Raw genomic sequence first — 72,089 nt, forward strand, 5'->3', positions numbered from 1 at the left:
GTATTGTAACATATACTGAATATTATATATTTATGCATTTTAATATAAATATATTATAATATTTATTTACATACTAATTATATTATACTTATGTATGTAATTATGAAAAATATAAATGTTTTATATATGTAAGTATTATATATATTTATTAAAATAGTACATTATTTCATCATAGATATATTATAAATTTCTACATATACATAATATAATAATTATGTATAAAATCATATATATATAGTTATATTTATGTATATATGTATACTACCATATATATAAAATCATGTTTTAAATGTTGAGTAGATGATTAATTATGTATATTTTTACAATTAACTACAAAGTATAACATTGTACATTTAATATTTTGATAACGTTGGTAAAATATGTTTGAATCATTTATATACAATATACTATATATATTCAAAATGAAAATCTTTAGTTATTAAATGTTATCTTTTATAATAACAAAATTACTTAATAGTTCATTAATACTAATATAATTAGTTTTATATATAATTATTTATATATACATTCTTAGTTACAATTAAAGGTTCGTGAATCGTCGAAAATAGTTAAAGGTCAAATGTTATCATGAAATAGTTCAAACATAATGAGACTCGGTTTAATAGACTTTGCTTATCGAGTCGAATCATATAAGATTATGTTTAAATTTGGTCGGAAATTCCCGGGTCATCACAACAGTGATTATTTATCGCGTAGCGTTACCCGGACAGAGTTTCGACTTTAAAACCCGTAAAATATTTCTTACAATAACCCAATTATTATTAATTTAAATTAAATTTATAATTAAAATATAAATATAAATATAAATTGAGAGATAAGAGAAAGAAAATAGAAAAAGATGATTTAAAACTCGCAGAAAACTGGCGAATTTATAGGATGTGGCCTGCTACAGTAACTCATGCGAGTGCATGGGGTTTTAGTGCAAATCTCATGCACTCGTATGGGTTTTATGCCTATTTCCCATGCGATCGTATGACCGTCAGATCCAGCTCACATATTTTTTGTTTTCTTGCTTGTCGACATATTATATATATATATATATATATATATATATATATATATATATATATATATATATATATATATATATATATATATATATAATATAATTTATATTAATTATATATATATTATATTATATTCTTGTGCATAGTTGACTTGTAATTTTCGCTCCGTTGCGTCGCGCGTTGATAGTTGGCTCAGGTCCCGGTTCCGGATTTTCGAATGTCCTTTCGTACGATTTAATATCTTGTACTTTGCGTTTTGCGTCTTGTACTCTTGTAACTTTTGAGACGTCTCTTATCAATAATTTGAACCGCTTGGATTGTACTTTGTACTTTTGAGCATTTTGGTCGTTTGCGTTTTCAAATCGTCGTTTTCTTGTCTTCGCACTTATTTATTTAAACGATTATTACATAAAAATAGAACAATAGTAACTAAAAGCTTTATATATTGGAAGGATATTGTGCCTAAATATATGTTTATTTGGAGCACTATCAGGCACCCTCTAAAGGAACTCTTTAACAAAAATAGAGTACCATCTTTCTTAGAAAAAGTATATCCTCATTGAAACCGAAATCTATCGAATCTCTCTAAATTTAAATGATTCAAAATCACCCTTTTTGTCATATCAAAACCTTCACTTTTCTTCGCAAACCAATCTTTAAACCCGCTCTTCCTCTTGAAAGAATGTCATTACAAAGGCTATGTTTCAGGAATCATTAAAAACGGATGAAAAACGAGGAAAAACGAGCTAAACTGGCTAAGACGATTAACTCGCGTTTAAATAACTTATTTTATAATTTTTGGAAAAGTTTATTTACTTAATCTCATGTTGTAGGATATTTAATTACGAACGCGTGGGTGCAAGAATCGTCAAAAACGGAGCTAAAACGAAGATTCTAGAGCGAAAACGGTGAAAGACAAGTTACAATTCAGCAAACGGCTTACCAAACGGCTTGTCATAAGAAAAAACGGCCTGCCAAATGGCCTGTCAAGGGTTTTTTAGTTATTTAATTACAATTTTGCCACCAAGCATTTCCTATAAATGGGGTTGCATCCCACCATTTCAACACACCAATTCTTCACTTCTCTCTCAAATATCTCTCTATAGTCGCTCTCTAGTGATCTATAGGAGATTAGTTCTTTCTCTACTTTCTCTCTCTATATTCTAGAGAGAGAAAAGTACAGAGATTAGAAAAATAATTATCTCTCTATTGTCGCTCTCTAGTGATCAATAGGAGATTAGTATGTAGTTAGTAGTAAAAGCTATCAAGCATTGTAACGCTATGAATATTATGAAGAAATACAACTGTTATTATGCTGACATTATTCGGTAACATCTGTCCTTTCTTTTATTAATTTATTATAATATTCTTGTTCTATGTTTGTGATTTATTAATATTAGAAATGCTTGTTGCCATGATGTGTGAGTAATTGCTTGATTGTTTGTCAGGATTTAATAATGTTAGTTAGAGATGATTATCGCTTCGTACTCTCTTTCTGTCTATGATATTAAACCTCGTTATTATTGTCCTTCCACCAATAAACGTGATTAAAACCTTTTATAAAGTCGACAATTATAAGGTAATTAATTATCTGTGTTTATACATTGGTCAAGGTATGAACCCATCGGAAATACTATAAAGTACATGGAGAATTACCGTAGGACCAGATCAAGACTTTGGTCAAGAGTATAAGACTCGAGGAAATACTGTTGCAACAGTAGAGTACAGTGTTGATGTACTATAGGACCACTTGAGCATGGTCAAGGTTAGAAGCTATGGAACCACTACAAGTCTAGTACATGGTGGATAACTAAGGGATTTATTTGGTAGATTTAAGTAAGGGCTGGTTTAAATCATAAATGGGAGTTTAACGCACTACAATACAAACTAAGCTTATAAATCTTTAAGGATAACTGAGAACTATCAGATGTTCTAATTTGTCTACAAACCCTTAGATTTTACCAAACCATTGACAGAAAGGAATTCGAAACACAATCATAGCCACTCACTTGGGTGATACACTAAGGTGTTAAGAAAGGTTGGATATTATCTATATAAGGCTATGCTACTTTATTCGTGCGCCCAAGGTATGCATTGCATCCAAGATGAGCCGCTTATATCCTTAAACCGTATAAAGCGTCGGGAGTCGAGCATAGTCCATCCGATCAGAATCACGATAGCCTAGTTCCTCGTGACATGCTAATCGAGAAATCAATTAGTAGGGAATCTAGTGTTTACACCAAGGTATATCTATCCAATGACTGTCTCGCAATCATCTCGACACTACGTTATCTTAAATCACGGTGAACCACGTCTTCTCTGTCCTTAGTTGTTGCATGCTAGCTAGCTTATTTTAATTATATTGCTTTAATATCTTAATTACAATTATATAAACTATTCAACCCAACTATTGCCTTTACATAATTTGATATTTCGGATAAAGTGGTGTCTAGAATAAACCGGTTGGACTTGGTTGTTGGATTTTCTGAACAGTCGCCAATTTATTGGGATCAAAAGGATCATGCCTCTCCACACAAGGTGTACCTAGCCACTAGTCTGGGATACTAAATTGTGTACAAACCCAATCTTAATTACTAAATTATCTGAATAAACTTTGTTTCAAATTCGACCGCTCAAGGAACGACCCTAGGTCATATTTGCCCTTGCTAACTCATAGGAAGGAATAATAGATTTAGGCCCATCATACATAAATTAAACAATCAACTTCTTCTGTTGATATCATGAATTGACGTTTTGCGACCTAATGACACCACATAAATAAACCGTCCGATTCGGGCACACATATATATATATATATATATATATATATATATATATATATATATATATATATATATATATATATATATATATATATATATATATAGTCATAATCAAGAGGGAAACACTTTTTTGAGGGGGGGGAAGTAAATTTTTTTTTTTTCGATTTTTTTTTTCCGGGCATCAAGTTTAGGTGAAAATATGAACATTTAAAAAAGACACTTTGTGATGAATGTTACTAGTATTACTTTGGAGGTAAAACGCTCGAAAAAAATATGAAAACATTCAATGCATTGAATGTTTTGATTCTGAGTTTATTTGCATCGTTTTGTTTTCATGTTGTGTGAAGTGTTTTTTTGAAATTTAACCCGATTTAGAGTTTAGGATTTAGGGTTTTGGGTTTGGTCCCTAAACCCAAAACCCAAAACCCAAAACCCTAAACCGTTCGTGTAAAAATATTCAATCTAAACCTTAATTTCTAAACCCTAATTTCTAAACTCAAAACCCTGATTTCTAAACCCTAATAGCTAAACCCTAATTTTTTAACCTCCTAATTTCTAAACCCTAATTTCTAACCCCTTAAAAAAACTCAGAATCAAAACATTCAATGCATTGAATGTTTTCATTTTTTACTTCGAGCTTTTTACCGCAAAAAAATAGCATTCATCACAAAGTGTCTTTTTTAAATGTTCAAATTTTCATGTGACCTTGATGTCTGGAAAAAAAATCGAAAAAAACGAAAAAAAATTACTTCCCCCTCCCAAAAAAGTGTTTCCCTCTTGATTAAATCTCTCTCTCTCTCTATATATATATATATATATATATATATATATATATAGTGGTAGGATCAAGAGGAAAGTAACCATTCGGGGGGAAGCGGGGGGAAGCAAAAACTTTTTTTTTCGTTTTTTGAAAAAACTTTGTTCACGAACATTATAGATGAGATGAAAATATGAACATTTAGTAGAGACACTTTGTGTTAAATGTTTTTATTTTGGCGAGAAAACGCTCGAATAAGTAATATATAACAATTATCGTGTTTTTCGAGCGTATTTTGAGGTTTTAGATATTGGGGTTTAGATATTAGGGTTTAGATATTAGGGTTTATAGGGTTTAGTTATTAGGGTTTAGAAATTTAGGGTTTAGGGTTTAGATTTAGGGTTTAGATTTAGGATTTAGAATGAGTTTTTAACACGAACGGTTTAGAATTTAGGGTTTAGGGTTTAAGGTTTGGTGTTTTGGGTTTATGGAATAAACCCAAAACACCAAACTCTAAACCCTAAACCTAAACCCTAAACTCTAAATCGGGCTAAATTTTACTTCACAAAACATGAAAAAAAAACCGTTCATATTCTTCACGAACAATATTATCTTGAATGTTATTTTTGTCAATCATTTTCCCGCCTAAATAATAACATTCATCACGAAGTGTCTCTTCTAAATGTTCATATTTTCGTGCGAGCCTGATGCCGGAAAAAAAAAAATAAAAAAAAACGAAATTTTTTTTTTTGCTTCCCCCCACTTTCCCCCGATTGGTTACTTCCCCATTGATCCTGCCCCTATATATATATTGTTTTAATCAGAGGGAAACACTTTTTTGAGAGGAAGTAATTTTTTTCGTTTTTTTTGAATTTTTTTCAAACATTAAGATCATATGAAAATATGAAAATTAAAAAAAACACTTTGTGATAAATGTTATTATTTTAGCGAGAAAACGCTCGAATAAATAAATGATAACATGCATCATATGTAATGTTTTAATTAAAGTCTTTTTCAAGGGGTGAGAAATTAGGGTTTAGAAATTAGTGTTTAGGGTTTTGATTGAATTTTTAAAATGAACGGTTTAGAGTTTAGGGTTTAGAGTTTAAGGTTTAGGGTTTAGAGTTTAAGGTTTAGGGTTTAGTGTTTTGGGTTTAGGGGACTAAACTCAAAACACTAAACCCCAAACTTTAAATCGGGTTAAATTTTGAAAAAAACTTCACATAAGACGAAAGAAAAAACGATGAAAAAAGACTCTAATTAAAACATTACTCATGATGCATGTTATCATTTATTTTTTCGAGTATTTTCTCGCCCAAATATTATCATTCATTACAAAATATCTTTTTTAAATGTTCATATTTTAATGTGATCTTAATGTATAAAAAAAATTTAATAAAAACAAAAAAAATTACTTTCCCCACTTCAAAAAAAAAAATGCTTCCCTCTTGATAATATATATATATATATATATATATATATATATATATATATATATATATATATATATATATATATATATATATATATATATATATATATATATATAGGGTGAGGATATATGGAGAACCAAAGGTAGTAGAGAATCCATGGAACTCGTGGAGATTGAGTCAATCTGCTGCAGATTGACATTTTTTTTTGCAGATTGACTTTTTTTGTGCAGATTGACTTTTTTTGTGTGTAGATTGAGTCAATCTGCACGCAGATTGACTTTTTTTTTTTTGCAGATTGACTGTTTTTTTTTGCAGATTGACTTTTTTTAGTGTGCAGATTGACTGTTTTTTTTCAGTTTTTTTTTTTTGCAGATTGACTTTTTTTGTGCAGATTGATTTTTTTTTTTTTGCAGATTGACTTTTTTTTTGTGTAGATCGACTCTTTTTAGTGTGCAGATTGACTGTTTTTTTTTCAGTTTTTTTTTTTTTTTTTTTTTTGCAGATTGACTTTTTTTGTGCAGATTGACTTTTTTTAGTGTGCAGATTGACTGTTTTTTTCAGTTTTTTTTTTTTTTAAGTTCAATCTTCACATAGATTGAAGTTCAATCTATGTGTTCGATGAGTTCTCTACATACTCTAGTTGTCTATGAATTCTTTCAATATATATATATATATATATATATATATATATATATATATATATATATACCAAAATTCACTTTCACCCTCTGTTTTCTCTACACACATACTCTCTCTCCGTCTGTGTAAAATGCTGTTGTTTTTGGTTTCTTGTTTCTCTTTCATCATTTTAACTAAATTATCCTTCTTCAAAACAAACCCATTTTGTGTCAAAACGTGTATATATGGCACGGACACGCTAACCCTGTGTGCCGTAGCACCCACCAATCCCACCCCGAAAGAGACCTGTGCCGGAAAAGTACCTCCTCCCAGTACCCACAGTGACGGCAAGAGCAATTTTTACCCCAGCTAGCTAGACCCCCGAAAACACTTCACAAATTCCCCCGGAGGAGAAATAATTCCATGCGGAGCGCCCAGACTGAGAATCGAACTTGCGCCTTCCTTGTGTCAAAGCTTCCCCCACTGTGGGCTCAGGGATCAAAGGCATCGGGTACCACTGAGCTAGAAGCTCGTTGGTAAAAATAAAACCCATTTTGGGATCTTGAAAATAAAACCTTTTCATTTCAAGATTTCTGTCAAAAACACCTGTTAACAGCAAGCATGATATCCCACAAATTTTATTCAATAAAAAATGGTGTCATCAGTTCAAAAATTGAAACTTTAGAAGAAAAATATGATTTTTGTTTATTGGATTTGCCTGATTTGCCCTTGGAATGCATTCTTGAAAAGCTTTCACCTACTGGGTTGGTTAAGATGTCTGGGGTATGTAAATCCTTGAGGACTATGTGTACACAAGACCTTTTATGGGAAAAACATTTGAACAAGAAATGGGGTAAATTCTTGATAGGTGACTCTGTATATAAGGAATGGCATGCATACATTGACAACAAAAAGAAGCAAAAGCTTAAAGATTGCTCAAATGGAAAAGGGTATTTTGGGTTTTTTACTACCATCTTTTGGTGGAAGAAAAATGTGAAATTGAACAACACGTGTATATGTTTGCCTGTTGATTCAATCATGTCTTGGTATCTTTCACTTGAAAATGGCAATTTTTCATTCCCAGCTCAAGTTTACAACAGAGAGGTAATTTAGTACAAAATCAACCACTTCAACCGTTAAACTTAGCATTTAAAAGATGAAAATTTGGCCTTAATTTTAGGACATTGCCCTTTAGGGCTATAGTTAAATTTTTGCTAATAACATTTGCAATTTGCAATTGCAAAGGAACTTAGATTATGTTAATTATTACTCACATGTTTGATTTATAAATATATTAATTATGAGTATTTATTTATGAAAAATATGGGTTTTGATGTTGTAAATAATCTAAATATCTAAATAAAGAAATAAAAGAAGGCTAACCATAGCCATAAGCATTTTTAATAATTCTATTGCAAATTTGAAAGCATTCTTAATATATTTATTTTAATTATTGAAAACTTCATTGCATTTAATAGTAAGTTTCTCTGATAAGTTACAAAATCATTTTTGATATGAAAATGGAAAATTAAGTTACTGACTAATAAGGTCAAAGGATCACATGATTCGGTTGATTTAAGACTTTTGTTTTGATCACTATTCATTGAGGGTTCTTATAATCATATTGTGTCAAATGCAGAATGGAAATGTTGGGTTCTTGCTGTCATGTTATGATGCAAAAGTTAGTTATGATTCACAGACCGATAGTTTCAAGGCCAGGTAAAATAAAGATCCAAAATTTTCTTCATTCCTAATTATGCTATGCAATAAAGTTCTAGCTTTTGTTACAATCCCAACTATGCCATGCAAAGAATTCAAAATTTAGCTCATTCCCAGTTAGATTACACAAAAAGTTAAAAGTTCTGTTCATTTCCAAATATAATCTGCAAAATTTCGAAATTTGCTCATTGCCAGTTACTATTTGCAATAATGTTATGCAAAATGATTCAAAAATTTATTCATTTCCTGTTAAATTTTGCTAAAAATTCAAACTTTTATTCATCCCCAATAAAATTTTGCAAAAAGTCACTAAGACGGGAGCCTATGTGCTGAGCTGGCAACCAGTGGCGGAAATAGGTAGGGACTAGGGGTCATCGATTTGCAATTTTCAGTGTAAAAATTTTGAGTTTTTCGATTTTGTCCCAGTGGAATTTTTTTTTGCCCAAAGCCTCCATATTTTGCCTCAAACCTTCAAATTTTGTCCCAAAACCTCTAAATTTTGCCTAAAAACCTCCCGAAACCTTCAAATTTTGCCCAAAAATTTTCATATTTTGCCTAAAAATCTCCAAATTTTGCCCAAAAAAGTTGCTACGTTTTTAAAAAAAATTCGTTCCGGGTGAAAAAAAATTCTGTTTTCGCCACTGCTAGCAACTGTCTTCGGCACAAGGAAGAAAGAAAGCACTGTTGAGTTCTCCAGCCGTATTCCATTGATTTCTTCTAGGCAAAGCGGGTTGAGGATGGAAGGGAGTGGGGCATGCTTGTTATTTTTATTTTTTATTTATTTTTGGTTTTAGGTATATAATAATAATAATAATAATAATAATAATAATAATAACAATAACAATTTTAATTATAATAAATATAATAGTATTATTGGTAAACGTGGTGTCCAAAAAGTTCAAAAATCTAAATATAGGTAGTGTTTAGTCCTATTACGGCCGCTCCTTATCGTAACTAAAATATTCATCCTCTTAACATTCCACATCAGCGCCACATGAACATCAATATCCTATAACTAACTCATAATTAAACACTCCCTATAATGGCTAAAACAATACTCCTCTTAATATACAACGAACAAGCAATAAAGCATCAAGTCCAACAATAAAAAGCTACTGGACCCACAATTCCTATAACTAAACTTAAAACTTCCGTTAAATTGATGGTGAATGCGGGTAACTAAAGCGGGTAACTAGCTCGTGCTTAGTTACGGATAATGACGGGTAATGAACGGGTAATGAACTATAGGGAGTGGTCTAAGGAAGTGATGACTAGTTGCGGAGCATAGTTTAGTTCTACAGTTCTTCATGTCAAGATACAGAGTGGTCTAAAATTTGCATTTTATATTAATTTACTTTTGTATTTATGTTGGGGGCTGTGTAGGTACTCGGCACATGGTAGGCCAACAACAGAGGAAAATATTAAATGGGAAAGGCTTAGATCACCAATAGTCGATGCATCACCATATGATCTTTATGTTTCGGATTGTTTGAATGATTTGAAACCAGGAGACCACTTTGAGATTCAGTGGAGGAAATCTAAAGAGTTTCCATATGGTTAGTGTTCTTTAATTTTCAAAAGATTTCGTTTGTTTATGTGTTTTTGTGCTTTATATTCTTGTACATTTGGCTTACTTGGTTGTTTTTTCTAATGTATCTCAGGTTGGTGGTATGGTGTTGTTGCCCACTTGGAATCATGCGATGGAAACAAGCTTTATTGCCAATGTCATCGTAGTGGTGAGTATGCAACTTTATCGTCACAACTTTTTTGGTATTAATTTATTATTTATTATAATTATCCAAAAACTAGTACTATGCGGAACCCACGAGCCATGGTGCACCGATTTCATAAGACTCGCGGAACCCACGAGCCATTGTGCACTAGTGTCACTTGACAAATAGATAATATTTTGATGCAAGTCTAAAGATTTGATGCTTTTCGAATCTTATAAATAAGCAAAAATTATAGAATGAATGTGGCGCTTCTCCTTCTGTTGTCACCAATAATTATGTGCACAATTGTTTTTTACTTTAACATAGAAAAGCCAATAAACTAGGAACATGTTTAATTGTTTAATGATTATATGTACACTTTTTCCTCTTTCGAGCATTTTCTTATCTTTAAAACGGTCTATAAATGCCCTTATGTTCCTGACATTACAAAATGTAAAAACTTTGAAGTTTCAAAGAAGTTTTGATTCTCGTACGAGGTGTTGGAACCAGCACCCGAGATTAAGTCTTGACTAAAATAAAACAGACTAAACAACAGTGGCGACTTTATATATAAGCGGTTACGGGACACTACTAGTTTGAAAATTTTTAGTAGAAAATACTCTTTAAATTGTATAGAACACCACTAAATTTAAATTTAACTGTATGACCCCATATATTTTTTTAAGTTTATAGTTTTTCTTTTAAGTTGTGTAATAATACACCACTAAATATGACTACTCGGACTCATAAATTTTTCGAAATTTTAGTTTTTTTAAGGTAATTACTAAAACACAAATTATTATCTCTATATACTAAAACACAAACTGGCATAGTGGCATACTATTCATCGAAAGCGATACATTTTGCGCTTTAATGACTTGTACGTTGCGCAAAGGGAAGTTGTACCCACAAGGAGTTTTGCACTATTCATCTACAGTAAAAAAAAATTAAAATTGTCCTCGTTCTCCCCTAGAAATTTTACTAAAGGACTGCATAAGAACGTTGACCCGTTTTTTTTAAACTAATTTTCTTCAAAAAAAAAAACAAGCTTTTTAGCCCTTCTTTTTTTCCCTACAATTTTTCATACACTTTCACCAACGACGACTCCATCACATTGCCAAAAAATGTCTACAAAACAGCGCGGCAACGCGCGCCCACCAAATACTAGTTACCACTAAAATAACATTGAAATATAATTAGTACTGGAATAAAATTCGGGACCCGTTAGAGTTATAATCCTAGAATCGCCACTGCTAAATAAGTTCCTCTTAAAGTTGACCAATTCTATTTGACTTCAAAATTATATCCTTCAGGTTAGATATAGTGGTAAGTTCTAGGTTACCAATATATAAAGATTCAAACATATAAAACCTGAGTAAATATAATGGGTCATATGGGTTGGGTTAGAAGTTTAACAACAAAGATAACGGCTCGAATGGGTGGGTGAGCTAATATGTCGTGACTCGTGAGTCATCTGAATATATTCAAATGCATAAAACCTCCATAAAAGTTCTAGTAGAAATAAGTTTATACATTTTTAATTAAAAAAACTATTTGTAATCAAATTTAACACAATATTAATATAAAGTTCATAAAATAATTAATAGGTTGACCCAGTCTACCCTGACCCATTTTGCCACCCGCATAAATTACGTATCTTGACCCAACCTGACTACTTTTCGTCCCTAAATCCTTGCAACAAAGTGAATATAGGAAAGTTAACTGCTTAAATGCTCTATCTTTGAATTTTGATTCTGTTTCGTGCAACTTTTATTCGTATATTGACACATGTTCTTGACAACAGACACGGTGATATTGGAGTTCAAGCAGTACAGTCGAGGGTCAAGATGGAGGGAAGTAATGATAGACCGAAAGGATCATCGAGAAGTAGGCAATGAAACTGAGGGGTTTTATGCAGGCATCAGGAAACTGTACAATCACAATGAAATCTCGATGTGGAAGGGTCTTTGGCCGACTCAACCGTTAGACTAATATGTAAGTAAACGGGGTTCGGTTAGATTTAATCTGTAACCCATTAGTGTGTCAACTGGCTTCCTCCTTTTCAAATGTAAATATAAGGTTAAGGTACATGATTAGTAGGTTCCTAGAGATGATACATCTGGCATCATATATTGTTGCTCGAGGCGCAAAGTTGTAAAAGTGTATGTAACAAATAGAAAGATGGTCCAGCTGTACAAAACGCTTAGGCTGATGTGTATTATTCAATCGTATGTAATGTTAACTCCATCTTCATCAAATGTTTATAATGATCGTGTTAGTTTTTATGCATACGGATCAAGGTTGCAAAATCCGCTACTCGGGGAGTAATCGCTCGACTTTTTAAGGAATACTCGGCAACTCGAAGAGTACTTGGAATCTCGATCATTCTTCATATGATGGAATACTTGGCAAATCGCTCGACCTATTTTTTTGAGGAATCTCGAGCTTTGGCTGAGTTTTGACCGATTTGACTAAGTTTGACCGAGTAATTCCGAGTTCTGCAACCATGATACGGATCTAGATGTTATTCACTCATATGTGCATGCGCGTGTATGTGACAAACCTTACTACTATCAGAGAATGTGCATGACAATGTTTTTATCCACTAGAACAATTAAACCCATTGATGTTATCTAGATACTTAACACATAGGACCAAACACTTTTGTGACCAGAAATGATGTTCACACTATTTCACTTTATCAGCTAAGATTTTATGTACATGATTGAGTGCCTACTTTATCTTGAATACATATAATTATATAAAGCCTTAGCATTTTGACACATATAAAGGTTCAGATATACATGTCTTGTGCTGTTTTCTCCTTTTTTGTGTCTATTTGACATCCACATTTGAAATTGTCTCCCCTCTTTACAACTTTCAAGAGAATAAAGTTAAAATGCACTAAATATGGGTTGCCAAATGTCGAAAAAGTGTACAAAAAATGTTGTATGTGACCCAAAATTGATTGTTGTCTCTGAAGATAAGCCTACACTGGTTTTAAAAGTCGACAAAAACCATAATGGCTTGACTTTTTGGCTTGAAATGTGGATGTGTGTCGTATTGTGGGTCCAAGCTTTGAGGATTCTGGCCAATAATGGAGGTCTAGCTTTGCAATGCTTTACTGATTGCTATTAATCTTGATTGCACGTTAGTATGACCGAATGCTCCAATCCGTTTAGGGAGGATTAGCGATTCAAGTCGTTGGTGATTTTAGTGTTATCCAACATTCATTTTAGCTAATTTCGATTTACTTGAATGCATGAGCTAGCTAGTCATATTTAACAACGGGTTTGGCGAGTGTGGAGTGAACATCCGTAAGAGTTGGCTATTAACTGTCGCATAATTGCGGGGTCAATGGGGCTCCCCCTTTCGGGGTCCAAGGGGCAGCGCCCCTGGCGAGTTACGCAATGAAGGGTTACACCCTTTCATTTCCTAATTGCCAATAACAGTTTTATCATATACGTTTTTGGCATTCTGCATTCTCATAACAACAACTACAAAAACACACATAATCTCTCTGATATTTTGATTAGTGATTTCATTACCAAAAACACTAATTGTGTTCTTGTCTTATCCCTGTAAAGATTTCGTGAAATCAAGGCAATCGTTGGGTCGAAATACTTTATAGAAAAAGTGAATACACGATTCAAGAATCAATCTGGACAGTCAAATCATACCCTATTTCTAACATTCATAACAAGAACGAAAAATGTTACGAAATAATGTAAACAATGGGTGTAGTTATAACAAGGCAGAACATAAAGATATTCTGTACTTCAAATCTGTATGTACAATTGTACATAAAGTTGTTTTTGTATATTTTAGTTATGGTTCATATGATGGAATTTCATAATCAATCAAACATTTTGTCATCATATAGACTATTAACTAGATCCAAAAGAAAAAGAAAAACACTTTTTCATCAACAGAATGATGACTTGTTTCTTAGTTTAACATAGAAAATGGAGTGAAATTAACATTTTGTACCTTTTACAATCATTGAAGTTTGAGGTAATTAATTTGATCAATCTTTTTTCTCAGTTTTACATTTTTAATGGTTAAAAATTTTGCTTCAGCATTTAATATTAATTAGTTATCATCACAAATATACCAGGATCCTCCAATAAGACAGAGTAATCCTCTTCACTTATATAGTTATATCTCAGTTTGGTTAAAGAAAGTATATTTCATGGGCTAGAGCCAAGAGATCAGAGACATTTTATGCTCTTCACAAGTATATTTTATGTTAGGCCCATTATGTTTATTTAGTATTAGGGCTAAGCCCATTGTAATCATCTATATAAACTCTTCCATTTGCTCTTGAATGGTATAAGAACAGGTATAATCCCGAAATCTAATCAGCTGCCATGTGCCAATGGTCTATGGCCGTCAAACTCCTTAACCACCATATTCTATTTGATCCAAGTCCGGTTGTGGATTTGAGGTCCATTAGGGTTTGATAAAAATCTATAGTCCAATTGTTTTAGGACCTTTACAAATATCATGTGTAGGTGATTGTTTCTTGAAAACATACATGTTCAATGTTATCACATATCTTCTTTTTAAAAGCACTAATATAATATAGACGAGTTACATTATACTTCATGGTTTCATGATCTCCAAGAACACAGTCAGATTATAACCAAAAGAAGAATAAAACTGAAATGGTTTCATACTGTAAAATTAGAGGAACCCTTTGCACCATAAGGACCAGTGAACTTATATAAACTTTATTATCTTATACAGTACATATATAAGTAGATATAAATTATATCTATACTGTCTTAGGTAGTATGATATATTGTCCATTATTTATCACATTTGTCGAAATTAGAAGATATTGGGAAATCAGCCCTCTGAAAATGTGAGCACCGAGATCCTAGGCGTTGACAGCAGTTTCAACAGCGACAGGATGGATAAAAGCTTGCTCCAAATGTTCACCTTCGTTCGCCCATAACTCAGGTAGTGCTTCTTTAATATTGTGGATGAGGTTTAAAGCTTGATCTGCTCCTGGGACAAGACTCGACCTTCCTACCTGCGTATTTTAGCCAAATTCGTTCTCATTGCACTCTTTTTGTCACGAAATATAAGTCATTTTTTTAACGTCGATACCGACATCGAATGCTCTCATTTGTCACCCACACACGCATTAGGAGGAAACCCCATTCGCGACGATGTTGGAAGTACCATCGAAGGTTGGGAAAACCCCAGAGACCTTCCCAAATCGCATTGATGTTGGCATTATCATCAAAGGTTAGACACTCCCTGCTTGGAGTGAGAATTGAACCTGAGTTGACAGTACCTCAAGTTGAATCTCACCCCCATACCACTTGAGCCAAGTTTCGTTGGTAAACCGGAAGTCATTAAATAGACTAGCTAGTTACCACAAGGATCTTAGGTTCAAACCTACTAGCTGGTCAGAGAAAAGAATCGGAAACGGTTACGGGATAAACCGGTTAGACTACATAGATCTGAATAAAAATACTCCCCTTTTTCACTACTTTAAAATCTAGACTTTGATGCTTTTAAAGGTTTAGAGCTATGTACGATCTTTCATTTGTTATGTTTAAATTCAAAAAAATTAAATAAAAAATGAGATCTTACAATGACCGTATGAAATCCTGCAGACTTTGCAGTGGCAATGTTTCTAACGCTGTCATCGAAGAAGATCTGAAGGAAAAACAAGTGGATTAACATTATTAACCTTCTTATAACTATCAAGAAATATATAAAGCATTCCCATTTTTATGTTAAATTTACATATTAATGCCATAATTACCACATAAGGCCTGCTCAAAAACTTGTAATCACCAAATCATACCTCAAAGAGTTATACTGTAATTAGTTAAACGTATTGCTGCTTAAAGCATAAATATTAATACGGAGTATCTGATAGGTGAAATTCACCATCAGTAGGACGATATAGGGAAGAAATTTGAATAATGGTTTGATGCAAATACTAGTCCGTAACTTACAGTTTTGTTGGGGTCAATATTGGCGATGATAGCAGCCGCTTCGAATGATTCAATTGCTGGTTTGCAGATGACTCTTGTTGGAGAGCTGAACCTAGTGTCATCGCAATGACTATTAAGCGTCTCAAAGCATATAACACCTTCGAAACAGTCTTCCAAGCACATTTTACTGAGGACTCGAGCTGCATGTGCTTTGTCCGCATTTGTGAAAATCTATAACCAACACACACAATTAAATAAATAAAAATTGCTATCTTTAAATAAAAAAAGAACAAGTAATGTTATATACTTATATTGGCTTAACAATATGGACCTCAAAATATGACTAATTATAATACAGACGTTGTGAGTTGTGACTTACAATTTTTCGTTGTGGCATAGATAGAAGAAGGTTTCTTAGAACCAAATCGGGTTTGAGAGTATGGTAAGGTAAGGTCCCATGAACCAAAGCATGAAATTCATCGTCATCAAACTTGTAACTAAGAGCCTGTATCAGACAAACCGTGTTCCAAATAAGACATAATCCTCGGACATATTACTCTCATTTCTCTTAAATGTATTTATCACGGGTGATGATCAATTTTTAACCATACACAATCAAATATGCTTTAAACTGTTGTACTTGTATTGTACAATATCATAAAGCATAATAGATTGTGTATGGCTAAAAATTGCTTGTATACGAATCACTTCCCATTTATTACCATTTACAGTTATCAATCAAAATACATTATAAACGGCCCAAAAGTGTAGGAACAAAACACTGCATTCTATTTACCTTGAGACCAGCCATGGTTGTCCCGTATTCTCTGTACAATTCCAAGCACATATCAGGGACTTGAGATTCTTCTATATTCAAATATTTCAACATGTATTCTGCATCAAATAGTATTTACCAAGTTACAATTAGTCTTTTTCTAGCATATAAATAAATTGTCACATTTCTGGCTCATATATATGTTTCCTTATAGACATACATTTAAAAAAGTAGCAGCCATTTATAGAAATCAAGATTACACCACATGTATACAGATTTGAAAACGACCAACAGTTGAAAGTACACATTAACAAAAGAAAATAATAATAATAAAAATGGGCGCTAGCGCAAGTACCTTCAATATTTTTGCGACAAGCAGAATTAAGACCCAAGCTCATAGGATACAGCGTATCATCCATATCTGAGAGCCATAAACATATTAAAATATGTTTACCACATAGATAATATAACTACATCCACAAGCTGCAGAAAACTAGAAACGACAGACAAACAAAACAGCCATAAAACATACCAAAAAGCAAGCACTCGTACTTGACTGCCGTGGATGATCCCACTGTTTCCATGATCATCAACAAACAACTTTCAACGAAGGCCAACTCTGTGGGGCATAAGTTTCATTAGCTCGTCGTTAACATAAAATTAAGATTATGCGAATAATATTCATTTCGAGACAACAAAAGAAGCATACAATGAAACAATTTTCTTGGTTAATCAGAAAAAAGATCATTGCTTTAGTTTAAATCAAAAAATGCCAAGCACAAATTAGTATATCCATGTTGACATATTATTGATGTAACTAAGCTTATTACTTATAGTACCTTTTCTTATGGAGTTGAAAACAATGACTCGAGTAAATTTTGGAGTGAATGATAACATAAACTAACCTTGTTATTTATAGATCCCCTAAAATGTTGGTGAACATTTTATTTATGTTATTGCAAGTTAACGTTGGAATACCACCGATGATATATGGGTATACGGATTCCATTAAGTAAATTTTATTATTATACCTACTTTAATTAATTAATTCTACATTCTGATTTCAGTATCCTCCAAATGGCCACATGATATTATATTCTAACCTAGTGTATAACCAACGGCAAGGTTCCATAATTAATAATTATACTTTCTCCGTTTCAATTTTATCATTCACGGTCAAAATAACATGCGAATTAATAATAATAATTATCATTATCACTCTTTACGTATTACATACTTATTTATCCTTCATGCATAAATTATGAGAAAAAAAATACTTTTAACTAATTATTTTTATTTATTTTTCCCATAGTAAAATAGTGGGCAAAGAGAGTAATATTAAGAATAAAGAAATAAATAAGAATAAGGAAAATAATTTTTATTTTCATTACCAATTACTCCGTATCAAATAGTGGGTAAATATAAAATCAACTACCCCCGTCCCATATTAATAGTCTAAAGACAAAAAACATATAGTTTAAGGAAATGTCATAAAAGTACTATACTTTCTTTCTGTTTATTTTTCAGTTTTATCATTACTTCTTCTTTCTCCTTTAATCCTATCCACATACATTAAGGACATAATAGAACTTAAGCTTCTTATTCCTTTCTATTTATGAAAGTGGACTATTAATATGGGACAACTCAAAATCGAATACTGGACTATTAATATGGGACGGATGAGTATTAAAATTCAAATCAATGTTAATTTGAATAGAGAGTCAAATATGACATCATAATTCAAATTATGGTTCAAATTCAAAATTATAAATCTATTTAAAGATCAATATTTAATATCTTAATAAAAGATAACATAATATAAATTTTCATTTATATACAGAAGAAAAGAAAAAGTTCTTTTGGGTGAAGGAAAATTATAACGTACCCGAATAGAATTTTGCTATCTATCTATAACACAATAAAATATAAAGCAATACACATACATGAATTGTATACCTTTTATGTCAACAACATAAAACAAATGCTTAAAGTTGAATACAAGGATATATAAAAGGATATACTTATCGACTCATAGAAGAAAATCGAAGCTCGTATTTAATATTGTTCTCTTAAAACACGTCGTCTGTTTTTCAGGGTACAACAGTTACTATACTGCCGAATGTGACAATTAAGCCTGAAATATTATAGAAACCACCATGAACATATGTGAGTTCTATATTTTATGGATCTGACATGTGTTTTCTCAACACGCTCAGTATGTATTTATCTTATTTAGCTAGGTTTCATCTCTTATATGATCTCCCAACTTGTCATATATATAATGTATAGATAGATGGACTAATCTATAATAAATGATGAAATTAATAACCAATTGAACACTATTAGTGTTTGTTTAGTGTTTGTAATAAAACCATTGGTGTTCGTAAGTTATATAATATGAAAGGTTATCATTTGATTTTGATATGAACTTAAAAGTCCTCATTTAGTGAGCCTTCCTAACTTTTCCAATATCATTTCATTCATCATTCAATATATTCAACATTGACAGAATTCCCCTCAAAATAAAATAAAATGTGTTATCCTACGTAAGATTCGCGCTTTTTTACTTTATTTGATATATGGTGCAATGTTGATCGGTATACAGATGTGGGCTTACGTAGAACCCATATTGATATATTTAATCTATCGCATGGTTCAATCACTTGAGTATGTTTTTTTGCTTTGCTTAAAAATATTCTGTATGTTCTTTTATGGAAAAACAAATATATAAAACCACATTTAAAAATATTATATTTAAACAAATAAGTTTTTTTGAACTGCAAGTATTTCGAAACCCACCAACCCGATTATTTTTCACGCATACATACGCTTTCGAGAGGAAACTCAAACCACATTACAAGGACCCGATCCTTAAACCATCCTGAGGGACAGACGAAGCGGGGCGAAATCCTGGAATATGGATCGGTAAAACCTTTCCGTGGTCACTCCATAAATCGAGTAGATACCCAGAAATGTTTTAAGGGAGTAACTCAAACTTGAGACCTCCCACGTCTATCTAACACACAAGGTATTCACGTCTATCTAACACACAAGGTATTAGACGTACTACTAGAACACACGGAGGGGGTACTATTTAAACATATAATAGTATTTGCACATTAAAATTTTCACTATTTGCTTCTTATATCACCCAAATTGCCTTGTTGTACTTGATAATTTTATATTTTATGTGAGTAACAAGTCCGATAACCTATCGGTACACACATATTAATTGCCATAGATATTTTATACTCGTATTATTTTTACTTTTCTTTATATCATGCTGACTTCGTCCATATAATTTTTTTTCTTTTTTTTACTCAGGCTGACGTCATGCTCACGTTATGTACGTGATTATTATAATTTATAATATCTTTTAGTTTATTTTCGTGGTTAAGAATTTTTCCCCAATAAAATAGGGACCCGCCCGAATAAACTTTGTTTAATTAAATGTTAAGTAATTAGCTTAAGGGTTAAAGTTGTTGTATCCTTCAGTTTTGTTTATTATATGATATATAACTCAAAAAATATCGAGGTCATAAACTTTCAATATTATGTATCTATATAAACAGAACTTACAGCTTACCGGATGAACCGGTTAAAATACTTATGTGAATTTTTTTTATTATTCTTTAAAGATGACATGGATGAATATTACGTATCTGTTAGAAACTCATATATAAGTCATATAATTTCAGTTTTGTTCTGACGTAAGCTATATATCTCAAAATATACCATTGAAGGTAATAAACTCTTTAAATGTGCGTTAATGTAAACATAATGAGACCGATTACCTGCTAGACTAGTAGAACTACTTATTTGGCTTATTTGGATTTTATGTGGCATTTTTTAGATGAATTCACATAAGAGAGACATAGAAAAAGAAAAAAATAACTTGTTTAAAATAAATGTAACTATTCAATGTTTCACACGGAAGGAGTAATTCTTTTATAAAGTAAAAAAATAAATAAATAAATAAAGTTAACTAACTACCCATAAACATGTTTAGCACATCTTATCGGCTCAGAGCAAAGCGCGTTTTTAAAAGGGAGATTTATTCTGGACGGAGCTTTAATAGTGAATGAAAGTATTGACTATCTAAAAGAAGCAAAAAAGAAAGGCCTTCTCCTTAAAGTCGATTTTGAAAAGGCTTTTGATTGCCTTAATTGGAACTTCTTGATGGAAGTCATGAAAAGTATGGGATTTGGGTTGAAATGGAGAACTTGGATTCTATCTTGTTTAAAATCCACTACAATATCCATACTCGTTAACGGATCCCCCACCAAGGAATTCTCACTAGGAAGAGGTATCCGGCAAGGTGATCCACTCTCCCCATTTCTCTTCATTCTTGCCGCGGAAGGTCTAAACATCCTTACAAAAGCAGCAAACGAAAAAGGTCTCTTTAATGGAGTGGAAATTGGAAACGATAAAGTCAAAATATCTCATCTCCAATATGCCGATGATACTATTTTCTTAGGTGAATGGAGCCGCGAAAACCTCCTAAACCTCCAAAAACTTCTTAAGTGTTTTGAATTAGCTTCGGGATTGAAGGTTAACTACCATAAAAGTTGTCTCTATGGTATTGGGGTAAGTGTCGATGAATCAAAACTTATGGCATGTAGCATGGGATGTCAAGTTGGTACTTTTCCCTTCACGTACCTTGGCCTTCCTATTGGTGCAAAAATGAACAAACTAAGTACTTGGAATCCGGTGATTGAAAAAATAAAATCCAAACTTTCTAGTTGGAAAATGCGTTCGATGTCGTTTGGGGGAAGAATGGTGCTCATCAAATCGATCTTAAATAGCCTTCCATTGTATTATTTCTCGCTCTTTCGTGCCCCGTCGAGTGTGCTAAAAATACTTGAGAGTGTGAGGAGAATGTTTTTTTGGGGCGGGTCTGAAATAAACTCAAAAATTTCATGGGTAAAATGGTCCAAGGTTGTATCCTCCTATGAAAATGGGGGGCTAAACTTCGGACTTTTAAAGAGCAAAAATCTTGCATTATTGGGAAAGTGGTGGTGGAGGTTCCATACCGAAACCGAATCACTTTGGGTTAAATTAATTCGTAGTGTTTATGGTTCAAGTGGCGGTTTGGATTTAGAGAGTGAAGCACTTCATTCTTTAAAGCCAACCACTTGGAAGAATATTATTTTGGCAGGTACATTAATTCAAGATTGTGGCATCAACTTCATATCCTCATTCCAATGTTCGGTTAGCAGCGAATCAAGCAGTGAATTCTGGCAGTCGAAATGGATGAATGGATGCAGATTGAGTGCTGTTTTTCCGCGTCTGTACATGCTAGAAGTATCGAAGCAAGTCAGCATCAAAAACAGGATTGAAGTATCCGGATCAGGCGCTGTTTTTAGGGGCGAATGGATTCGTCCTCCGACTGGCAGGACACAAAACGAGCTCCAGGACCTCTCTAGTCGCATAGCAAGATACGGATTCAACAACTCAGGGAGGGACTCGTGTTCTTGGATCCTTTCCCATAACGGTATCTTCACTGTTAAATCTTTATCCCATCTTATCGATTGCCAGTTACTTGGTGAATACATATACAACAATGAAACAATGAGGAACAAATTAGTTCCAAAAAAGCTTGAGATCTTTGTTTGGAGGGCGACTTTAAAACGTTTGCCCGTTAGAACCGAACTCGATAAAAGGGGTATTGATTTACATTCTGTTAGATGCCCGTTGTGTGACGAGGATCTAGAAACCGTGGATCACTCCCTTATATTTTGTAAAAATGCGATGGAAATTTGGGACCGAGTCTTTTCATGGTGGGGTTTTGGTAATATGTCAAACCTTAGCATTAACGAATTATTGCGTGGAAACATGCCTACTTCTTCAACGACTTTTGGATCCAAAATATGGCAAGCGGTGGAATGGGTAAGTGCGTATCTAATTTGGCGGAATCGAAATGAGAAGGTTTTTAGAGACAAAAGTTGGAATCCTCCGGTAGCTTTGAATGAAATCCAAGTCAAGACCTTTGAGTGGATTTCCAAAAGATCAAAAAAGCGGAAAATTGAATGGTTAACGTGGCTCAACGACCCTAGTGTTTTTCTTAGAATAGCGTAAAATTCGTGCATGTTTTCGTGTTTGTTTGTTTGCTAACTTTGCAAACCTTTTCGCGCTTCTTGTATATGAGCTTGCTCATCCTTTCTCTGTATTCCTTTGAGTTGTTAATATATCTTGCCTTTCAAAAAAAAAAACATGTTTAGCACAGTAACTGTGTTCACTAAATGTATTGGATCTTACTAATGCAATCTTGCTTTTCAATTGTATGTGGTAATGCACTAACATTGTGTACAGTAAGCATGCTATTAATGGAGTGTTAACACAGATATAATTTGTTTATATGAAAAGACTACTTCTCAACATAACTTTGTTCACACATATTTATCATGTCATCCGCATACAACTACAAAAATATAAACAAGACACTGGATAAATTTCAACCTAAATAGTTTTATTTAGACATCAAGGCGCATGGTATCACAATATCAAGAAATTAAACAAGGATTTTCCAGTTTAGTCTACTCAAACAGTATTTTCAGACATTATGTATGTAGTCTAATCAAGGTGTCGGTGACTATTTCCATCCTTTTCACTGGCCACCCCAAAATGTCAGTGTGATTTGAACCCGAGTATCAAGAAATGAATAGTGAAATCATGGCTACATGTCTTAAACTTCATGCATTTGAAGCCAAATGAGAGAAATATTGAAACCATGACGTGATTCGTATAATTATTGAGCGTAAAAGGTTCAACGGGATGAGAACCGTGTAAAAGTTTTAGACAGTGCTGATATCGACTCGACTTTTATGAACCTGAAAAGCTGGTGTGATCCAACTTCCACAGCTACATTGTATGCCTGACCAATTGAAGTAACCCAACCGGCCTTCACAATGCATGCACCACAACTTTCCATGCAATTCACCTTCTTCAACTGGACAACAAAGATATGAAACATGTAGTTAAGATTTTATAGGATAGATGTGGCTATTTTGCCCAGTTTACTTGTAAGAGGGCAAACTTTTAGTACCAAAAAAAGGAGTTATATGGGTCATAATATACCTACCAGTTCAAGTAGTAAAACGTTAGACCGACCGCAACTGTGACTGGATGTGGCGTCAGATTTTGCACTTTTTGGAGAAAAAGTGATTTTTTGACTGTGATGTGACAATGTCAAATTTTGAAGGTAAATAGTGGTTGTGTCAAATTTAAGTGCCAAATTGGAAGTTAGGTGTATAATAATAAAATTAATATACATGTGTTAAATTGTGATTGAATATAAAAATCTAACATAAAAATCTAACGCCTATTTTTTGAGTCACGTATCTGACTAACGCCCAAATTTCCGTCACCCTAACGCCCCGTTAATAGGCATTACTTTTTTACCACATCACCAAATTTGGGCGTTAAATTGATGAGGTAAAGCCCCGTTGCAGGCCGTCTTACAGTGTTACCCTTGCAAAAGTTTTATTATACTACCTTGTTTACCGGAATTGCGTACGTTTTCAACTCTCGCTTACAATATAATTACTCTTTCTCATTATTATTTATTTTAATTTTTTAACTTTTTAAAATTCCATACCTGTTTTCATCCAACGAAGAGGCTCAACAAAGATGGAGGTGCATTCAGGCTCATCGTTTTTATTATATGAGTTCTGACTACTCCTACGCCACTCAAACTAACTCTCTATTGGTTTTATTTTTTGATAGAAAAATTGATATGGTCACTTTGTGAAGGATGTTATCCCACATAGGTAGGAGGAGAAAGTTGGAGGTGAACTCATTGGCTATAAAAGAAGGCCATGAGATTACTTCCAAATTGCACCAATCAATACACTTTAAGTATTTGATTAAATCTTTCTTTCTTATCCTTGTTTGAGAGTTGTATTAGTTAAATATTTTGAAGAGTGTAGTTGGCTTAAGAGAGTTGTCTATATCATTGTAACAATTTGTGATATAGTGTATTTCTCTCTTTGGGGAGCCGGTGGTTTTTCTCCTGTTTTGGAGTTTCCACGTTAAATCTTGTGTTGTGTATTGTTCTTATTTCTTTACTATTATTGTTGGGCTGGGTGATGAGAATTAGTGAGACCGTAATTTCCCAACAACTGGTATCAGAGCGTCAGGTTTGACGGGGGTCTCGGTTATAGGAGTCGGAGTATGCTCTGTGATTGCCACGGGAGTGGATCGTCCACATCAGAAACGAGTTCTATTGATCGTATAGGGTATCTGGTTAGACAATATTTTTTCTGATTCGTAATAATAGTTGGATTTGTTAGTGGCGAGTTGTGAATTTCCGATTTAAAGGGTCCTGGCTACCTGCTACATCTTTTGGCTATTCGAAACGTGAGCAAAATCAGAGAAAGTGTTATTTATAGGATACGGATACGATGTCGAAGTTCAGTCCAATGAGGTTTGATGTTGAGAAATTTGATGGGAGGATCAATTTTGGCTTATGGCAGGTTCAAGTCAAGGATGTGTTGATTCAGTCTGGTTTACACAAGGCTTTGAAGGGTAAACCCACCCTTGTTCCCGGCAGTGATTCTAGCAAGAAGTTCGATGAAGAAGAATGGGATGATATGGATTTGAGGGCGGCAAGTGCGATTCGTTTGTGTCTTGCAAAGAACGTGCTTGCAAATGTGCACGGGTTATCAACGGCAAATGAGCTTTGGGTTAAACTAGAGCAGTTGTACCAGGGCAAGGGCATCTCAAATCGGTTGTGTCTTAAAGAACAATTTCATACTCTGCGTATGGATGGGGGTTCAAAGATTTCAGATCATCTAAGTATTCTTAATGGTATTGTTTCAGAACTTGAAGCTATTGGAGTTAAAGTGGATGATGAAGATAAAGCTTTGAGGTTGATATTATCTTTGTCATCGTCTTATGAACACATGAAACCTATTTTGATGTATGGGAAAGAAACTCTGAAGTTTGAAGACGTTACTAGCAAGCTCCTATCCGAGGAGAAAAGACTGGAAGGTAACGGGGTCTCGTCATCAGGAGATACGATAGTGTTGTGTTCGGATAGGCGAAAGAGAAACTCTGGGAAGAATCTGGTATGCTGGAGGTGCGGGAAAACTGAGCATGTAAGGGTTAATTGTCCAGGTGGAGCTAATCCGGCAAATGGCTCCAAAGACGCTAACATTGTCTCCGTTGTTACGGAGAGTGACGAATTCCTCTGAAGTCACGTCATCCTCATGGTGTGTCCGCGCCACCATGGAAAGGGATGTTCGTTAGCGGTTCCACAATTGCACATGGGTATTGGTTTGGCATTGATGCAGGTTGTGTGGTGGAAATTGATGTTGTAGCTGATGAAACTTCCAGGGAAAGCCAAACAGGAAGTTCCACCATAAAGTTTCAGCTGGTTGTTCAACAACATGTGCCGAGGTGAAACGCTTGGAATGTGATATTCTAAGTGCTATACTCTTAATGGTGGAGTATGATAATTCTTGTTAAGAGTTATGATTGTCTGTGATGACAATGATTGTCGGTTTAGACAATGTTCGATGAAGATGCAAGTTTTGTCTCTTGGGAGATAATGTCATCGGCATGAAGATGAGGATCTTGAAGTTGTCGTCGGGGAAGCATCTATATCGGTTATCCTTATAATGTTAAAGTACGGTTATCTTTTTCTATCAAAAAGGTGGAGATTTGTTGGTTTTATTTTTTGATAGAAAAATTGATATGGTTACTTTGTGAAGGATGTTATCCCACATAGGTGGGAGGAGAAAGTTGGAGGTGAACTCCTTGGCTATAAAAGGAGGCCATGGGATTACTTCCAAATTGCACCAATCAATACACTTTAAGTATTTGATTAAATCTTTCTTTCTTACCCTTGTTTGAGAGTTGTATTAGTTAAATATTTTGGAGAGTGTAGTTGGCTTAAGAGAGTCGTCTATATCATTGTAACAATTTGTGATATAGTGTATTTCTCTCTTTGGGGGCCGGTGGTTTTTCTCCTGTTTTGGAGTTTTCACGTTAAATCTTGTGTTGTGTATTGTTCTTATTTCTTTACTATTATTGTTGGGCTGGGTGGTGAGAATTAGTGAGACCGTAATTTCCCAACACTCTCGCCTTCCCCTGGTACATGAGTCACTACATTCTCCAGCAACGCAACAACTCTTCGGCATTTTTTGCATCGAAATGCAGGCGTCGGGATTAAATCCACTTTCTGAGACGTTGCCCCACTCCCAATAGAAGCTTCTTTTTTGGCCATCCCGGGATCAGCCGCAAACTTTGAGCTGTCAATTCTCGGTTATATGAGTCACCTAGTACCACAACATAAAAACAAAAAAAAAAGTTGAGAAAAAGTATAGGTGACAATTTCAATTCGTTTGTATCGTAAGGGGTCTATTTGGGTATGAAATAGTGTGGTTTTAACTTTGAAGGTGCACTTAATGCCAGAGAGTTGGATCAGATCAGAATGAAGGCTTATAACTCGTGTAACAATACTTCTGATACACATTGTCAATGGTTTATGATATATTTAAAGATTACAAATCTTGAATAAGAAAATGCACCAAAAACCTTCAAACTGAAGCGTTTGTAAATGGCACTTGAATGATCAACCTTGAAACCCATCTCTTCAAACATTGTCAACTGCGCATCAAAGGAAGAAATATTCCATTACACATAAGAAAATTATATATATAAACCCCGCAGCCAAGTTGTTACAAGCAAAAGCATTATTATTCTTATTTAACTTTTGTTTCCCTAAGCATTTACCTGTTCCAAGAATCCATCATTAGGGCCTACAGATGCATTGCTTTGACGTAAAGATTCAAGTGCATCTGTAAGTATATTCAGGTCATATACTATTATATTATCTTACATTAAATTAAATATAGAAAATAGAAAATACCTAAGAATTATCAACTTTTCAAAATAGCACGCTTTCAAACCTTCTAGAGAAAGTCGCTCAGTTCGCATCAGGTAGGCTGTGATGATGGCCGCACTGCAACAAACACACGCAATGAAGGGTATAAACACTTGGGGCTTGAAAAACAAAGAACTAAAAGTTATTCAAATATTTGACTTCTCCTAATCTTTCCCAACAATATGAAGCAGACTAATAAAACAACTAGAGGTGGAAAGATGGGTGGGTCAACAGGTTGTGGGTTCAGGTTGAAACTGGTGCATATTTAAATTTTATCTTGTAGGGTCAAAACAGGCAGGGTTAGACTAGCTTTTGGGGTGCTGATATCCTCACAAGAGGTATGAGGTTCAAACCTCACTAGAAGCATGTTTTGAGGTGGCCAGGGAAAGGGTCAGAAACGGTAACAGGATAACTCGGTTATGCCGCGCAAATTTGAGTTATCTTGTCCGTTTATGATTACAAAAAAGAATACAATAATAATAATAATAATCTAAATCTTTCAAAAGTTCGATTAACAAGGTTGTAAGCCAGTATGAGTTAGAGATACACTTTGGGCAACTTACAACTCGTACGAGATTAAACACATCCCAATCAAAAGCAGATGGGTCAAAATTGCCATATAAAGTCATAACAACAACGAAAACATAAAAGTCAAAACTAGATGTCAAACCATAATATTAATTACCATATTAAGTCAGAATTGTGATGAATGGATGTTAAACTAAGAAATTAATCTGGCACTATCAATCAAAATTTCTTATAAGTAGGGTGGTCCACTAGCAATGACTTTGTACATCATGCTATAATATTAATTACCAGCTCTTGAAAGCACGTTGCGCCCCTTGCAATATAATGCTTACAAAAGAACGAGCTTACTAATAATGATTGTACCATAATATCATTAGAGATCATAACTTATTATCTTGAGGCATAAGTGCATAACAATATAAGATTTTTGCTTATTGCACATAACTAATTTCGCTTGTTTTCAGCATGTTTACTTTCTATATATTTATGTATCTTAAATTGCTGATTTATCTAGTTATTATTCCAAGTTAACACATATAAATTTGCTGAATATTTTCATCTTATCAGCAAACATATATTTTCATTCATACAACTAGTACATGATCACCTAAACAACATGACAAATAAACAAGTAACCAGCAAGAAAACTATACCTTCTCGATACACCAGCAAAGCAATGTACCAAAACCGTACCTTTTCCCTACTTTCGTCAATAAAATCCAAACAAACCTCCAACGAATCCAATAAATTCTCGCTCTCCATATCTCTTAAGGGTACAGCCATCCTCACTGAATTTAAATCCTTCCCTGCATTCTCCAACACATAATGAATCTTTTTACTCGTATCCGACCCATCACCTTCGGTATACACTGTCTGAATCTCTTTGGTAGGAACCGAAAAACTCGAGTTCCATTCGGAGAAAAACGAAATAGAAGCCGAACTCAAAACCGATAAAATATGTGTGATTTCTACATTGTTACCTAAAAGTACTTCTGCAGCTGCACTTATGTTGCCAATGAATAGATTCTCACGCACTAAGTACAACATATCTTATTTACCTATATACTAAATCGCGTAAATGCCCGCTACAGTATAACAGTACCATCTACAGTATAACAGTAACTTTTTTTTTTCCCTTAACCTTCACATCTCTAACAACAGACATCTGTATCCAATTTCATCTTCCACGCATCTCCAGCGATGGTTGCAGGTATTTGTGCGAGAATTGGGGTTTCGATCGATTCAATCAAAGCTCCCGGCTGTTGTAGTCTGTTTGCTGTTGGCGTTGATGGTTGTGTCACCGTCGGTGGTTCCGTTACCTCCGGTGGTTGCGTGGCCTACGGTTGTTGCGGTGGTTGTTCGATCTTTTCGTGTTTGATTTTTGTGACCGGCAACTATTGTCGGCTTATTTAGATCCAGCGAAGATTTTGTTTACAGATTAGGGTTCGAGGTGATTGTTGACTTTAAACCATGGATGACACTGTTGGTAAATTAAGGCCTCACTAATTTCCACCAACCAGCTCAACAATAATAGTAAAGAAATAAGAATAATACACAACACAAGATTTAACGTGAAAACTCCAAAACAGGAGAAAAACCACCGGCCCCCAAAGAGAGAAATACACTATATCACAAATTGTTACAATGATATAGACGACTCTCTTAAACCAACTACACTCTCCAAAATATTTAACTAATACAACTCTCAAACAAGGGTAAGAAAGAAAGAAATAATCAAATACTTAAAGTGTATTGATTGGTGCAATTTGGAAGTAATCTCATGGCCTCCTTTTATAGCCAAGGAGTTCACCTCCAACTTCACTCTTCTACCAATGTGGGACAAAACTCCATTTTCCCTTCTAACCAAAATATAACTAACAAATCTCCACCTTTTGGATAGAAGAAAATAATCATGCTTCCACATTGCAAAGATAACCGATGTAGACGCTTCCTCGACGACAACTTCAAGATCCTCATCTTCATGCCGTTGACATTATCTCCCAAGAGACAACTTGCATCTTTACCGAACATTGTCTAAACCGACAATCATTGTCATCACAGACAATCATAACTCTTAACAATAATTATCATACTCCACCATTAAGAGTATAGCACTTAGAATATCACATTCCAAGCATTTCACCTCGGCACATGTTGTTGAACAACCAGCTGAAACTTTATGGTGCAACTTCCTGTTTGGCTTTCCCTGGAAGTTTCATCAGCTAAAACATCAGTTTCCACCACACAACCTGCATCAATGCCAAACAAATGCCCATGTGCAATTGTGGAACCGCTAACGAACATCCCTTTTCATGGTGGCGCGGACACACCATGAGGATGGTGTGACTTCAGAGGAATTTGTCACTCTCCGTAACAACGGAGACAATGTTAGCGTCTTTGGAGCCATTTGCCGGATTAGCTCCACCTGGACAATTAACCATTACATGCCCAGTCTTCCCGCACCTCCAGCATACCAGATTCTTCCCAGAGTTTCTCTTTCGCCTATCCGAACACAACACTATCGTATCTCCCGATGACGAGACCCCGTTACCTTCCAGTCTTTTCTCCTCGGATAGGAGCTTGCTAGTAACGTCTTCAAACTTCAGAGTTTTCTTCCCATACATCAAAATAGGTTTCATGTGTTCATAAGACGATGATAAAGATAATATCAACCTCAAAGCTTTATCTTCATCATCCGTTTTAACTCCAATAGCCTCCAGTTCTGAAACAATACCGTTAAGAATACTTAGATGATCTGAAATCTTTGAACCCCCATCCATACGCAGAGTATGAAATTGTTCTTTAAGACAAAACCGATTTGAGATGCCCTTGCCCTGGTACAACTGCTCTAGTTTAACCCAAAGCTCCTTTGCCGTTGATAACCCGTGCACATTTGCAAGCACGTTCTTTGCAAGACACAAACGAATCGCACTTGCTGCCCTCAAATCCATATCATCTCATTCTTCTTCATCGAACTTACTGCTAGAATCACTGCCAGGAACAAGGGTGGGTTTACCCTTCAAAGCCTTGTGTAAACCGGACTGAATCAACACATCCTTGACTTGAACCTGCCATAAGCCAAAATTGATCATCCCATCAAATTTCTCTACATCAAACCTCATTGGACTGAACTTCGACATCGTATCCGTATCCTATAGACAACACTTTCTCTGATTTTGCTCACGTTTCGAATAGCCAAAAGATGTAGCAGGTAGCCAGGACCCTTTAAATCGGAAATCCACAACTCGCCACTAACAAATCCAACTATTACTACGAATCAGAAAAAATATTGTCTAACCAGATACCCTATACGATCAATAGAACTCGTTTCTGATGTGGACGATCCACTCCCGTGGCAACCACAGAGCATACTCCGACTCCTATAACCGAAACCCCCGTCAAACCTGACGCTCTGATACCAGTTGTTGGGAAATTATGGCCTCACTAATTCCCACCACCCAGCCCAACAATAATAGTAAAGAAATAAGAACAATACACAACACAAGATTTAACGTGGAAACTCCAAAACAGGAGAAAAACCACCGGCCCCCAAAGAGAGAAATACACTATATCACAAATTGTTACAATGATATAGACGACTCTCTTAAGCCAACTACACTCTCCAAAATATTTAACTAATACAACTCTCAAACAAGGGTAAGAAAAGAAAGAAATAATCAAATACTTAAAGTGTATTGATTGGTGCAATTTGGAAGTAATCTCATGGCCTCCTTTTATAGCCAAGGAGTTCACCTCCAACTTCACTCTTCTACCAATGTGGGACAAAACTCCATTTTCCCTTCTAACCAAAATATAACTAACAGACACTGCCTGGACCGCTGTGACCGTCGTTGCCGCTACCTCCGCCTTCGATTCGGTTAATGGTAATTTTTTTTTTAAACAATTTTATGCTAACAATTACTTGAAATTTCTGTTGGATTGCATGTAGTGAATTTGTAGCATCTTTCTATTATTTGCTCAGTTCCTTTTTGCGAACAATTGATGTTTCAAGTGTAACTTTTCCCCACTCTTTGCTAGAAGTAAATATAACACAATAAAGACCCCTTTTTTGTAGTAATTAGTAATAGTATTATATGCTTATTCATTGGTCTTTTTGTTTATGTCACATTAATAAAGTTTGAATCTTTATGTATGTCTATGTTTGGATATAAAGTTTAGTTGCATTGAACCATGATAGTTCTTAGCTTCTTGGTAATGACTGAACCAGTATAGATTGAAAAAAGTGAGGTTATTTCTCTTTCTTTTTAGTCTGCTTTCAAGAACACTCTATTCACTCCTACAATAGAAAATGATAATAACTGGCTTTTACGGTATGATATATTTCAGCCCATATGACCATCACTTTATTGAACCTTCATTGTTGAGATAAGCTAACTTTCACGACATTAGGTTGACATCATACTAAAGGAGCTGCATTGAAATGCAATCAGTGGGTTCAAAATTAGTGAACCGGGTCAATTTCTTCTAATTTTGTATTTTTTTAGTATGATCACACTTTGTTTACTTGCCTGCAATCTGATATACAGCTTTCTTTTGTCGTTTTGTCTTCTTGGTTGGAACCATCTATATATGTGTATATATATGAACCATCGTAACCTATATGACCCTCCATTTTAGCTATATTGTCAGGAACTATGTTTAAAAGTAGTTACATCTTACATTATTGGCGCATGTTTTTTTGTGTTGAAAATTATTAAATCAGAAGGCAATGATGATAATATGTGGGACCTTGATTCAGCTATAAGAAAAAATGGCATCTTATCTTGGCATGGCACCTTAAAGTTGCAGCCATGTAGCCAAGTTTTGGCAGGGCAACTTACATGTTGCAGCCATGTTATGCCAATTTTCTTTTGATTGATCTTATGTACAACTGTAAATCAATGAAGACGAACATTTTATCCCAAATGTAGTCGATGAAAAAATTAGAGGGTAATAAATGTAAATGCGTGGCTCTGTATCTTTGTTTCAGTTTCGTTTCCATAAAGTTGGTTTAGATAAAGAAATCTAGAATCAAGAAATGAAAAAGAAGCCAGTTTGAGAAGGTGACAGCTAAGATACACCTGAAAGTGATCATTTATGAAACTTTCCTAAAATCTTGGTATGACTAAGTTCAGTTGCTGTTTTGGAAAAGTAGTCGACCCAGTTACAAATATCATTGTCATCTATATGATCCTCCATTTTAGCTATATTACCAGGAAGTATGCTTAAAAGAACCTACAGCTTACGTTATTTTCATTTTATTTTTTTTTCCTTTTTTTGAATTAAATGATAGAGGAATACATTTTATGTATTGGTGGGGCAACTTAAAATTTGCAGCTGTTCCCAATCATGTTTTCTTGGTTACGGAAAAGGCGCAATAATTACTCTTAATGATTGAAAAAATACCAACGTTGTTCCAAAATGACTGATTGTTCCCGAGTTATCCAAAATGACAGGCTGTGATGATGATTAAATTGGATTTTAATTGAGCTATGAGGAACAAGGGGTTCGTTTCCTGGCGTGGCAACCCAAAGGTTGCAGCTATGGCGAACCACAATCTCATGCTTACTTCTTAATCCAAATCTGAGCCTCATTTACGTATTTAATCTCTTTTATTAATCTTGCTGGCAGCAAAACTTCTTACAGGTAATACTTCTAATTGTTTTCTATCTATGTGTGTGGGTATGTTTATTAATTATATGTATTATTCTGACTTCTGACACTATATGCAGAACATTTTTCAGAGCCAAAAGTTCGTCCAGTACGTACATACGCCATTAAACAATGCAAAACAGCGGCAAAGGCGTAAGAGTTATAATCGTTTTTGGAATGTTTGATTTTGAAGGTTTTTTAACTGGGAAATTTGTTGTGACAGATAGTAGTAATGGTGAATGATTCTGGTAATTCATCTTTGGAGCAATGTCGAAAGAGGCGTAGTATGCTCAACTATTATGATGGTATGTTTGTACTTATCAATTTATGCATTTCTTCATGTACAGTTTAAATGTTTTGTGCATTTCTAAGTACTCGTTATTTTATATTTATTAGAAATTAGTCCATTCTACCGAGACTTAGGAAAGTGTGACAACGTTTGTGTTCATTGTTTCTGGTTAGTAAAGCATATTCAATGTTTGCATTATCTTCTTTACATGATGTTACTTGGCATTTACTTATTTATGTGTATGATATAACTTTTAGTTGCTGGAAGCACTCTAATAGTCACCATTTTTTATACATATTGATTATTTTCTATTTGGATGTTTATTGTTTTAGATCTCTGTTTCAAGATATTTGTTGTTTTTCATGTATGTTTATTATGTTCTAGAGGCATTGATCTTCAATTTTTAAAAGGTTATCTTTTGTTAAGTACATTGAAATTTTGCCACAAGTGTATCACGTTATCGTTTTCTATTCATTTTTGCACCTCATGTCTATGTTGTTGTCACATTATATGAGCAGGTAGTTCTTAGTTACTAGCTTAAGGTTGAGATGACATTACTATTAGCTTAGAAGAGTGATTTGTTGGTGGTAACTGTTAGTTTAATTTCTTATATTAGTTAGTAAAAATGTATAATTTCTTTTAAATGTTTGTTTGCAGATATGGTTTATTGAAAGAGAGTTGTTCAAAACCCGCAGCGAAGCGCAGTGCTCTTTGCTAGTTAAACCCTAAAAATTGTATAAACCCTAGAAAAATCTCCTTCCCCTGTTCATAAAAATTACACCCAAAATTAATAAATATTTAAATATCAACTTCAATCAGTAAAAAGACTAAAAATTTGTCATCTATATTAATTACTAAAGGTTCAACCTTTATGCATATTAAGAGCATTAATCATACACAAGTACAACATATCTTATAAACCCTAAGAATTGTATAAACCCTAGAAAAATATCCTTCCCTTGTTCATAAAAAATACACCAAAAATTAATAAAAATTTAAATATCAAGTTCAATCAGTAAAAAGATTTTTATAATAACTATTACCAGTGTAGACGTTTTTCGGATCTTCGGATCGATGTTCCATCGAATTCGTGACGTTCGGGTGTCGATTTAGTTGAACTAATCAAGAATGATTGATTAGATCGAAATCTAGAGTCGTTAATTCGACTTGGTGGGTTTTTGGGACTGTTGTTGTAGAGAGAAAACGACCAGGGACTAATTAGGGTTTATGGCACCATCAATCTACAAATGAAGCCTTTCAACTCCTTATATACTCGTCTTGGGCATCTGTCGGTCGACGGGCCCAACTTGTTTGGTTGATCCGAACTCGGGCCTTTTATGCACCAACATACTCCCCCTAGGACCTAGTTCGATCAACATTCCTTCTTTACTCGGATTTAGACACCAACAAACTCCCTTGAGGATCATCACACTCCCCCTCGGATGTGGCGTTGCTTTCAGCTTCACTTCATTATGCACCAATAAACTCCCTTATATGGCACATATCTTCTCTCTTCATCTATATCCTTGTTATATTCCAATGATAATCGCAAGTCGATACAATTATCAAGAAATACAATCTGTTGAACCTTTGAGTAAAATCTCTTTAGATACCTGGAGAGTTATACTCAACAATCTTCAAAGCTCACCAGTCATCAGATTAACCCTAACTTATGACTGTTGTGACTTCAGGTTCTTCAATCTCTTCAAATCTTCATATACGCAGCGGAATTTTAAGATTTGGCATTGTTTGGCCCATAAATAATCAGAAGGTTCTGATTACCCCACATTAACTTCAATATCTTTCTAAAGCTTCATAACCTGCACATGTAAACATCACAAAGTACAATGACATATATAATCATGAGCATGTTAGGTATAATCAATCTCTCGTTTCTTTATAACATAAACATTATAAACATCGAGATGATTAATTATGCAGCTTTATTCCTTTCTTTCACGTACGTCATTCCTTCACTTCATCAGAACTCCAGAAGCTCCAACTTTAACTTCTTCTCACAGTTAACATGGCTCGTACGTATATCAACTTTGACAAAATGTTGGTCAGATCAAACATTCAGTTCAAACACACACTGGTTTAACCATTTTTGACTCAACAATTTTCAAAAACATTCAAAACAAACACAATGAATTTCAATCATCAAAAATATTTTACGCCTTTCACACGAACTCAGCTTCAGTCTGATACGTCAATTTGAAATCACATGAGTAACCAAAAATAAATAAGACAAAAAATATTTTTTGGATTTTCTAAAATTTACGCTAAAAGACACTAAAAATATTTTTGTATTTTTCATATTATGAATGCATGTATGAAAAGCAGATGCAATTACACTAAAATACTAACATGCAATTTAATAGAAACAAAATCACATATTTTTGTGAGATGTTGATCTTAACATGGAATCAATACTAAATTATAGTAGCAAATCATCATCGTTCAATTCTTAAGATTAAGTACCTACAGATTAAAACTCTGATTATAGATATCAAGTCACATTAAGCTTTCATATTCTTTTCTCATAGACATTTTGATAATCACGTTGATTAATTACTTTAACATATTGCTATGCTAGATTAGATCATAGAATCAGTCCTCATTTGAGATCGCATGATGTATCAGGTAGTTAATTGAGCACTAAAGTCCAGACGATGTCCGTTATCACTAGCACATACTTTTGATCTAATTGATCAGGAGGTACTGTCACAGTATTTTGAATATTCATGTCAGCCTTAGGCTTCTACCTCAACCTATACCTTTGATTTAGATGGCTCGGGTAGATCTCATAGTATTTTGAATATTCTGAGATGTACATACACAAACGTTATAAACCCCATACTTTTCATCTGTAATAGCATAACTTAGAGTATATATTTGTAAATATATTTCTCGCTTCTTGTCTTAATGGGTATATCTTATATCACATGCATAAGGATGCTCGGCAGTTCAATGTGAACCCCTGGATCAACAATCCAAGCCACGCGAGAGCGTCACACTATGAATGACTTGAGATTTGAGCACATATCTTCTTTAATTATGGGAACTCTAATCATTATCTTTCTTCTTGATTGATTTTGACTTGAATTCTTCATCTTTGAACATTTGAATATTGTTTTCATCTTGTTGAAACTTGACTTGAACTTTATGTAGATGCTCGTTGACTTCATAATTACTTTAGATGCTCAAATCATTCATAGGTGTTCTCCTTTAAAGACAAGGACGGCCCGTGATGGTCGGATATACTTTTAGACATTATTTTTGAAATATATTTACCTTTATGTAAGCTAACCTTTCTATGGTTGGATTCAAGCATTACGACCCTATAGAATTTGATATACAATATCTGTACAAAATATCCTCACCTTGTATTGATCATCTGAATATCCCAATTAGTCGTCAGACTCAATGGTAGAGCAAATTTTGATTATTACTTGGGGATATTCATTGCCAAATATGTCCAGTATAAATCTCAATAGGGAATACCCTCACCTTCTGTTGATTTCCTGAACAATTATTTCTAGAATATGCACACGTGATAATTAGGTGACTACCGTTCAACCGCTGTAAATCTTTCCATGATTTCCTCATCAAGATATTTACATGATTATGAGTGTGATCATCTCATTCTATGATTGAGTCATAAGGCTTAATAGTACTTGATATGAATAATCACTGATTTAATCTATACTACTTACTTTACGCGCCAAATGTTAAGCATGCAAGTTCAGTAATACAGTCATCTCCCCAACATGTTGATCAAGCAACTCTTTTTTTTTTTTTTTTTTTTTTTTCATTTTATCATTTTTTTTGTATTTTCTGATGTTGCCATTTTCTCCCCCTAAAATACTAAAACCGAAAATCTTTTTGGCTTTTTGGATTTTATGCAATCAGAAAATAAAATGCAATACAGAAATTTAAACTACCTAACATGCAAATGTACAAATATAGTAAAGAAAACATAAAAAGAGTTGGTTACTCATTTGACGTTTCGTTTCTGGGACGATATCAGACTGATTTTTGACACCAAATTACGTTACTCAATGCATTCTACACTGAATTGTGTAGAAGCAAACAACATACGTTTCAAACTAGGTTGCATACAGAAGTATATACAAGCCATTCTCCTGGACAGTTATGTGCGGATCACCCCATTGTCGACAATCCAGGTACTATCAACAAGGTTAAACAAACTTGGCGACCTGCACAAAGCTCAAAAACAAAATTAGTTCAAAGTGGGAACCCAAGCCCGAATGGCAGTGGGTTTCCCGTAAGCACCAACAACCTGTAAATCCACCCATTTTCCTGTGGATCTCGACGATGTCGTAACCATATCATCACCACTTGAACTACCACCTCCATCAGACTTAGCTTTCCAAACCTGACGCTTAGATGGCGACTGTTTACGATAAACAATTGTCGAGTCAAAGTTAGGAGGTGTGGAAGTTCTGAAGGGATGGAAGCACGTTTCTTAATAGGAGAGGCTGAACGATTCTTGAAAAATCTATTGTTCTTCCATTTTGACCTCGACAAATTTTCACTAAACGTTTGGTTCGGATTAACCTTCCTATATGGTGTACGAGATCTCTCTAGACAATTCCATGCAACATGTCCTAATTCTCCGCAATCAAAACATGTTCTACGATCAGCAAATTTACCTAATTAATGACCTGCTCTCCTGTCAAGTCTACATTCGTGACTCACAGTCCGTCTATGTGGAGGTATGTACCTATTTTCAACATTCAGAGTCTCTATGGGGACCCCAGGGATAGTCTTGTATTCTAGGTCTCCTTCCTCAATAACAGGCTTGGCCACAGAATTTTTATCAGACTTAACCTTGGATTTTGATTTAGACCTAGAGGACTTGGATTTAGTAGCTCTTCTTGGTTTTGACTCAGGTATATCAACAGGTTTTGACACAATCTCCTCAACTGTCTCATCATTCGTAAGAACTTCCTCAACAAACTTAGGCACACTACTAGTCTTAGAACTCTCACTCTTAAAAAGTTCTTCAGGTGGTGGAGTAAGAACATACTCATTTTCTAAGTTCAGTCCTTTCTCATACTTAACAGGTGTTTGAAACACAAGCTTCTCCTTAGGATTCCTAGACTTCTCAACTTTTCTTGATTTTGGTTTCTTACTAGCACTAACCCTATGAGCATTCTCAGGATTTTTCAAAATGGTGATGGGTTTAGTCACAGGTACAAAAGGTTTCCCATCTTTTTCGGTGTCGACATCAGTGTCGGACTCCGTATCATAAACAACATCCAAGGGTTTCTTGCTCTTGGTGAATCTAAGAGACAATCGGTCGAGAGAGAGTGACAATCGGTTGAGAGAGAGTGACAATCGGTTGAGAGAGGGTGACAATCGGTTGAGAGAGGGTGACAATCGGTCGATCATGTTCTTGGTGAATCTGCAAATACGGACGACGGTGGATGGTGGTTCACGGCGGATTTGGACAAAAACAGAGAATTAGACAATGAAAATCAGCAATAAGGTACATTATATGATTTAAAACACTTTTTCAATTTTAGATTTTCCAAAAACACGCTAGATCATACAAACCCGATTGATTTTTTAAAACAAAAAATATGAAACAAAAACTCAGATTTTTCAACGAATACTAAATGAGAATCGAATATGTAAATTGGAGATTGTTTGTATGATTAGTGTAGTGACCCGAACTTTTCCAAGTTTATATAAATTAATTAAGATTGATATTTACATGATTAAATGTTTCCAACATGTTAAGCAATCAAACTTGTTAAGACTTGATTAATTGAAATATGTTTCATATAGACAATTGACCACCCAAGTTGACCGGTGATTCACGAACGTTAAAACTTGTAAAAACTATATGATGACATATATATGGATATATATATATATATATATAGTTAACATGATACTATGATAAGTAAACATATCATTAAGTATATTAACAATGAACTACATATGTAAAAACAAGACTACTAACTTAATGATTTTTAAACGAGACATATATGTAACGATTATCGTTGTAAAGACATTTAATGTATATATATCATATTAAGAGATATTCATACATGATAATATCATGATAATATAATAATTTAAAATCTCATTTGATATTATAAACATTGGGTTAACAACATTTAACAAGATCGTTAACCTAAAGGTTTCAAAACAACACTTACATGTAACGACTAACGATGACTTAACGACTCAGTTAAAATGTATATACATGTAGTGTTTTAATATGTATTTATACACTTTTGAAAGACTTCAATACACTTATCAAAATACTTCTACTTAACAAAAATGCTTACAATTACATCCTCGTTCAGTTTCATCAACAATTCTACTCGTATGCACCCGTATTCGTACTCGTACAATACACAACTTTTAGATGTATGTACTATTGGTATATACACTCCAATGATCAGCTCTTAGCAGCCCATGTGAGTCACCTAACACATGTGGGAACCATCATTTGGCAACTAGCATGAAATATCTCATAAAATTACAAAAATATGAGTAATCATTCATGACTTATTTACATGAAAACAAAATTACATATCCTTTATATCTAATCCATACACCAACGACCAAAAACACCTACAAACACTTTCATTCTTCAATTTTCTTCATCTAATTGATCTCTCTCAAGTTCTATCTTCAAGTTCTAAGTGTTCTTCATAAATTCCAAAAGTTCTAGTTTCATAAAATCAAGAATACTTTCAAGTTTGCTAGCTCACTTCCAATCTTGTAAGGTGATCATCCAACCTCAAGAAATCTTTGTTTCTTACAGTAGGTTATCATTCTAATACAAGGTAATAATCATATTCAAACTTTGGTTCAATTTCTATAACTATAACAATCTTATTTCAAGTGATGATCTTACTTGAACTTGTTTTCGTGTCATGATTCTGCTTCAAGAACTTCGAGCCATCCAAGGATCCATTGAAGATAGATCCATTTTTCTCTTTTCCAGTAGGTTTATCCAAGGAACTTAAGGTAGTAATGATGTTCATAACATCATTCGATTCATACATATAAAGCTATCTTATTCGAAGGTTTAAACTTGTAATCACTAGAACATAGTTTAGTTAATTCTAAACTTGTTCGCAAACAAAAGTTAATCCTTCTAACTTGACTTTTAAAATCAACTAAACACATGTTCTATATCTATATGATATGCTAACTTAATGATTTAAAACCTGGAAACACGAAAAACACCGTAAAACCGGATTTACGCCGTCGTAGTAACACCGCGGGCTGTTTTGGGTTAGTTAATTAAAAACTATGATAAACTTTGATTTTAAAGTTGTTATTCTGAGAAAATGATTTTTATTATGAACATGAAACTATATCCAAAAATTATGATTAAACTCAAAGTGGAAGTATGTTTTCTAAAATGGTCATCTAGACGTCGTTCTTTCGACTGAAATGACTACCTTTAAAAAAACGACTTGTAACTTATTTTTCCGACTATAAACCTATACTTTTCTGTTTAGATTCATAAAATAGAGTTCAATATGAAACCATATCAATTTGATTCACTCAAAACGGATTTAAAATGAAGAAGTTATGGGTAAAACAAGATTGGATAATTTTTCTCATTTTAGCTACGTGAAAATTGGTAACAAATCTATTCCAACCATAACTTAATCAACTTGTATTGTATATTATGTAATCTTGAGATACCATAGACACGTATACAATGTTTCGACCTATCATGTCGACACATCTATATATATTTCGGAACAACCATAGACACTCTATATGTGAATGTTGGAGTTAGCTATACAGGGTTGAGGTTGATTCCAAAATATATATAGTTTGAGTTGTGATCAATACTGAGATACGTATACACTGGGTCGTGGATTGATTCAAGATAATATTTATCGATTTATTTCTGTACATCTAATTGTGGACAACTAGTTGTAGGTTACTAACGAGGACAGCTGACTTAATAAACTTAAAACATCAAAATATATTAAAAGTGTTGTAAATATATTTTGAACATACTTTGATATATATGTATATATTGTTATAGGTTCGTGAATCAACCAGTGGCCAAGTCTTACTTCCCGACGAAGTAAAAAAATCTGTGAAAGTGAGTTATAGTCCCACTTTTAAAATCTAATATTTTTGGGATGAGAATACATGCAGGTTTTATAAATGATTTACAAAATAGACACAAGTACGTGAAACTACATTCTATGGTTGAATTATCGAAATCGAATATGCCCCTTTTTATTAAGTCTGGTAATCTAAGAATTAGGGAACAGACACCCTAATTGACGCGAATCCTAAAGATAGATCTATTGGGCCTAACAAACCCCATCCAAAGTACCGGATGCTTTAGTACTTCGAAATTTATATCATATCCGAAGGGTGTCCCGGAATGATGGGGATATTCTTATATATGCATCTTGTTAATGTCGGTTACCAGGTGTTCACCATATGAATGATTTTTATCTCTATGTATGGGATGTGTATTGAAATATGAAATCTTGTGGTCTATTATTATGATTTGATATATATAGGTTAAACCTATAACTCACCAACATTTTTGTTGACGTTTTAAGCATGTTTATTCTCAGGTGATTATTAAGAGCTTCCGCTATCGCATACTTAAATAAGGACGAGATTTGGAGTCCATGCTTGTATGATATTGTGTAAAAACTGCATTCAAGAAACTTATTTTATTGTAACATATTTGTATTGTAAACCATTATGTAATGGTCGTGTGTAAACAGGATATTTTAGATTATCATTATTTGATAATCTACGTAAAGCTTTTTAAACCTTTATTGATGAAATAAAGGTTATGGTTTGTTTTAAAATGAATGCAGTCTTTGAAAAACGTCTCATATAGAGGTCAAAACCTCGCAACGAAATCAATTAATATGGAACGTTTTTAATCAATAAGAACGGGACATTTCAGTTGGTATCCGAGCGTTGGTCTTAGAGAACCAGAATTTTTCATTAGTGTGTCTTATCGAGTTTGTTAGGATGCATTAGTGAGTCTGGACTTCGACCGTGTTTACTTGAAAAATGATTGCTTAACAAATTTTGTTGGAAACTATATATTTTTAACATGTGAATATTATGTGATATATTAATCTCTTAACGCGTTTGATATTATGTGATAGATGTCTACCTCTAGAACAAGTCCCATTGACTCACCTAATAATAATGAAGAGTCAAATGTAAATTGGAATGATTCGTGGACTGATTCACAAGTTCCCGAAGAGGAACCGGAAGAAGAGTCGGAACCGAAAGAAGAGTCGGAACCGGAAGAAGAATCGGAACCGGATGAAGAAATAGAACCGGTGGGGGAAATAATAAAACGGTTAAGTAAAAGAAAATCCTCAACCAACCGACCAAGGTTAATTATGGTCAATGGTGTTTCCGCCAAGGAAGCAAAATATTGGGAGGATTACCAATTCTCCGATGAATCGGATTCCGACGAGAATTCCGATGATGTTATAGAAATTACCCCAACTGAATTTAAAAAGGCAAAAGAAAATAATAAGGGAAAGGGCATAAAAATAGAGAAATCTAATTCCAACTCCGATGAACTTTATATGTATCATCAACGCCCGAAGTCCTTAAGTTGTAACAATGATCCGGGAACCTCTAAACCACCAGGTTTTTCTAAACCAATGTCGACAACGACAGCTCGTATTAGGGGAACATCATATATCCCTAGAAACTTGGCAAAACGAACCAAAACCGAAGAAGAAGAAACGAGCGAGTCGGAATAAGATAGTTGTATTCGTGTGGTGTAATATATGTAATATAGTGTTCTTATGCTTTATGATATATGTAAAAATTGCTTGTATTAATAAGTATTTTTTTATGAATCTAACTCTTGTCTATTTTACAGTTTAAAAACACAAAATGGATAGACAACCCAATATTTTAAGAGACCTACCTGGAGACATGATTGATGAAATCTTGTCTAGAGTCGGCCAGAATTCCTCGGCACAACTATTTAAGGCGAGATCAGTTTGTAAGACATTCGAAGAACGTTCCAAGAATGTCTTGGTTTATAAGAGACTTTCGTTTGAAAGATGGGGGATATCACATTGGGAAACCCATAAGTTACGATGTGTTTACTTTGACGCATATATTGCGGGGAACCCAAATGCTATTTTACGCAACAGGTTAAGAAATTATTTTGACTCAATATATCCGAATATTGGACTTCGTGATTTAGAAAAAGCGGCTAACATGCAACATAAAGAAGCATGTTATGCTTACGGATTAGTAATGTTCGCTTCTCACCAAAGTGAGAACAAGAACATCGGGCTACAACTATTAAACAAAACGTTTCCACAAATGACGGAGTCAGTAATTGGGGTAAGAAATGAGGTTTTTAGATTATTACGGGACTGTTGGACATTACGTAACCCTCGTCCCTTTGACGACATTACAACACGCTGTCTTATCAACGGCCATAACGGTTATGTTGCACAAGACCAAGGATGGGAAGTAGTCCTAGTAAAACCAGAATGCATGACTTGTTTCTGGACGTATGAATTACGTGTCTTTATTGCCTTTGCTGAACGACTTGTGTACTAGCTAGAATTATCTTCACAACTATCTTGTATCAAAGTTATTGTGTGCTATATTTCATGCTTTATGTAAAATAAGCGGTATTGTAAGTTTGTAAAATATTGTATAAAAGTTTGAACGCGAAATATTATTATAATCAGTTTTTCATATAGAATTGTAGTAGTTGAATTGTATATTAGCTACTAAGTATGAACTTAACGGGTAGGTACTACCCGAATTTAAACTTATAAAACGCTAATATGAAGAAAAAGCTTTTATAAATGAGTTCATATTATGCTACGAAATACTATTAACTACTCTTAATATTCTATATGATTAACTTGTTCCATTTAACTATTTTGAAGGAAATGGCACCGACTACTCGACACACCGTGAATATGAATGAAGAGGAATTCCGTACTTTTCTAGCTTCAAACATAGCCGCAGTACAGGCTGCGCTACATACCAACAATAACCTTGGATCTAGCAGTACAGGAAATCGTGTAGGATGCACCTACAAAGAATTCACTGCCTGCAAACCTTTGGAATTTGATGGAACTGAAGGACCGATCGGATTGAAACGGTGGACCGAGAAGGTCGAATCGGTGTTTGCCATAAGTAAGTGTACTGAAGAGGACAAAGTAAAGTACGCTACGCATACCTTCACAGGTTCTGCGTTAACATGGTGGAATACCTATCTATAGCAAGTGGGACAAGACGATGCGTACGCACTACCGTGGTCAGCATTCAAGCACTTTATGAACGAGAAGTACCGTCCCAGAACCGAGGTCAATAAGCTCAAGACAGAACTTACAGGGTTACGAACCCAAGGATTTGATATTACCACGTACGAAAGACGATTCACAGAATTGTGCCTATTGTGTCCGGGAGCATTCGAAGATGAGGAAGAGAAGATCGACGCGTTTGTGAAAGGATTACCGGAAAGAATCCAAGAAGATATAAGTTCACACGAGCCCGCCTCCATACAACAGGCATGTAGAATGGCTCACAAACTCGTGAACCAAATTGAAGAAAGAATTAAAGAACAGACTGCTGAAGAGGCCAATGTGAAGCAAGTCAAAAGAAAGTGGGAGGAAAACGGTGATAAGAATCACCAATACAACAACAACAGCAATTACAACAATAATCGCAACAATTATCCCAACAATCGCAACATCAATCGCAACTACAACAAACGGCCCAACAACAACAACAACAACAACAGCAACTACAACAATCATCCCAACAACAATAATAACCGCAACAACAACAACAATCAGAAGCAGCTATGCCAAAGGTGTGAAAAGTATCACTCGGGGTTCTGCACCAAATTTTGCAACAAGTGTAAAAGAAATGGTCATAGCGCGGCGAAGTGTGAGGTCTACGGACCAGCGGTTAATAGAACGAAAGGAACAAATGGTGTCGGAACGAGTAATGGTGGAGCAAGTAGTGTCGGAGCAAGTTATGCCAATGTAGTTTGTTATAAATGTGGAAAACCGGGCCACATTATTAGAAATTGCCCGAACCAGGAGAACACGAATGGACAAGGCCGTGGAAGAGTTTTCAATATTAATGCTGCAGAGGCACAGGAAGACCCGGAGCTTGTTACGGGTACGTTTCTTATTGACAATAAATCTGCTTACGTTTTATTTGATTCGGGTGCGGATAGAAGCTATATGAGTAGAGATTTTTGTGCTAAATTAAGTTGTCCATTGACGCCTTTGGATAGTAAATTTTTACTCGAATTAGCAAATGGTAAATTAATTTCAGCAGATAATATATGTCGGAATCGAGAAATTAAACTGGTTAGCGAAACATTTAAGATTGATTTGATACCAGTAGAGTTAGGGAGTTTTGATGTGATAATCGGTATGGACTGGTTGAAAGAAGTGAAAGCGGAGATCGTTTGTTACAAAAATGCAATTCGCATTATACGAGAAAAAGGAAAACCCTTAATGGTGTACGGAGAAAAGGGCAACACGAAGCTACATCTTATTAGTAATTTGAAGGCACAAAAACTAATAAGAAAAGGTTGCTATGCTGTTCTAGCACACGTCGAGAAAGTACAAACTGAAGAAAAGAGCATCAATGATGTTCCCGTCGCAAAAGAATTTCCTGATGTATTTCCGAAAGAATTACCGGGATTACCCCCACATCGATCCGTTGAATTTCAAATAGATCTTGTACCAGGAGCTGCACCAATAGCTCGTGCTCCTTACAGACTATCACCCAACGAGATGAAAGAACTACAAAGCCAATTACAAGAACTTTTAGAGCGTGGTTTCATTCAACCAAGCACATCACCGTGGGGAGCTCCTGTTTTGTTTGTCAAGAAGAAAGATGGTACATTCAGGTTGTGTATCGACTACCGAGAGTTGAACAAACTTACCATCAAGAACCGCTACCCACTACCGAGAATCGATGACTTATTTGATCAACTACAAGGCTCGTCTGTTTATTCAAAGATTGACTTACGTTCCGGGTATCATCAAATGCGGGTGAAAGAAGATGATATTCCAAAGACTGCTTTCAGAACACGTTACGGTCATTACGAGTTTATGGTCATGCCGTTTGGTTTAACTAATGCACCAGCTGTGTTCATGGACCTTATGAACCGAGTGTGTGGACCATACCTTGACAAGTTTGTCATTGTTTTCATTGATGACATACTTATTTACTCAAAGAATGACCAAGAACACGGTGAACATTTGAAAAAGGTGTTAGAAGTATTGAGGAAGGAAGAATTGTACGCTAAGTTTTCAAAGTGTGCATTTTGGTTGGAAGAAGTTCAATTCCTCGGTCACATAGTGAACAAAGAAGGTATTAAGGTGGATCCGGCAAAGATAGAAACTGTTGAAAAGTGGGAAACCCCAAAAACTCCGAAACACATACGCCAGTTTTTAGGACTAGCTGGTTACTACAGAAGGTTCATCCAAGACTTTTCCAGAATAGCAAAATCCTTGACTGCATTAACGCATAAAGGGAAGAAATTTGAATGGAATGATGAACAAGAGAAAGCGTTTCAGTTATTGAAGAAAAAGCTAACTACGGCACCTATATTGTCATTGCCTGAAGGGAATGATGATTTTGTGATTTATTGTGATGCATCAAAGCAAGGTCTCGGTTGTGTATTAATGCAACGAACGAAGGTGATTGCTTATGCGTCTAGACAATTGAAGATTCACGAACAAAATTATACGACGCATGATTTGGAATTAGGCGCGGTTGTTTTTGCATTAAAGACTTGGAGGCACTACTTATATGGGGTCAAAAGTATTATATATACCGACCACAAAAGTCTTCAACACATATTTAATCAGAAACAACTGAATATGAGGCAGCGTAGGTGGATTGAATTATTGAATGATTATGACTTTGAGATTCGTTACCACCCGGGGAAGGCAAATGTGGTAGCCGATGCCTTGAGCAGGAAGGACAGAGAACCCATTCGAGTAAAATCTATGAATATAATGATTCATAATAACCTTACTACTCAAATAAAGGAGGCGCAACAAGGAGTTTTAAAAGAGGGAAATTTAAAGGATGAAATACCCAAAGGATCGGAGAAGCATCTTAATATTCGGGAAGATGGAACCCGGTATAGGGCTGAAAGGATTTGGGTACCAAAATTTGGAGATATGAGAGAAATGGTACTTAGAGAAGCTCATAAAACCAGATACTCAATACATCCTGGAACGGGGAAGATGTACAAGGATCTCAAGAAACATTTTTGGTGGCCGGGTATGAAAGCCGATGTTGCTAAATATGTAGGAGAATGTTTGACGTGTTCTAAGGTCAAAGCTGAGCATCAGAAACCATCAGGTCTACTTCAACAACCCGAAATCCCGGAATGGAAATGGGAAAACATTACAATGGATTTCATCACTAAATTGCCAAGGACTGCAAGTGGTTTTGATACTATTTGGGTAATAGTTGATCGTCTCACCAAATCAGCACACTTCCTACCAATAAGAGAAGATGACAAGATGGAGAAGTTAGCACGACTGTATTTGAAGGAAGTCGTCTCCAGACATGGAATACCAATCTCTATTATCTCTGATAGGGATGGCAGATTTATTTCAAGATTCTGGCAGACATTACAGCAAGCATTAGGAACTCGTCTAGACATGGGTACTGCCTATCATCCACAAACTGATGGGCAGAGTGAAAGGACGATACAAACGCTTGAAGACATGCTACAAGCATGTGTTATTGATTTCGGAAACAGTTGGGATCGACATCTACCGTTAGCAGAATTTTCCTACAACAATAGCTACCATTCAAGCATTGAGATGGCGCCGTTTGAAGCACTTTATGGTAGAAAGTGCAGGTCTCTGATTTGTTGGAGTGAAGTGGGGGATAGACAGATTACGGGTCCGGAGATTATACAAGAAACTACCGAGAAGATCATCCAAATTCAACAACGGTTGAAAACCGCCCAAAGTCGACAAAAGAGCTACACTGACATTAAAAGAAAAGATATAGAATTTGAAATTGGAGAGATGGTCATGCTTAAAGTTGCACCTTGGAAAGGCGTTGTTCGATTTGGTAAACGAGGGAAATTAAATCCAAGGTATATTGGACCATTCAAGATTATTGATCGTATCGGACCAGTAGCTTACCGACTAGAGTTACCTCAACAACTCGCGGCTGTACATAACACTTTCCACGTCTCGAATTTAAAGAAATGTTTTGCTAAAGAAGATCTCACTATTCCGTTAGATGAAATCCAAATCAACGAAAAACTTCAATTCATCGAAGAACCCGTCGAAATAATGGATCGTGAGGTTAAAAGACTTAAGCAAAACAAGATACCAATTGTTAAGGTTCGATGGAATGCTCGTAGAGGACCCGAGTTCACCTGGGAGCGTGAAGATCAGATGAAGAAGAAATACCCGCATCTATTTCCAGAAGATTTGTCAACACCTTCAACAGCTTAAAATTTCGGGACAAAATTTATTTAACGGGTAGGTACTGTAGTGACCCGAACTTTTCCAAGTTTATATAAATTAATTAAGATTGATATTTACATGATTAAATGTTTCCAACATGTTAAGCAATCAAACTTGTTAAGACTTGATTAATTGAAATATGTTTCATATAGACAATTGACCACCCAAGTTGACCGGTGATTCACGAACGTTAAAACTTGTAAAAACTATATGATGACATATATATGGATATATATATATATATAGTTAACATGATACTATGATAAGTAAACATATCATTAAGTATATTAACAATGAACTACATATGTAAAAACAAGACTACTAACTTAATGATTTTTAAACGAGACATATATGTAACGATTATCGTTGTAAAGACATTTAATGTATATATATCATATTAAGAGATATTCATACATGATAATATCATGATAATATAATAATTTAAAATCTCATTTGATATTATAAACATTGGGTTAACAACATTTAACAAGATCGTTAACCTAAAGGTTTCAAAACAACACTTACATGTAACGACTAACGATGACTTAACGACTCAGTTAAAATGTATATACATGTAGTGTTTTAATATGTATTTATACACTTTTGAAAGACTTCAATACACTTATTTTAAAATGTATAGACGTCGTTCTTTCGACTGAAATGACTACCTTTACAAAAACGACTTGTAACTTATTTTTCCGACTATAAACCTATACTTTTCTATTTAGATTCATAAAATAGAGTTCAATATGAAACCATAGCAATTTGATTCACTCAAAACGGATTTAAAATGAAGAAGTTATGGGTAAAACAAGATTGGATAATTTTTCTCATTTTAGCTACGTGAAAATTGGTAACAAATCTATTCCAACCATAAATTAATCAACTTGTATTGTATATTATGTAATCTTGAGATACCATAGACACGTATACAATATTTCGACCTATCATGTCGACACATCTATATATATTTCGGAACAACCATAGACACTCTATATGTGAATGTTGGAGTTAGCTATACAGGGTTGAGGTTGATTCCAAAATATATATAGTTTGAGTTGTGATCAATACTGAGATACGTATACACTGGGTCGTGGATTGATTCAAGATAATATTTATCGATTTATTTCTGTACATCTAATTGTGGACAACTAGTTGTAGGTTACTAACGAGGACAGCTGACTTAATAAACTTAAAACATCAAAATATATTAAAAGTGTTGTAAATATATTTTGAACATACTTTGATATATATGTATATATTGTTATAGGTTCGTGAATCAACCAGTGGCCAAGTCTTACTTCCCGACGAAGTAAAAAAATATGTGAAAGTGAGTTATAGTCCCACTTTTAAAATCTAATATTTTTGGGATGAGAATACATGCAGGTTTTATAAATGATTTACAAAATAGACACAAGTACGTGAAACTACATTCTATGGTTGAATTATCGAAATCGAATATGCCCCTTTTTATTAAGTCTGGTAATCTAAGAATTAGGGAACAGACACCCTAATTGACGCGAATCCTAAAGATAGATCTATTGGGCCTAACAAACCCCATCCAAAGTACCGGATGCTTTAGTACTTCGAAATTTATATCATATCCGAAGGGTGTCCCGGAATGATGGGGATATTCTTATATATGCATCTTGTTAATGTCGGTTACCAGGTGTTCACCATATGAATGATTTTTATCTCTATGTATGGGATGTGTATTGAAATATGAAATCTTGTGGTCTATTATTATGATTTGATATATATAGGTTAAACCTATAACTCACCAACATTTTTGTTGACGTTTTAAGCATGTTTATTCTCAGGTGATTATTAAGAGCTTCCGCTATCGCATACTTAAATAAGGACGAGATTTGGAGTCCATGCTTGTATGATATTGTGTAAAAACTGCATTCAAGAAACTTATTTTATTGTAACATATTTGTATTGTAAACCATTATGTAATGGTCGTGTGTAAACAGGATATTTTAGATTATCATTATTTGATAATCTACGTAAAGCTTTTTAAACCTTTATTGATGAAATAAAGGTTATGGTTTGTTTTAAAATGAATGCAGTCTTTGAAAAACGTCTCATATAGAGGTCAAAACCTCGCAACGAAATCAATTAATATGGAACGTTTTTAATCAATAAGAACGGGACATTTCAATTAGCAGGAACATATATTACTGATCAATTTCTACATTAACACCCAAAACTCGAATTTTTTAATTTTTGTACCAAAAACGTGAAAATACCGAAAAATTCAATTTTTTAACAACTCAAAAACAATTTTTCACTGGAAATGATTCGATCCTACAACCGTAGCTCTGATACCACTTTGTAGACGCTTTTCGGATCTTCGAATCGATGTTCCAGCAAATTCGTGACGTTCGGGTGTCGATTTAGTCGAACCAATCAAGAATGATTGATTAGATCGAATCCTAGAGTCGTTAATTCGACTTGGTGGGTTTTTGGGACTGTTGTTATAGAGAGAAAACAACCAGGGACTAATTTGTAACATCCCGCATTTTTTCGTTAAATTATTTTAACACCCGTCTTTTTATTTTGATAATATCCTTTGTATCTAGATTCGTATCCTCCGTTAGCTAACATTCTTAATATTTTCGTTATTGGATTATAACATTTCCCATTTACTCTCGTGTATTTCAAATAATTCGTTTGGTTAATTCACGCTCCCGTTTTAAAACTTGAAGGACTAAACTTGTCAAGGAGCCAAACTAGTTGACTAGGTCAACTAGTCAAGCTCCCTCCTCCATTCATTTCATTCTCATCTTTCTTTCTTACTTCCACTTTATTCTCTCAAACACCAACTTAAGGATTCATCATCTAATTTCAATTTTGGGAGCTAGCAACAAAACAAATTACATATTTGGAATTCTTGCATCTTCCTCTTCGATTCCATACCGATTTCATCAAGTTTTGGTAACTTTCTAAAATCACTAGATTTTGTGTTCTTGCTAATTTTGACTTATAAAAGTGATAATTAGTGTCTATGGCTCAAGTCTAACATGAATATGTGTTTGGTTTGCTCGATTTGTTGTTTTGAGTAACTAGCTTGAATATGAAAAATGGGTGTGCTTAATCTTGAATTTTGTATGATTAAATGTTGTTTAAATATTAAAGTTCATGTATTAAATGTGTTACTAGCATCATTAGCTTCAATTTGATGTGTAGGTTGATTTAGAAAAGCTTCATTTACAAAATAGTTGAATTCATGATTTTTATTAGGGTTTGATAAACTTTAAAATGAACTTTTGATGCACTGAATGCTTATTAATATTGTTAGTAAGTGTTTAGTTGCAATGTATGTTTAAATACCTTCGAAACGGCATATCGTATGTGTAAATTGGATTCCCGAATCATAAAATACGTTTTACGAACTTGAAACCTTGATAATGAACCTTTAATGATCACTTGATGAGGATTCGGTTATTGTAAATGATATTTTTGTGTGATGAAAAGTGTTTAGTTATATTCCTCGTTAAATTACCTTTCCAACGATGTATGGTATGCGTTTTAGTTGTTTACGGTTCATTAGTTATGATAAATTGAAGTTTGGTCCGAGACTTGTAAAATTTTGAAGCAGTTTCACTGAATCAGGTAGGGATGCGGTGCATCTGCCTTGGATGCGGTGCATCTGCTACTGATGCGGCGCATCCCTTGCAGATGCGGCGCATCTGATGGCTGCTGTCCATTTTTTTATTTTTATTTTTTCGTTTAATTCCCGCTATGCTATACATGTCCGATTAACATGAAACTTGGCCAACATACTTATATATGCTTATCTTTCATAGAAAAATTGTCGGATACCCAACCCGACCCCGTTGACTTTGACTTTGACCAAGTTTGACCGAGTTTGACTTTTAATCAAACTTAACCGAATACTTATGCGATCGTTTCTAACATGCTTTTATACTTGAATCTTGAATGAAACTTGACAATTTGATTCACATGCTACATTAATCGAGTCGTAACGAGCCATAGGACTAATTGAACAACTTTGACCAATCGTGTTACCGTTATTGATATAACCTATTTGTTTAGGTCAAGACTAGCATTTGTCCTTGCACTCGTTTACTTGTGAAGTACTTTATTTCTCGTGCACTCAAGGTGAGATCATAGTCTCACTTTTACTCTTTTAAACTTACATTTGGGATGAGAAAACATAAACATTTCATTTTACAAAGTGAACACAAGTATGAAAACAAACATTCTACATACGAGTTAGAACAAAATCCTCAATTCGATTATCATTAGTTACACTTGCCGGGTGTAAGCGAGAACTTATGTTATATGGCCATATGGGTTTGACAAACCCTCATTCGGACAGTTCGCTACATTCTACGGATGAAATATATTTTCGAGAAACAGTGTATGTTCTAACACTATTGTGATGGGGTTCTATGGATGGAAAGTTAAGCCTTGATAATTGGGTGCTCGTGAAACAACTTTTGGAATGGTTTACTATTATTTCAATATTATAAATCTTGTGGTTCATTTGTACTTACTTACTTACTTAAACCTATGATTTCACCAACGTTTTCGTTGACAGATTTCTATGTTTTTCTCAGGTCTTTAAACGATATGTGATACATGCTTCCGCTCATTATTTTGATATTTGCATTGGATGTCGAGTATATATGCATACATGGAGCGTCTTTTGACTTTATTTAAAACTGGGTCGCATAGGTTTCATTTGTACTTATAATTTGGTAACGTAACTTTTGGTTGAATAATTCTTGTAAACTTTGAAACAATCTTTACATTTGAAATGAATGCGACATATCTTTGGTCAAACATTGTTTTAAAGACTTATGACCACGTAACGGGACCTAAGTAGACGGCGCCATCAATGATGATTTTTTTGGGTCGCTACAGATGGTATCAGAGCGTTGGTTGTAGGGATATAGAGTTCATTGGTGTCAACCCCGAGTCATAGGGTACATTAGTGAGTCTAGACTACAACCGGCATATAGACTTGAAGTAGCAATTACTTGACTACTTGTGCATTTATACTCGAACTCTTTTATTCATACCTAACTCTTATTCTATCTTAATCTCACGTTATTTAATTTGATTGACAAGTCACCTTAACTTTTTGAAATAATGTCGAATGCACAAATGAATTAGGGTAATATAATTGCCGGGATTATATTACGGTGACTCATATGGACGTTCCGACATTATGACATAAAGAATTTAAGGGGAGTCAAGGAAAAATTTCTCTTCATCATTATTCCATATCACGATTAGTATTATTGAGAATACTAATCAACGATATTCTTGTGTCATGAAGGAACAATGGCTCACCAAGGTCAACACAACATTCCTCCTGAAAGTCTCGAACGAGCTCTTCAACGAATGATAACCACCACCGTGGATGTGGCCATGGCCGGTCACTCCTCCAACAACAATAACGACAACAACAATCATGGAGCCGGTGATTCAAACGAGGGGTGCTCCTACAAAAACTTCATGGGGTACAAACCTCCCACTTTTGATGGAACCAGGGGACCGGTTGCTCTCACCCGATGGTTCGAACAAACGGAAGCCGTTTTTAGCATAAGCGGCTGTCGGGATCAAGATAAGGTCAAGTTTTCCACCCTCACTTTCGCCGGTATTGATCTCTCATGGTGGAACACGTATGTACAATCGGTGGGTACCGATGAAGCCCATACACTCTCTTGGACCGAATTAAGAGAAAGAATGATCACCGAATACTTCCCGCGCGAAGAGACTCGAAGGCTCGAACAGGGGCCAAGAAATTTAAAAATGGCCCGAAATGACCTCTGTGATGACCCGGGAATTTCTGACTAAATTTAAACTTAATCTTTATATGATTTCGATACGATAAGCAAAGTATGTAATGTTGAGTCTAGAAAATTTTGAAACGATGTTCATATATTCATTTGACCTTTGACTATTCTCGACGATTCACGAACAATTGTTTGTAATTAAATATGTATATATATTTATAAACGTAAGTATATATAATAAATTGAAATTATAAAATATAATTTAAATATTTGAATTTAATATATAAATTAAGATACAATGAAATTGGGTGCAATTTAAATTGAACATATATAAATATATATAAATTCTGTGTATAATTATTATTATATGTATATTGTAATATATAATAATATGTACAAAAATTTAATGCTCAATATAAGATATAGTGTAAAGTATATTATATAGTTATAGTACATAATCAATAATATGTAATACAGATATATTAAATTTAATTATAAATAGTTGCATTGTTATTACTCTCAATATTAATATTAGTGTTTTAATATTATTTTAAAGATACGAATTTGATATATATAAATTATTATAGTATTGTTATTACTAATATTATTAGTAGTATTATAAGTAGTATTAATATAATTATTATTATTATTATAACTAATATTATTATGATATTGTAGTTAGTGTTATTATTGTCATTAATAATATTATAGTTGTAAATTTTAAAATTTTTATTATTATCATTAATAACAATATCATTATCATCATTATATTATTATAAATTTTTTTTTATATATTACAATATTAAGTATGTTATTATTATTATTATTAATTAATAAGATTAATTAAAATATATAAGTGTATATATATAAAAGCAGGGATATATTAAATTTAGTTCTACAAATACTGATATAATTATAAAACAATTCATTTAATGCAGATAAGAACAATATATAAGATTACGCGTATTAGATGTTTTTCTTATTTTTTTTTATTTTTTTTCTTCTTCTTTACCTTTCGTTGTCTTTCTGTGTAATCTGTGATCATTTGATTTTTTATTTATTTTGTTTTCTTCTATTTAGATTTGTCGACTATATTATTGCTATATCATGTCTTCTTTAATCAATCAAAAACAGAGATTTTTTTTTTTCTTTTCTCCTTCACGTCCTCTGTACCTGCATTTTTTTTTTTTTGGCAAAAATTAAAATTTGATCAGTTTTCAAAATCCATTAATGTAGTTGTGTTAGAAATCGTTTATACAAACTTTCTCTAAAATCCCAGCTTTCAATTCTTATTATTGAAAACGAATTCAAGAGTCAAAGATTATGAACAAAAAGTCAATTGTATGTTCTTCATTAAAATTCGAATCTGTTTTGATGATTCAAGTTCAAATTATGATCCCAATAGTTTCTATATAAGATTAGAAAACTATTTTGTGTTATACGTTTTTTCTATAATGCAATAAAAATCAAAAACCATTTTTTTTTGTGCTTTCACTCGTCAGCAGCAACAGCTGCTTTTTTCTTTTTTTTTTTCTTTTTTTTTGTTTTATTAATCAAATTAACCACTTATAAATATTTTGGTATTAAATACTAAATCTTAAAATCAATTTGGTAAACGTTATTAAGTTTAAAGGGAGTCTGAGTCATTTGAGAATTGGTGAAGAAGAAGAAAGATTAATCAGAAAGCAAAACGGGTTATATGGTTTAATAGCTAAAATAAATCAGGTAATATGGAAACAGATGAGTGGTCGTGGGTGTTGGTGTAGTAGCGGGAGGTCATGGGTTCGAGTCTTAGATGGACAATTCTTTTTAACAAAGCATTTTTTAAAAGGGTATATACATTTATTTATCATATTTAATATAATTAGTATTATTATTATTATTGTTGTTGTTATAATTGTTATGGTTGCTATTATCATTATTATTATTATTATTATTATTATTATTATCATTATTGCTATGTTATTATTATTATTATTACTTACTAGTATTAGTATGTTACTAATTATTATCATTTATTAATATTATTAGTATTAACACTATTATTACTATTATTGGTATTATTATTATTGTACCATTATTATTATTATTATTAATTATCATGATTAAGATGATGGATATATTAATTATTGTTATTACTAAATTATTATTATGAATATTATTATCACTAAAATAAGTAAAATTATTATTATCATTATTATTAAGACAGTATTAATATTATCATTAGTATTATAAGTATTACTAGAAATATAAATTTTACCACTTTAGTATTAATATCGTTATTATGGGTATGATTAATATTATTATCATTATGAAAAATAATACGATTTATTTTCATAATTATTAGTATTATTATTATTATTATCAACAAAATGTTATTGATATTATCATTATTAGTATTAGTATGATTATCATTAATAGTATTGTTATTATTAAAAAATATTATCATTATTATCTTTTCTTTACAAAAATTATTATTTTGTTATCAATAAAACTATTAATATTATTATTATCAAGTATTATCTATATTATTATTATTAAGCTAATATTATTTATGAAAATAAAAGTTTTAAATGACGTTGTTAAGATTATAAATATTAAAATAAAGAGTATAGATATAAAATTATATTTAAATTACATAACTTAACTATATTAATAATTATATAGATATATATAAAAAAATGAAAATATATAAATGATTAATAAAACTTACAAATTTTTTTTTAATATAACAAGTACAGCACTAATAATAATATATAAACTTATTCGATTACAAATATGTGTATTAATAAATATACAAATGATATAGGTTCGTGAATCCGAGGCCAACCCTGCATTGTTCAATGTCGTCATATGTATTTTTACTACAAAATACAGTATTGTGAGTTTCATTTGCTCCCTTTTTAAATGCTTTTGCAATATATATTTTTGGGACTGAGAATACATGCGCTGCTTTTATAAAATGTTTTACGAAATAGACACAAGTAATCGAAACTACATTCTATGGTTGGATTATCGAATCGAATATGCCCCTTTTTAGCTTGGTAGCCTAAGAATTAGGGAAATGGCCCCTAATTGACGCGAATCCTAAAGATAGATCTATGGACCTTGACACGTCCCATTCGGGTTACGAATGCTTTAGTACTTCGATTATCATGTCCGATGAGAGTCCCGGAATGATGGGGATATTCTATATGCATCATGTTAGTTCGGTTATCAAGCATTCACCATATGAATGATTTTTATCTCTATGCCTTGCGAAATGCCTGATATGAGATTATGTTTATGAGAAATGGAAATGAAAATCTTGTGGTCTATTAAATTATGAAAATGAATGATTATGACAAACTAATGAACTCACCAACCTTTTGGTTGACACTTTAAAGCATGTTTATTCTCAAGTACGAAAGAAATCTTCCGTTGTGCATTTGCTCATCTTAGAGATATTACTTGGAGTCATTCATGACATATTTCAAAAGACGTTGCATTCGAGTCATTGAGTTCATCAAGAATATTATCAAGTCATTTATAGTTTAGATATATTAGTAAATGGTATGTATGCCTGTCAACTTTCGATGAAATGAAAGTTTGTCTTTTAAAAACGAATGCAATGTTTGTAAAATGTATCATATAGAGGTCAAGTACCTCGCAATGTAACCAAATGTAATGTATTCGTCCAGATGGATTAGGACGGGTCTTTACATGTGGTATCAGAGCGGTGGTCTTAGCGAACCAGGTCTTGCATTAGTGTGTCTAACTGATAGTTGTTTAGATGCATTAGTGAGTCTGGACTTCGACCGTGTCTGCATGTCAAAAGTTTTGCTTATCATTTCTAGTCGAAAATCATCTGCTTATCATCCTTAGAAAATTACCTGCTTATCATTCTTAGTCTAGACATGTCTTACTGCCTCTATTGCATAGACAGTGTATAGATAAATTCATATCTTAGCGTATCTGTTATTGTTACCTTTGTCTGACAGCTTCCGTAGATTCCTCTGTAACTTATAGGATTTTAGTATTATATATGCATATGTAATTATGTATTGCAGGGTACTAATCTACATCATATAATATAATTCTTATCGAAAATCCTACATCTGATCGTACGAGCTGAATCCCTCAACCAGTTCGAGTCCCTCAGATTTCGATAGCTATTCCGATAGTTAGTCCGACAGCTATTCCGACATGGATATTCACTTAAGCTCCGAAAGCAGTGTCACCAGAATGAATCAATCAATCATCCATCCCCAATTCATCTGATGGGTTCGTAGTCGACATAATCAATGGAGACGCGAAGAAGGCTATCTTTTCCACCAACCAAATTGCCCTCTTGACGAATAACCCGAAGCACTTACCGGTGAATCAATCTGTAACACCATTTTCACTCTCATTTCCAGAGTAGCTCGACATGATTATATTCTATTCACAATTCCAAACCTTATTCATCCGCTCGTTCCGACCGAAAATCACCCCGGAATAATAGAAGAAGTCAACAAACTTCGCGCTCGAAAAATAAATTTGGAGAATATGGTGCAAAATGTACCAACTTCAGCAACATCACCAGCACCAATAGTACCATCAACAACCCAAGTTTTAACAATCCACGCCTCAACATCTCATTCTGTACATCGATTATAATCATCAATCTACGTATCGTTCTACATCAATTATCTTCGTTCTTCATGGCGGTTACGTAATCTCTAAAGTCTTAGAGATTATTTATTCTAGCTCAAACCGAAAAGCAAATGAGATTAATATCATATTAACTCATTAAATCCATAATTACGTCTGAAGAAAATATATATGTATATATGTTTTCATAAAGATTGTAATTAAAAATTCTTCTATACAAACTGTTAATGATAAAAATATTTTAACGGGTAGGTAATACCCGAGGAATATTTAAATTTCGCATTAAAAAGTTACACTGTACATTCTTCGAATTTGATTCAACGATCACTTACCATCCTATTTACAACCACCGATATACATATCCGTTCACCAAAGAATAACTATTTTCATTCAAATTCAATTTCATATTTGGATTTTGACCTATCAGAATCTAACAAGTGGCATAATGAAGAAATAATGGACACAATAAAAATTGATTAGAAACAGACTAATTAACAATATGAAATTTTGTTAAGAAACCACGCTAACAAGATCCTAGCTAACTGTTCCTAGCTAACTGTTAATTCCGTATTACATTTTATTTTATCGCAATTTATTTATCGCAATTTAATTATCGCAATTTATTTATCGCAGTTTATTTATCGCAATTTATATTCTCGCAATTTTATTTATTATCATTTAATTTCTGTTATTTATTTTACGCACTTTATTTATCGTCATTTAAATACTGTTATTTACGCATTTTAAATATCGGGACACGTATACAAGGTTTTGACATATCATATCGACGCATCTATATATATTATTTGGAATAACCATAGACACTCTATATGCAGTAATGCTGGAGTTAGCTATACAGGGTTGAGGTAGATTCTACAATAATATATATTGTTTGAGTTGTGATCGAGTCTGAGACGAATACGGGTCACGATACGTATTAAATAATTCGAATATTATATATTAAACTATATATGAATTATTGGACTGTTACTGTGGACTATCGACTGTGGACTATCGACTGTGGACTAATAACATTGGACAATTAAAATGAATTAAAATATTGATTATAACATATGAAACTAAAAAAAATTTCTTCAAGTTTGCCACTTGATTTCATCTTAAACCTCATTTGTATCTTGACGATTACAATCCGCGTTCAAACCTTTCATGATTCTTGAAAACACCTCAATCGAGAGGATGAACCAACCGCACTTCATCTACGGAAGGAAAGATTTATGCATATAGTATTGCACCTGAAAAACTCTCGAAAACTGAGTAAACGTTTAACCCGTAGCTGTGCTAATTCCTTTGGTGTTACTATTAGCGAAAATAACTTTGCAGTCCTTTCCAAATTAGCCAATTTTGTCACAGCTCCAGCAAGTCAACTTCAACTTTTCGTTCGAAACAATTTTATTATAACCATGATATATACGTTGTCTTTTCGTCATCGTTACCGAAGAACTGTTTATATCTCACCACATTAGCAGTAAACTTACCAACAACTTCATTGATCTTTGACTTTCCAAAGAATCAGTACATTGATCATTAAAACCCTATCATGTACTCATCGACATCTGGTAACGATAGTTGCCACACCAAATACTGAGAAGCATAAATCATTAACTCTCGAATTTCGCAGCATTCCTACGTCAATAGTTATATATCTATATATAACGTATATATTCTAGATTGATGAATTTCAATTCGAAATCTCTGAATTCCTGAAAAGCACTCTAGCTTACGAATCAGATCTTCGAGTTTTGAAAAAGCTGATGAAGCAGTGAAAACTGAAGACTGCCTTAACAGTCAAAAGTTTGATGATAAGGAATGGAGTGTTGGAAAAGCTCAAAGATTTTGATACTGAAAAATGAATTGAGCAAATCATGAAAGAGACTCTGAACAAGGACTAAACTTGTACATAAAAGAATCCTGATGATTCTGTTTCTGATGAAATCTTTAACGAATACCTTGCTCCTTAATCGCTCTAAATCATCGTGAATGAACTTCTTCATTACAATTTGATTCAGAAATTCTAAGATATTATCGTATCTTTCATTATAAATATCCTCCATATTTCTGAAGATATTTTCATAATTATTCTTATCTGAAATCATTAATCTATTAGTGCTATCAGTGTTACATCATATAGAAACTGTTAGTTTCTATATTCTGTAAACTTTCGAGCTTAAAATATGAATGTTATTGAAGTAATGTTGGGAACTGATGCATGAGTTAGTATAATATAATGACACTTGATCAACGTGATTATATTACAGTAAGTCATGCTGAGTCTCTAATGGAACATGATGATTCACATATCATAACGTCATCATGTGCCATGTTACATAACTCTTTCATTCTGCTTAACTTCTGAACATATCAAGAAAATATATTCTTGATAGTTCTATTCTCAGTGATTCTGGTAATTTGACAAATCAAATCGTGCTATTACATTCTTTCTTGTTTAGAACATTAAGTTCATTCAAAAACTCCATACTTACGAATTCTGGACCATTACTCGCTTTACTAGAGGACGAGAGGAGAATAAAAAGGCAAAGAGCTCCAAAATATAAGAGAAAATATAAAGCCCAATAACAACACGGAGATTACAACCCGTGGATATTAATACGAATAGCAATATAAAGACACGATATAATTAAGAATAGTATCACCCCAAGGTAATAGTAGAAGTAAACAGATTTTTCTGGTGGAAGATTGAAAAAGAAGGATGACAGAAATGATAATTAGAAAAATATCAAGGATTAGAACGGGATTAAGTATTTTCACAATCTCTTGGATGTATGAACTAAGAAAGAAAGTACATGAATGGTGAAAATAATGGAACGGAAAAAGTTTAATTTATAATGGAAATATCAGATAGAGTAATCGAGGCAGATCACCGTATTTAATTATAGAGATCTTAATCTCCTTATTCGCCGAAGAATCAAATCTCTCAGATTTCGAAGATTTTCTTTAAATCCCTTGAATTCCGAAATTCAATCGCGACTACGTCAAAAGTTATGGAAAATCTCCATTTCTTCATCTCGATCTTTTGTGATAGCTTCATTCATACGCTTCGATTAATCGAATCATTTTATCCATATTACTCAATGATGATAAAACTCTATTTATCAACTCATATACGTCATGAAAACATTTTTATAGTTAACCATGACCACCTCACTCAAATTTCGGGACGAAATTTCTTTAACGGGTAGGTACTGTGATGACCCGGGAATTTCCGACTAAATTTAAACTTAATCTTTATATGATTTTGATACGATAAGCAAAGTATGTAATGTTGAGTCTAGAAAATTTTGAAACGATGTTCATATATTCATTTGACCTTTGACTATTCTCGACGATTCACGAACAATTGTTTGTAATTAAATATGTATATATATTTATAAACGTAAGTATATATAATAAATCAAAATTATAAAATATAATTTAAATATTAGAATTTAATATATAAATTAAGATACAAGGAAATTGGGTGCAATTTAAATTGAACATATATAAAGATATATAAATTCTGTGTATAATTATTATTATATGTATATTGTAATATATAATAATATGTACAAAAATTTAATGCTCAATATAAGATATAGTGTAAAGTATATTATGTAGTTATAGTACATAATCAATAATATGTAATATAGATATATTAAATTTAATTATAAATAGTTGCATTGTTATTACTCTCAATATTAATATTAGTGTTTTAATATTATTTTAAAATACGAATTTGATATATATAAATTATTATAGTATTGTTATTACTAATATTATTAGTAGTATTATAAGTAGTATTAATATAATAATTATTATTATTATTATTATAACTAATATTATTATGATATTGTAGTTAGTGTTATTATTGTCATTAATAATATTATAGTTGTAAATTTTAAAATTTTTATTATTATCATTAATAACAATATCATTATCATCATTATATTATTATAAATTTTTTTTTATATATTACAATATTAATAATGTTATTATTATTATTAATTAATAAGATTAATTAAAATATATAAGTGTATATATATAAAAGCAGGAATATATTAAATTCAGTTCTACAAATAATGATATAATTATAAAACAATTCATTTAATGCAGATAAGAACAATATATAAGATTACGCGTATTAGATGTTTTTCTTATTTTTTTTTTCTTCTTCTTTCCCTTTCGCTGTCTTTCTGTGTAATCTGTGATCATTTTATTTTTATTTATTTTGTTTTCTTCTATTTGGATTTGTCGACTATATTATTACTATATCATGTCTTCTGTAATCAATCAAAAACAAAGATTTTTTTTTTCTTTTCTCTTTCACGTCCTCTGCACCTGCATTTTTTTTGGCAAAAATTAAAATTTGATCAGTTTTCAAAATCCATTAATGTAGTTGTGTTAGAAATCGTTTATGCAAACTTTCTCTAAAATCCCAGCTTTCAATTCTTATTATTGAAAACGAATTCAAGAGTCAAAGATTATGAACAAAAAGTCAACTTTATGTTCTTCGTTAAAATTCGAATCTGTTTTGATGATTCAAGTTCAAATTATGATCCCAATAGTTTCTATATAAGATTAGAAAACTATTTTGTGTTATACGTTTTTTCTATAATGCAATAAAATCAAAAACCATTTTTTTTTTGTGCTTTCACTCGTCGGCAGCAACAGCTGCTTTTTCTTTTCTTTTTGTTTTATTAATCAAATTAACCACTTATAAATATTTTGGTATTAAATACTAAATCTTAAAATCAATTTGGTAAACGTTATTAAGTTTAAAGGGAGTCTGAGTCGTTTGAGAATTGGTGAAGAAGAAGAAAGATTAATCAGAAAGCAAAACGGTGATGTGTCGCGAGGTGTATATAAAATACTATTAAATTTTACAAGGAAATACTATTAAATATGATACAATTTTACACAAGATATTTATTTATTTATAGAATGGATATACTTAAACCTTGCTACAACACTTATAGGCAGTGTACCTAATCGTACACTAGTGTAGTTTTTAGTAAGTCCGGTTCGTTCCACAGGGAAAATCTTTAAACAAAGTTTAACGCTATATTAGTTTACTTTTATAAAAATACAAATATATATACAAGTAATATTATTATTATAAAGGGGGTTTTTACCGTTTAATGACCGGTTTGTCGATTTTAAAACTTTAGTCGCAGTTAAAACCAAATGTAAAATATTAAAAATAAATACAAGACTTAAATTAAAGCGTAAAGTAAATAACGATAATGAAATTGCGAATAATAAAAGTGCGATAAAATAAACTTGCGATAATTAAAAAGTACGATAATTAAAAGTGCAATTAAATACAATAATAATAAATAAAAATGCGATAATTAGAAGTGCAATTAAATATAAAATAAAGGAAATTAAATATGAAATAAAAGAATTATGCTTATTTAAACTTCCGTAATCATGATGTTTGACGTGTTGATTTTAGTTTTATGCCCATGGGTTAATTGTCTTTTGTCCTGGATTATTTAATATGTCCGTCTGGTTTTTGTCCATAACAGTCCATCAGTCATAAATATAAAGTGCGAGTGTCCTCATCAAATTATTCTTATACCCGAAGTTAAATATTCCAACTAATTGGGGACTTAAACTGTAACAAGATTTTAATACTTTGTTTAATAATTACACCAGGATGTCGACTGAGTGTAACCCAAGGTTTTAATATTTTGTTTTCAATTATACCAAGTGTCCTTGTACATAATTTCACCCCTGTTTTAATTATTCTAGTGGCTATTAATCCATTCCCGTGTCCGGTTAAATGAACGATTATTCGTACATATAAATACCCTGCCCATCGTGTCCGATCGAGTGTAAATGGTTATTTATAGGGACGCCCAATTGTAAATCTTTATATTGACATTAACAAACTATCATTTAGTTAAACAAATATAAAGCCCATTAATAGCCCATAGTCTAATTTCCACAAGTGTCGTTCTTTTATCCAAACCTCAATTATGGTACAAAGCCCAATTACCCAATTTTAGTAATTAGCCCAACATCATGATTACTTCGGATTAAATAAGCATAATAATAACTTAGCTACGAGACATTAAATTAAAAAGGTTGAACATAACTTACAATGATTAAAAATAGCGTAGCACAACACGGACAGAATTTCGACTTACATCCTTACAACATTCGCTAAAATACCCTTATTATTAGAATTATAATTAAAATTAAAATTAAAATATAAATTATAAATATAAATATTACGTATGAATGGAGAAGAGAAAGATAGATGGATTTTACGTTCACCAAACTGCGAATTTATAGGCCTGTGAACTGAAAAAGGAGCTCATGCGATCGCATGATCTTTGCTCTTCAAGGCCATGCGATCGCATGGCCAGCTGGGGAGGCTCACATTTGGTTGTTTTCTTCTGCCGACGGTTTTATAAATAAATATAATATATTAAATAATTATAAGAATTATTTAAATATTATATTATATTTATGTGCATAGTTGACTTGTAATTTTTAGTCCGTTGCGTCGAGCGTTGAGAGTTGACTCTGGTCCCGGTTCCGGATTTTCGAACGTCCTTGCGTACAATTTAATATCTTGTACTTTTTGTTTTGAATCTTGTACTCTTGTAATTTTGAGACGTTTCTTATCAATAATTGGAACCTCGTTGATTGTATTTTGTACTTTTGAGCTTTTTGGTCGTTTGCGTCTTCAATTCGTCGAATCTGTCTTTTGTCTTCACCTTTTATTATTTAAACGAATATTACTTGTAAATAGAACAATTGCAACTAAAAGCTTGTCTTTCTTGAGGAATAATGCTATGAAATATATGTTCGTTTTTAGCATTATCAAATATTCCCACACTTGAGCGTTGCTTGTCCTCAAGCAATATCGTCTTGAAATACTAGAATCACTTCTTTATTCTTCACACTTTGTACATCAGTGATTTCTATACGGCGGTATAAACAATGGTAGTAACGATATGGTTTACAGTCCCACATGACTATAAAAATTTAGATCCATTAAGGAAATTGGATCTTTATGAAAACATTTGATCTTTTGAAAATTAAATCTAGTTTTTACCCTAGATAAGTTTTCCGGAATAACCCTTCACTGGTGTTTGCAAAATATTTTTGTGGGCTTGGTGGGTTTCAGATTTGAAAATTTTAGCTCAAAACTTATGGTTTTGTGTCACCCACTTGCTAACCTTGTATTAGGAAAGCAACACGTCCAGTTTACTTGTCCCGTATATTACCTTTCGGTAAACTACCGTCCGGTTGTAAAGGAAAGCGTTGAACAAGCAACTGTTAAGGCAATGTCCCCTGACATGCTTTTAATTATGGTCTATAACGTGTCGGACGCAATTACTATCCTTTATAGGAGCAATAGTAAAGCTCACCCTTATAATTTGTAGGTTTGGCACAAGGTCCTGTCTTTGACCACTATGCAACCACCGTTCTTACGGTTGACACCCGATTTGGTTCAGGTGACCTAATGAATTCCAGGTGAATTCCTAGGATTTTACGTTCAATGGTAATGAACGCATTGAAAATAGAGTTTTCAGAAAACAAATCGGTTTGTAATTTTGATCAAAATATTTTCTCGTTCAAGCTCGAGTTTAGATATCATTGAATTCCATGAGTTTGAATTCTCAATCTTTAAGGTCAATCTCTAGGATTGAGTAATATCAGGCTTAAAAGCTGATTTTTAATCTTTAAGGAGATTATCCTTTCTGGGGATCTGATTCATTAGTCTTATCCAGCTAATTTGCATGGTGCCCCCCATTTTACGAGATAAATCCTTCTCATGGTTAGGATAAATCTGACCACTTGGCGACCCTGTTTAATGCTGAGGTCCGTGGATTTCCTGCTGATTTTAGTGATGACTTTTCTAGGTTTTTCGTCAACCTACAGCTGGTCTGGACGACAACTTCATGACCTAACTCAAGAAGCGCGTTTCTTTTTCGGAAGACTTTACTTCCTTTTAATGATGGAATTGATTCATCGTGTAGATCCATCTCTTCTTTTCTTTCATCGGGTAAAATAGTTTAGTTTAGTTCAAAGCAAAAGTATTTTCAGTTATTTGTTACAGAAATATGTGACATATGTTTAAGATAACTTGGTAATTTTTCCCACACTTGGCTTTTATTTTCCTTTTTATTGTTCTCTATTCCATTTTAAATGAATTTTAACATTTTGGTTTGTTTCTCAATTTATGTCCTTTCCGAGGTAACAATAATTTCGGTGTTAACACCTAGTTTTATCGTTCATAAATATGTATAAACATGATTTTGAGTTCATTTAATTGAAAATTTTGAAATTTTTTACTAGAATTGGGTAGTCAGTATATAAGACTAGGGCTGTTCTTTATTATCAGAGAGCACTAGATTCTAATACAACTACTACGTTACTAGTATTTTTAATGGTAACCAAGTGTATAAAGATAAAAATTTTAAAAATCCGAAAGAATTTAACCCCTTCCCACACTTAAGATCTTGCAATGCCCTTATTTGCAAGAAATCAGTACAATTTAAATTATTGAGGGTGATTAGCGTAGAAATGATTAAATTTTACCAAAGTTTCCAAACATATTGGCGTTTGTTTGCTGAATGATAAATGGTGCATATCATTTGTTCATTTCGTCTGTTGTTACATCACATTTATTTGTCATCTTGTCGTCAAAATTAGTAGCTTTTGCTGAACTTAATGCCAGTCTTTGAAAATGCGCTGTTTTACCCTGTTTTGTACAATCGACAATATACATACATACAAATATAATCATGCATGGCAATTTGAAATGGGACTTAATATCCCACTTTCAAATTCTAAATATGAAATATTAGTACACAATAATAATAAAATAATAAAAATTACACAAATATATCAAATAACATAAGTTTAAACATGAAAAAGTCAAAAGATAAAAACATAAAAATCATAAAAATAACCAAATGGAACTACTCTGGATATGGGTTCCTGTTCATCTCGTCAGGTGGGTTCCATTGTTGGTTATAGGTGTTTTGATAGGCTTGGTTATAGTCATACCGGTTAAAGGGTGGTCGGATATCGGGGCTATGTGGCGGAAAATGAGCAGGTCGCGTAGGTACATAGTTATTTGGTACCTGATATGATAGCTGGCTCATGATTTGGTGCTGATGAACTAACCAGCTATCGTGTTGGCATCGCCTATAATCCTCGTATACTCGCTCGGAGTTCCACTGCTCATACATACTATGTCTTGCCGCGTTCGTCATTGCTTCCTCATCTATACGAACGTGGACGTCAAGAATAGCATCTCGAAAGACATCCCTAATGTCTTCCGCCTCCTCCATTTCCTCGTCTGAGCCTCTCTCTACCTGAGGATGAGATCCCTCATAGGGTACTGCCTGGTTACGTCTACTTTTCAATACCTTAGCACCCACATAAACTTTCAATCCTAAGGGCTCAACCTGTTCTCTACAAATCTGTAATGGACCCCCTTAGTTCCTATCAACACCTAAATACTCTCCAATGAGAGTAACAAAAATACCTCCTCCTATTATACTCCCGTCCTGCATTCCCTCTACCATTTTAGATAAATAAAAAGCAACACAGTAAGGGATATTGACAAAGCTTCTAGGATCCCGAATACACTTTAGGTAGAATAAATCATATAAGGTAATTTTTTCTTTATTATGACCTCTTTGTGTAATCGAGTTAGCCAAAAATCTATGAATAATACGAAGCTCGGCTCTGTCAATATGTGTATAGGAGTGTCCTCCTGCTCGTGTAAAAACATCAAAATGTGACATACGCTTCCAAATGGCGTCGGCGTCAAAGTTACTATCTACCCGTTCACCATAATGAATCAAGTTTGTACAATCGGGTAATAGCAACTCACCAGGAGTATATATCTGTAAGGCCCTGGCCATGTCCAGCATGGACATTCTGTACATCCTACCGCCAAGGATAAATCTAAGAAATCTTCTATCATCTATTCTAACTATATTTGTATCAAGTGATACAGTACTCATCAACTCAACACACCATTCCTTATATACAGGTCTACGAATGGTGAAAAGACGTTCCCAATCTGTAAAAGAAGAACTGCCATACCTTTGAACTAAAAGCTGTCTAACACGGTCAGCTAGATAGACCGTTTCCAAAGGAGCCCAATCGATTATCCTTGGCACCTCTACATTTTTTGTTACCAATTTGAATTTGTTCCTTTGATATGTCTCGTAATCTCTCCATCTTCTATCAAATCTCAGATTAGGATGTAGAGTGTGCTCAGGAATCGTTGGGAATTCTACTGGCGGCCTCATTGGGAATACTATGAATTCATCAACAAACTGTACCGGATCATAATAAGGTATGTGCTGATCAGGCTGTTGTTGTTGTTCCTGTTGTGGTTCTTGTTCGTGTTGCATTTCTGGTTCTGGTTCTGGTGCTGGTGCTGGTCGTCTAGATGATGATGCTCCTGAACCTCCAGTATCGGCTTTCTGCAAAACACATTAAACACAAAATTTGTGCATCCAAATATGCATTAGTGTTAGCAAAATAACAACTTAAAACAATCACTATAACATGTTAAATCAAAATTAAACTTATACACATTTTCACAATTTTTCACAATTCTACATTTTTCAAATAAGCACATATGAAAATGTATATAAAATTCATAAGCATTTAACTCAAATAACATGTCAAAATAGTCATTACTAATAATTAAACAAGTCTCAAATGGCAATTACATCAAATTAATCAAGTTCATGAATTTTGGACTTAAAAAGTCCACTTTAATCTCCAAAAATCATGTTTAGGATCATTGTTTGGATCATTTAACTATCTAAACATGTTACACTACTCAATTTAGCAATAATTCATGACAAAAATCGGCCATAACCTGTTTATATCAAAAAGCCCCAAATTGCTCAAGAACACAAACCCTAGATTTCTAAAATTTTTGAAGTTTTTGGCTTCAAATCATGTTAAATAGCATCAATCTAGGTTATACATGCATAAAATACTAACAATTTAACACTAATTACACTAGAAATTAATAAAATTGCATTAGGTAAAAAAATTGGTAATTATCACAAAAACTAGGAATTTATAGAGTTTAGGGGTGTAATTTTTACCAATTTGCTGAAGAATGAGAATCTAGGCATGATTAGAGCAAGAAATTTGATGAATTACGGTGGAAAAATGGCAAAAATTGGTGAATTTTTGGGTGAGTTTCGTGAATGTAATTAGTATTATTATTATTATTATTGTTGTTGTTGTTATAATTGTTATGGTTGCTATTATCATTATTATTATTATCATTATTGCTATGCTATTATTATTATTACTTACTAGTATTAGTATGTTACTAATTATTATCATTTATTAATATTATTAGTATTAACACTATTATTACTATTATTGGTATTATTATTATTGTACCATTATTATTATTATTATTAATTATCATGATTAAGATGATGGATATATTAATTATTGTTATTACTAAATTATTATTATGAATATTATTATCACTAAAATAAGTAAAATTATTATAATCATTATTATTAAGACTAGTATTAATATTATCATTAGTATTATAAGTATTACTAGAAATATAAATTTTACCACTTTAGTATTAATATCGTTATTATGGGTATGATTAATATTATTATCATTATGAAAAATAATACGATTTATTTTCATAATTATTAGTATTATTATTATTATTATTATTATTATCAACAAAATGTTATTGATATTATCATTATTAGTATTAGTATGATTATCATTAATAGTATTGTTGTTATTAAAAACTATTATCATTATTATCTTTCTTTACAAAAATTATTATTTTGGTATCAATAAAACTATTAATATTATTATTATTATCAAGTATTATCTATATTATTATTATTAAGCTAATATTATTTATGAAAATAAAAATTTTAAATGACGTTGTTAAGATTATAAGTATTAAAATAAAGAGTATAGATATAAAATTATATTTAAATTACATAACTTAACTATATTAATAATTA

General features: G+C 33.2%; 2 protein-coding genes and 1 pseudogene across 2 annotated transcripts; 1 reads left to right on the forward strand and 2 right to left on the reverse strand.

Moving 5' to 3' along the window:
* Positions 1-7,240: 7,240 nt before the first annotated feature.
* LOC139841001 (F-box protein At2g26850-like) lies at positions 7,241-12,270 on the forward strand. The gene is made up of 5 exons (XM_071831239.1): positions 7,241-7,723; positions 8,259-8,338; positions 9,722-9,894; positions 10,000-10,074; positions 11,855-12,270. Exons 1-5 carry the CDS (start codon positions 7,241-7,243, stop codon positions 12,040-12,042), a joined length of 999 nt encoding a protein of 332 aa, XP_071687340.1. The 3' UTR covers positions 12,043-12,270.
* Positions 12,271-14,724: 2,454 nt separating this feature from the next.
* On the reverse strand, positions 14,725-17,653 carry LOC139842049 (uncharacterized protein C24B11.05). The gene is made up of 8 exons (XM_071832227.1): positions 17,622-17,653; positions 17,315-17,401; positions 17,138-17,203; positions 16,804-16,901; positions 16,387-16,512; positions 16,029-16,238; positions 15,658-15,723; positions 14,725-15,088 (listed from the first exon to the last, which is right to left on the reverse strand). Exons 2-8 carry the CDS (start codon positions 17,370-17,372, stop codon positions 14,933-14,935), a joined length of 780 nt encoding a protein of 259 aa, XP_071688328.1. The 5' UTR covers positions 17,373-17,401; positions 17,622-17,653; the 3' UTR covers positions 14,725-14,932.
* A 5,923-nt stretch (positions 17,654-23,576) lies between these two features.
* Positions 23,577-29,245, reverse strand: LOC139844111 (uncharacterized; annotated as a pseudogene).
* Positions 29,246-72,089: the final 42,844 nt, after the last annotated feature.

This window comes from Rutidosis leptorrhynchoides, chromosome 4 (assembly GCF_046630445.1).
Source record: "Rutidosis leptorrhynchoides isolate AG116_Rl617_1_P2 chromosome 4, CSIRO_AGI_Rlap_v1, whole genome shotgun sequence".
Classification (NCBI taxonomy): Eukaryota; Viridiplantae; Streptophyta; class Magnoliopsida; order Asterales; family Asteraceae; genus Rutidosis; species Rutidosis leptorrhynchoides.

What these genes read in the sequence shown, in the direction of transcription:
- LOC139841001 (XM_071831239.1), top strand. Translation starts at nt 7,241, where the DNA reads ATGATATCCCACAAATTTTATTCAATAAAAAATGGTGTCATCAGTTCA. An exon ending in ACCGATAGTTTCAAGGCCAG is followed by an intron (nt 8,339 to 9,721) that starts GTAAAATAAAGA and finishes GGGGCTGTGTAG; the next exon opens with GTACTCGGCACATGGTAGGC. An exon ending in TTGCCAATGTCATCGTAGTG is followed by an intron (nt 10,075 to 11,854) that starts GTGAGTATGCAA and finishes TCTTGACAACAG; the next exon opens with ACACGGTGATATTGGAGTTC.
- LOC139842049 (XM_071832227.1), bottom strand. Translation starts at nt 17,372, where the DNA reads ATGATCATGGAAACAGTGGGATCATCCACGGCAGTCAAGTACGAGTGC. An exon ending in TTGTCGCAAAAATATTGAAG is followed by an intron (nt 16,902 to 17,137) that starts GTACTTGCGCTA and finishes TATTTGATGCAG; the next exon opens with AATACATGTTGAAATATTTG. An exon ending in ATATTGACCCCAACAAAACT is followed by an intron (nt 15,724 to 16,028) that starts GTAAGTTACGGA and finishes TTTTTCCTTCAG; the next exon opens with ATCTTCTTCGATGACAGCGT.